General features: G+C 46.4%; 2 protein-coding genes across 2 annotated transcripts; one reads left to right on the top strand and one right to left on the bottom strand.

Moving 5' to 3' along the window:
• Positions 1-7125: 7125 nt before the first annotated feature.
• GPR179 (G protein-coupled receptor 179) lies at positions 7126-23372 on the top strand (the record flags this gene model as incomplete). Its single annotated transcript, XM_080924652.1, has 11 exons — positions 7126-7919; positions 10367-10475; positions 12449-12536; positions 13057-13289; positions 13946-14014; positions 14355-14464; positions 14685-14923; positions 15095-15233; positions 15738-15843; positions 16419-16565; positions 18333-23372. 11 exons carry the CDS (start codon positions 7126-7128, stop codon positions 23172-23174), a joined length of 6876 nt encoding a protein of 2291 aa, XP_080780778.1. The 3' UTR covers positions 23175-23372.
• Positions 23373-29406: 6034 nt separating this feature from the next.
• Positions 29407-39691, bottom strand: MRPL45 (mitochondrial ribosomal protein L45). The gene is made up of 8 exons (XM_080922698.1): positions 39552-39691; positions 38538-38715; positions 37574-37691; positions 36236-36334; positions 33697-33745; positions 31707-31856; positions 30210-30383; positions 29407-29994 (listed from the first exon to the last, which is right to left on the bottom strand). The coding sequence occupies exons 1-8, from the start codon at positions 39612-39614 to the stop codon at positions 29911-29913; spliced, it is 915 nt and encodes a 304-aa protein (XP_080778824.1). The 5' UTR covers positions 39615-39691; the 3' UTR covers positions 29407-29910.
• Between the last annotated feature and the right edge of the window lie 21257 nt (positions 39692-60948).

The following is a 60948-nucleotide window of genomic DNA, read 5'->3' as shown; positions in this document are numbered from 1 at the left end:
TTTTCTTCTTCTCTACCCTTGTTCCCTCGGCTACTTCTCATCTTACTCAAGATTTCTAGGCGAGAAGGAAAGAAAAAAAAAGAGAGGAGGGAAGGGAGGGGAGGGGAAGGGAGCGGAGAAAGAAGATTGAAAGAGGAAGAAAAGGGAAAGAAAGTTAGGTGCTATAAAACCCCCAGAACACTAGCTGCCTAAAATAAAAACCAGGAACCCTGCCTGGCTCAGGCCACGGAGATAAGCGGGTGAAGGCAAGGCCTACAGCTCTACTGCGCCCTCTGCTGTCCAGCTGCTGCCTGCATCGGCCACGGGGTAATTGGAGTTTTACAGTTCTAGGTAAAATCAAGGACTAGAATAGAGTGAGGGAGAGAGGGAGGGAAGGAGGGAGGCAGGAAAGGAAAGAAGAAGGGAGAGGGAGAAAATGGAAATATCACATCTCTCTACTTTCTCTCTACGTCCAGGCCTAAGCCCCTTGTCTGGGAAAAGTATTTAAAAAGGAACCTTAATTTAATACTAGCACTCAGGAAGCAGAGGCAGGTGAATATCTGTGAGTTTGAGGCCAGCCTGGTCTACCTAGTGAGTTCCAGGATGGCCAGGGAGACATAGTAAGACCCTGTATCAAAAATAGTATATAAATAAATTTAAAAGAAACTTTTGTGTGACTTTGATTATAGTTAAGTTGGGCTTTGTTTTGAGACAGATCTCCCTAATAAGACTGGCATGGAACCCATGATCCTCCTGCCTCCAAGACTCCCAGCTTGAAGTGGTTCTATGCCTCATCAGGAACAGAAGCAATAGAATTTTTAAATTACATATACATCAAATATGTCATATATGTATATATAAAGAATGTATTAAATAAGCTTATGGTGAAACAGTACCAACAGTTGTTTCATCCCGAGAGCTTGAGAGAACCCCATAGCTGCTCAGTCCACAGGCCTGGATACCTGAACACTCCCAGTGTTGCACCAAAGACCAGATTAGCTGTTGACCAAGCAGTGATGGAAGCCTAGAAATGCTAGTTCAAAATCAGCCAAGGAAATAGGAGCAGCTGCAGCAACATAGGAAATGAACTCTTGACAAGAGAGAAGACCAACGGAGCATAACACACTCTTCCTTCAGTCCCCCTTTTAAATCTGCACTGCTACCTGAAGGAGCCACCCTACATTCTGGGTGAATGGGGTAGTTCCCTCCCATATCGACTATGACAATCTGGACAGTTCCTTAGGTGAGGCTCCCTACATGGTGATTCTAATTTGTGCCAAGTCAACATTAAAAGCAACCATCACAGCTTCACATCTCTTCCATTAAAGGATGTACAAGAGGGGTCTGGAGAGATGGCTCAGTGGTTAAGCGCTTTAGTTGCTCTTCCAGAGTTCAATTCCACCAACCACATGGTGCCTCATAACCGTCTATGAGATCTGTTGCCCTCTTCTGGCCTGCAGGTGTACATGCAGATAGAGCACTCAATTACATTAAATAGATCATTTTTTAAAGGCTATATAAGAGCTTCTTATAACCCAAATATAGTGGTACATGCCTGTCACTCCAGATCCCAATGAGAGGCTGAGACAGGAGGATTGTGAGTTCTGTGTCAGCCTAGACTATAAATTGAGGGCGGGGTGTGTGTACTACAGTGGCCAAACCCTAGCACTTTAGTTAAGAAGTTTTAAGTTTTAGTTAAAAAGATTTATAGATCCCACAGGAAGTCTGCTGTTCATCTATCTAGTCCTTCTACAATGGCCAAGGTCTGTGCTGCAACACACTGACCCTGTCCCTCTACCCATTGTGGCTTCTCAATTTGGTTTGGAGATATATGAACATTAAGCTTATGTGTTTCTCCTGAAACAGTAAAATCACTTGAGTCCAGGGGTTCAAACTCAGCCTAGACAACATAGCAAGACCTCACTCCAAAAACAATATCAAATGCTGGAAGTAATAGCACACCCCCTTAACCCCAGTAGCTGGGAGGCAGAAGCAGACAGATAGGTCTCTGTTAATTCAAGGCAAGTCTGTGGGTTCCAGACTAGCCAGACCTATGCAGTGAAGCCAAACATGACAATACGCATCTCTGATCTCAGCCCTTAGAACAAGAATATCAGCGTTCAGTGCCAGCCTGGGCTACACAGTGAGAGTCTGTCTCAGCCGTCACCATCTCTGCATTCGAGTACCATTTGTAAAAGTGGGTCAGTCATAATCCCACTTTGACAGGGTTTATGTGGGGATTAGGCAAAAAAAAAAAAAAAAAACACTTGACAAATTATAAAACACTATACAAATGTTAGCTACTATTAGAAAAAGGTTTTTTTTAAAAAGAAGAGAAAAAGATCCTTGGGGGAGGAGTAGTAACTGACTCTTAGGCCTGCTTTCCTGTCATCTACCAGAGATACCAAGAAATGGAACGAGTCCCTTATTACCCTCTTCTCAGTGAGCACACAGAATTAGAGAAGCCACATGAACACAACAGACAGACAGACAGACACACACACACACAAACACATGGGGGAGGAACATCAGAGAGGCCAAGGGGAAGAGCTATAGACGCACAGTACTGAATTCTGTCCCCAACAGTGTCATTCATCACTTGATAACCTTAGGGAGGTCCCTGACCTTTTAGAATCTCAGTTTCTTTTCTTCTTCTTCTTCTTCTTCTTTTAAGATTTATTTATTTTATGTTTATGAGTACACTGTCGCTGTCTTCAGACACACCAGAAGAGGGCATCAGATCCCATTACAGATGGTTGTGAGCCTCCATGTGGTTGCTGGGATTTGAACTCAGGACCTCTGGAAGAGCAGTCAGTGCTCCTAGCCGCTGAGCCATCTCTAGTTTCCTTATTTTTAAAGAAAAATTTGGACTGTGCATGCTGACTAACACCTATCACCCTGGTACTTGGGAGGTTGAGGTAGGAGAAATTGAGGCTAGCCTAGGCTACAGAGTGAGACCTTGCTTTAAAAAACAAAGGGGGCAGTGGGCGAAGCTCAGCTGCTTGAGGTACTTGCCCAGCATGCACTAGGTCTTAGGTTAGGTCTCTAGAAGTATGTAGCATTGGCCAAAGCAGGGTGTGCCTGCAATGCCAGCACTTGGGATAGAAGGAGGAGGAGGTCTTTTTTTAGAAGCATACCAAGTTCAAGGACAGCCTGTTTCATATGTATTATATGATGCTCTATCGGAAACAAAGGAAGGAATAAAGAAGATAGTCTAGGTTGTGGGCCACAGAGATTCCTGGAGAGTTTGGTCTCTAGTCCCCTTTTCTCCCCCAGACCCCTCAGATTCCCACCTGATTTCCACGGCAGAATTGTTTGCAGAGCAATCCATATAGGAAACGAAGTTTGAGCTAGAAGTCTCCTTGGCTTCCTACACATGCAGTGATCTGGGGTGTCAGCGTGTGAGGGAGCAAGGCCGAAAGAGGAGGAGCCAGTAGTGTTTGGTCTCAGGTGAGAACTTGATCAGTGTTGGCATGTGACGCCTTAGGGCTTCTTTCAAGACTCTACACCAGGTGAGACATGCAGAGCAGGCAGAGCAGGCGGAGCACTGAGTTCCTGGCCAGCCTACTCTACAGAGTGAGTTCCAGGATGACCAGAGCTACACAGAGAAACTTTGTTTTGAAAAAAAAAAAAAAACAAAACAAAGAAGCAAAAAGAATCTACACCCTAATAGACCCTAAGGAAGCTGCCTCAGATAGCCCTGACTCTGGAGGACTGATGGGGGTGGTGAGATGGCTTAGCAGGTAAAGGTGGTTGCCACCAAACCTGAGGACCCATGTTCAATTCCTGGGGTCCACTTGGAGGAAGGAAAGGACTGACCCCCACGGTGGTCCTCTGATCTCGACATGTACATCCACATACACAGATACACATATAAAATAAATTAGTGTGACCATTAAAAAACATGCTTAAAAGAGGGAAACACAAAGCATATGAGGTATGAGGAAGAAGGGAAGAGCTAACTAGGTAGCTCATACCTAGAATCCCAGGACTCAGGAGAATCACTGTGAGTTTAATGCCAGTTTGGGCCAGAGTGAGCACGAAACTACACACACACACACACACACACACACACACACACACATACACACACACACACACACACACACAGGGGGGAGGGAGAGAGAAAGAGAGCAATGTAACAGAGCTGGCAAGATGTCTCAGCAGGTTAAGGCATTGTCACCAAGCCTGTCAATCTGAGTGCAAGCCCCAGGATACACTAAGTTGAAGGAGAAAACCGACTTTCACACGTTTCCTCTGACCTTTACATGACATGCATCTGTGCTCCAGTTTCTAATACGTAAATAAATGTAAAAACAAATAGGGCGGGACACTTGGGAAATGTCTCCATTGCTAAAGTGCTTGCTGCATGATCATGGAGACCTGGGTCCCAATGCTCAGTACTCATGGAAAAAGCCAGACAAACAGGAGAAGCCCTGGGGCCGGCCGGCCATCCATCTTGCTGACCCAGTGAGTTTCGGGTTCAGTGAGAAGCTTTCAAGATTAAGTGACAAGTGGTAGAGGAAGACACCTGCTGTTGTTGACCTTTGGTCTCCACATACCCCCATACACATCTTTATCCACAGAAAGGTAAGAGTGAAACGTTATTTACCTATTTTGGTTTTGGGGGGACTGAGTCTCTCTCTCTATGTAGCCTGTAGGCTATCCTGGAACTCACTCTGTAGACCAGGCTGACCTCAGAGTCACAGAAAGACACCCTCCTCTGACTCCAGAGTGCTGAGATTAAAGGCGTGCACATCTGGAGTAGCAAAGCTTTGCAAGTTTACTAGGCTGATAATGAAGCCTGACTCCATCTTAGGCCTGACAGCCAACTTGCAGTAAAGACAAACTAGGCTCGTTCTGTTTGTTATTAAACCTCTGCTTCTCAAGGACTGAGCTCTGCTCCCACCCCCACCCCACCCCCCCTAGCTTTAACACGAATGGTTCTGTTCTGCCTGTTCCAAGAAAAGACAACCATCCATCTTTATTTCTTTTTTTTTTAAACTTTATTTTACCATCTTTATTTCAAAACCTTGTTATGACCATTTTACAATCTCACCTTTTGTTTTAAAAGATGATTATGATTACCTTGTTATGCCTTTGCTATGTTGTTCGGTTGTTGGTTTTTAGAGACAGGCTTTATCTGTGTAGCCCTGGCTGTCCTGGAACTCACTCTGTAGACCAGGCTGGCCTCAAACTCAGAGTTCTGCCTGCCTCTGCTTCCTGAGTACCGGGATGAAAGGCTTTTGTTAACACCTCAAATGTTCTACTTCTATAACCCTGCCTATGTTCCCACCAAATCCCTCATTTGGAAACTCCCTACCCCTGAGCAATAAAGACCTGTGTTCCTATGTTGATCTCTCAAACTCTGCCTTTAGCCTGTGTACATACTTGCTTTAATTAAATTGGCCATAATGATTTGAGTAGGTCATTTTTCTCACATGTTTGGGATTAACCCTGGCAAGATGGCTAAGCAGGTAAAGATGCTATGGTCAAAACCTGACAACCCAAGGCTAGAGAAATGGCTTCGTAGTTAAGAGTACTGGCTACTGTTCCAGAGGACCTGTGTTCAATTGCCAGCACCTACATGGTAGCTCACGATGGCCTCTTCAGACACCAGACACACCAATGCAAATTTAAAAAATGAAAGAGCTGCATTTAATTCCAGTACTCAGGAGGCAGAGGCAGATGAGAGGCAGGTGGATTTCTGTGAGTTCTAGGACAGCCTGGGTCTACATAACCAGGCCAGCTAAGGGTATATAGTGAGACCCTGTCTCAAAAGTGTGTGGGGGAAGGAGGGCTGGAGAGACGGCTGAGTGACACTTGCCACCAAACCTGACAACCTGAGCTCAAGTCCCAGGAAAGAGGGAACCGATTCCCACAAAGTTAACATCTGACTTTCGACTATTCACCCTCAATGAATAATAAAATCTTAATTAAAAAAAAAAAAACCACAAAGCAAACAAGCAAAAGCAGAAAACAAAAAAGTGGGGGGGGGGGATGAGAGGGAGTCATTTCACAAAGGACAGAGAAGTTAGAATGATAAGAGGAAGGGAGAGACAGAGGCAAAGCTGTTTCTTTCTTTTCTTCCCACACCCCACCCCACCCCTCACTGCTGCTGTGCCTAGCTCTGTGGGCAGGAGGAGAAAGACTAGGGTCAGCAGGGGAATCCTCTACAAGTCTCCAGCTCTGCCACAGTCTCCAGGGTAAGCCAGAGGAGGTGGCTTCATCCCTGGGCCTTGATCTGCTCTTGTGTAAGGAAGTATCATTCCAGCTCTGAGGATGAGGGAGGGAGGGAGCAGAGGAGACACAACTCAGGGCAGCTGCATTCTCAGGCAGTGGGTGTCTCTGAGCTTTAGCATCTGTATCTGAGAAGCGGGGATAAGAAGAGTCACTGTACTTGGCTCTGGGCTGCATTGAGATCACATGCAGGAAACCATTTCAGGAACTGCCAGTCTGTTAACAGGCTGATTCTGGCTTTCCTGGGCAATTCTGTGCCCCACCTTTGCCGCTCCCCATCTCAACACCATTAAGCAGCACAGTGTCAGGGGTGCTGGCATCAGGAGCATCAGGAGCGGAGCACACTGCCAGGTCATGCAGCCAGCTCTTCATTATGATCATTGCGGTTGCTGCCAGAAGGCCAAGTGGGGCAGAGGGGTAGAGAGAGGGATGTGGATTCATCTCTGGTTGCTATGGTGCCCCAGGCCGGATTTGCCCATCCCTCCTAATGGAGCAAAGGATAGAGAGAGGAGAGGGGAGAGGGGGATAGAGAGAAAACAACTGGTCCCCTCCCTTCCCCTCTTCTCTCTCTGAAGCAGATGTGGGGTGTGTGTCAGTGTACTGAATCAGAGGTAGAGAAAAGAGCAGTATGGCAGGATTAAGAGGTTCTAAGATGGGGGGACACCCTGAATAAGGGGGGACAGGGCTTTCATACATATAACCAGAAGCTAACTGATGACATTAGAGAGGGGGGAAACACAAAACAAGCCAGCTACATGGTACTAGGAAGAGGGGGGGGAAGGAGGGAGGGAGGGAGGGAGGAGAGAAGGTGTGGAGTCAGACTGTATACCAGCTTCTGCCTGCGTTCTTCTGAGCCACCCAAACTCTAGGCAGCTGAGACTCCAGGGATCTGAGAGTGTCTGAAGAATGGATACCAGGGCAGTGGTCATTTCTTCTCTTATTTGGGAGCTTCTAGGCTGCTGTTTCCTCTACAGTGGGGGTCTGGGGAGCCAAAGGCCCTTGCGCTCTCTGCCTCCACTACCCTCCCAAGCCAAGCCAGGATCTGGCCCCACGTGGATGCTCCCAAAGGGGGCTGAAGCAGCCCTGGCTTTTCTCTACTCTGGAGACGTTCAACAGCTGTCAGGAGCAAACTGTAGCGAGAAGTATGAAGTCCATGGGACAGAAGGCAAAGTCGGGGTCCCCCCAGTCCTACAGAGAGCAGCGGGCATCCTGGTCCAGGCTGCCAACTTTCTCAACATGCTTCTACAAGCCAACGACATCCGGGAGTCAAGCGTGGAGGAGGATGTGGAGTGGTATCAGGCGCTCGTTCGAAGTGTAGCAGAGGGAGACCCGAAAGCCTACAGGGCTCTGCTGACTTTTAACCCTCCACCTGGGGCCAGCCACCTTCAGCTGGCCCTGCAGGCCACTCGGATGGGGGATGAGACCATCCTTCAGGACCTCTCTGGGAACAAGGTACAGGAAGAGAATCCGGAAGAGGATCTGGATAGTCCTGTCCTCCAGAAGCGAGTGCTAACCAATGACCTAAGGAGTCTTGACAGTCCCAAGTGGCCACGGGGGGATGGATATGTGGGGGACATACAGCAGGTGAAGCTATCTCCCCCCTTCCTGGAATGCCATGAGGGCCGGCTCCGACCTGGCTGGCTTGTCAAAGTCTCGGCCACGTTCTACGGACTCAAGCCAGACCTCAGTCCAGAGGTCAGGTGAGTGAGTTTGAGATGGAGTGGATGGATCTGTGAGGATAAGGGATCCACACGTCTCCTGCACTATGCACAGACCATTTGGCAAGAACATGTGTACGTCTAGGGGGTACAGATGTGTGTATGCGTTCAGCTGTGTCTGTTTACAGCTGGGAATCTGTAACTATTAACACTCTCAGGTGTGCGTGTTGAGTATGAATCAGACAATTCATGCATATTTATCTGGACATCTATTGGTTTGGTTATTGTTTTGTGTGTGTGTGTGCATGTCTTCATTTTATTGTGTTTTCTTTTTTTTTCATTTTTATTGGATATTCTCTGTATTTACATTTCAAATGTTACCCCCTTACTCCCATCCGCACTACCCCTCCACTTGCTTCCATGAAGGTGCTCCCTCTCCCAACCACCAACTCCCACCTCAGTGCCTTGGCATTCCCCTACACTGGGAAAATGAGCCTTCACTAGACCAAGGGCCTCATTGATGCCAGACAATTCTATCCTCTACTACATATGCAACTAGAACCATGGGTCTCTCCATGGTTGGTGTTTTAGTGCCTGGGAGCTTTGGAGGGTTTCGTCAGTTGATAATGTTGTTCTTCCCATGGGGTTGCAAACCCTTTCAGCTCCTTCAGTCCTTCCTCTAGATCCTCCAGTGAGGTCCCTGTGTTCAGTCTGATGGTTAGATGCAAACATCCTCATCTGAATTAGTATGGCTCTGGCAGAGCCTCTGAGGAGGCATCCATATCAGGCTCCTGCCAGTAAGCACTTCTTGGCATCAACAATAGTGTGTGGGTTTGGTGGCTGCATATGGGATGGATCCCCAGGTGAGGCAGTCTCTGGATGATCTTTTCTTCAATCTCTGCTCCACTATTTGTCCCTGTATTTCCTCCTGTGAGTGTTTTGTTCTCTATTCTAAGAAGGACTGAGGCATCCACCTTCTGGCCTTCATTCTTTTTGAACTTCATAAGGTCTGTGAGTTGCTTCTTGGGTATTTTGAGCTTTTTGGGCTAGTATCTGCTCATCAGTGAGTGCATACCATGAGTGTTCATTTGTGACTAGGATACCTCAGTCAGGATGCTAGCTTCTAGTTCCATCCACTTGTCTAAAAATTTTATGAAGTCATTGTTTTTAATAGCCAAGTAGTACTTCATTATGTACATATACCACAGTTTCTGTATCCATTCTACTGTTGAAGGACATCTGGGTTCTTTCCAGCTTCTGGCTATTATAAATAAAGCTTCTATGAACATGGTGGTTAACTATGTTTTCTCATAAGACAGTTTCTCATGTAGCCAAGGCTGACCTGTAATCCTGATCCCCCTGCCTTCACTCACAAAGTGCTGGGATTGCAGGCATGTGCCTTGGTATCTGTTGATGCTATTTATATATTAAGCACAATGAGTGAATATCTGTAAGCATGTGTATATGCAGGTAAGTACACATACATCTATCTACATGTATGTGAGTGTGTGTGTGTGTGTGTGTGTGTGTGTGTGTGTGAGTGTGTGTGTGTGAGAGGGTATGTGTGTGTATGAATGTATGTGTGTGTATCTGTAAGCATGTGTATATACAGGTAAGTACATATACATCTATCTCTCTCTCTCTGTGTGTGTGTGTGTGTGTGTGTGTGTGTGTAAATGGGGGAATATGGACAAGGACAGGTTTTGGTTCTCAGGTCTAAGGTTTAGACTGAGGAACCACATGAACTCTCCAGGAGGCTTCCTAGGAGAAGAAAAATTCCTGGACAGGGGCTTGGAAGCAATGCCCTTTCTTTCTGTCCAGGAGTTGGCTGCGTCCCCAGTGTCATTGCCAATGACAAGGCTCTTGGTAGAGGAGGCTCCATTATCCTATCTAGGCTACCACAGTGCTTTGTGATATTTCCTCAAAGAACTGACTCTGCCTTCAGCTAGAGTCAAGGGTCAGTAGCCCCACTGGGAAGCAGCCAGCAAAGGAGCAGCAAGGCCAGGCTCATCACAGGGAGTGGAGCTTTTCCAGGTCTCTGCCCCCATGTATTGTTCCCAGCAGGCATCCTGGCTCCTTGCCAGAGCTCTCCCAATTCAATCACAACACAGCTCCTCCATTCCAGGCCTCCTGTGCTGTGTGTGTGTGTGTGTGTGTGTGTGTGTGTGTGTGTGCAATAAGCAAGTGTGGAAAATCCCTTCTAAGTGATCATCAGAGTCCCAGCTTCTGCATGCTTGGTGTGTCCTTTCTCTCTACCCATTTAAGAGATGCAGAAAATAAGATGCTGGATAGTGGAGCGGTGGGGACAGCAGCCTAGTGGGAAGGGAACTGTCACCACAGAGACAGGGTTCATGGCACTGGAGATCGGCGTTGTGTGTGTGCTCTCCTGCCCCTGTGCTAAACAAAGACTGCACTGCCCCCCCCCACAGTCTGGTGATTTCTTCAGCATCCCCACTATGACCCTAACTGTCAATTTTTTTTTGCCCTAGGGGACAGGTGCAGATGGACATCGACCTCCAAAGCGTGGATATCAACCAGTGTACAAGTGGCCCGGGCTGGTACTCAAACACACACCTGTGCGACCTCAACAGCACCCAGGCAAGGAGGAGGGTCCACTGAGCCCTGCCTTTGTTCCCCTTTCCCATCACTGCCAAAGCCACCCTGACACCTCAGGGCTTCAAGGTAGTCCCAAGTGATTGACAGAGGTGAGAGGGCAAGCTTTTATAAAGGGAGGCCTATAATCAACCTACTCCATCCCCCTACCTCTCCCCAGAAAAGCTACTCCTCATGCCCTTGAAGCCTCAGTGTGCCTCTCTGCTTGCCCTTCAGTCTGGTACTCAGCACACCAAGGTTTCTTTCTTTCTTTTTGATTCATTTACTTTATGTATGTATGTGAGTACACTGTCACTGTTTTCAGACACACCAGAAGAGGATCCTGTTCCAGAAGGTTGTGAGACACCATGTGGTGGCTGGGAATTGAACTCAGGACCTCTGAAAGAGCAGCCAGTCCTCATAACTGCTGAGCCATCACTCTAGCTCACTGTAGAGAAGCTCTTTAAACAGAAAGGAACACAACTCAAAATAGCTTCAGGAAGTTCCTAAAACTGACCAGATTCACTAGGCTCCTCCCTGCCACAGTAAACAATAAATGCTGGGAACCCCTTTCAGAGGGATGAAGCTGAGCAGCAAAGACACTCAGAGGAGAAAAGCTGCAAAGACCACTCAGACCAGACAAGCTGCCTGGGAGACGCAGGAATCAGCCAAGCTCCCTGGAATAGGTTTAGAGCAACTGAGGTAGCTGGAAAGGTCCCACATGTTGAGCTGCCTGCAGGCTGTGCAGTTGCTAAGCCATTTTTCCAGCCCTCAGGATTTCTCTTTAGGGCAACTTCTGAGTCAGGAGCCTAGGCCACATGTTTCATGTCAACACAGCTCTGAGCTCCTCATGGTACACAGAGTATGCCCCATTGGTATTCTCGGAAGTAAATAGAATTGCTGGAGGGTGTAGGCGGAGACTAACCACAGCCCAAAAGCCCTCGACCCCAGAGATATGTGTTCTCAGTCACTGACCTCAGCCACGTGCTCAGCTTTCCTGTCCACCTCTGAGGCCATGCGCTATTCCCCCTGCGGAGCAAACATCAACAGGGGGAGGGAGAATAAAGAGCTAACCTTGACACACACACCCCCAGGCTGGTTTTAGGCTGAGAAAAGCCATCCTATGTTAAAGCCAGATAGGTCCTGATGCAAGTTGCCCCTCTCTGAGGGTCTTTTTAACTTCCCTGTCTTAGGGTTACTGTTGTGATGAAACACCATGACCAAAGCAACCAGGGGAGGGAAAGGTTCAGTTCACTCCCAGTTCCATCGAATAGTTCATCATTAAAGGCGCGAGGGCAGGAAAGTCAAGCAGAGCAGGAACCTGGAGGCAGGAGCTAATGGATGCAAAAACCATGGAAGGGTACTGCTGCTCTCTGGTTTGCTCACCGTGGCTTGCTCAGCCTGCTTTCTTATAGCATCCAGCAGCACCAGCCCAGGGATGGCACCACCCACATCAATCATTAATTTAAAAAATGTCCTACAGATGGATCTTATGAAGGCATCTGCTCAGTTGGAGATCTCTTCACTCTTGACAACTCTAGGGTGTGTGATGACATCGACTAGCTATCACATCATCTGTATGCCAAGTGTGGTGGGTCATGGGAACCCTCAGGCAGGGTGTAGGTACACAGGTATGATGGAGCTCTGAGCTCTCTCTGTCTTCGTCCCTTCTGGTACCTAGCCCTAGCAAGACCTAGGCACCAGGAAATGGAACTCGAGATTCCTGCTACGTCCAGTCTGAACAAAGAAGAGTCATGTGTCCTGTACTCTTTTTCTTAGATAACCCTTGACAAGGCCTAGCAGCAAGGATGGGGAAGTCTCCAGATGAGGAAGGACTGGGCAAGAACCAGAGAAAGCTTCTGGTGAAATCTCCTAATATAAACACAGAAGCCATGGATGGGGAGGGAGGGAGGGCTCTTCAAAGTGGGGAAAGCTTTCAGAGAAAAACTTCATACAAATGGCATTTGTCATCCCCACAGTGTGTCCCTCTGGAGAGTCAAGGTTTTGTCCTTGGCCGCTATCTCTGTCGCTGCCGACCTGGATTCTATGGAGATGGTGGTTCTGGAGGTATGTAAGTGTGGAAAGGGTTAAGTAGAGGTTTCCGTAAACCAAGGTAAGTTGGGATGAAATATCTACAGAAGAAAGGAGGGTTGAAGGTGACCCTGAGAGGAAGCAGGAGCTCAACAGGAGAAAGCCAAGAGGAGAGGCTGGGAGGGGAGGTGCAAACTCCCAGCACTTGGGAGGCTGAGGCAGGAGGACTGCCATGCATTCAAGGTCAATGTGGCTACAAACCCTGTCTCAAGAGAAAAGGAGGGAGAGAGGGAGAAAGAGAGAGCGAAAGATCAGCAGGGCTATTTGTAGGCGTCTTCCTTTGGAGAACAAACCCAAACACTTAGGTATGAGACAAGTTAACCTTAAGCCTGGCATCCCTTTTTCCTGATACCGTGTCCTTCATGGGGCATACCCCTCCATTTTTATTTCTGGGGCCATAAGCTACAGGAGGGCACAGAGCCCTCAGGACCCAAGGCTAGAACTTTAGATATCTTCAGCCAAATTCTTCTCCTTAGACCCCTCTTATTCTTTGCAGAGTTAGAGAGTACAACTCAGACTGCCGGGCAGTTCGGGTCCCCACAAGGCAGTTTAGGGAAGCTGCTACGGTGCCAACCATGTCCTGAGGGCTGCACCAGCTGTCTGGATGCCACACCGTGTCTGGTGGAGGAGGCCCTGGCACTGAGGACGGCAGTGCTGGCGTGCCAAGCCTGCTGCATGCTGGCTGTCTTCCTGAGTATGCTGGTCGCCTACCGTTGCCGAGGGAGCAAGGTAAGAAGGCCCCGGAATGTCTCCTTTGCACACACATCCAACCCATCTCAACCAGAGAACTGTCTCGGGGAATTGAGTGCCGGTCTTGCTTCTTTACACCAGAGTGTGTGACATTGGGCAGTGACCTCTCTTATCTTAGACCTGCCTCTGCCTCTGCAACATTGTACTTGATTCAACAAACACTAGTGGAATGCCTACTCAGTGAAAAATACCACATAGGCACTCTGCAGGAGAAGTAGATGACCCCTGTGGCAGGGAGGAAGCAATGAGACAGGGTAAGGATGGAGATGGTCATCAGGTGCCCTGGGGGCTCGGAGAGGGGACCCAGTTATCCTAGAGGAGATGGCATTGGAGAGAGTGTGAAGCGTGATACTGGAGACAGGCTTGGAGGTTAACTGGTTTTTACTGCAAGAAAAAACAGGGAATCTTATTCTAGATCAAGGTACACTCTGACCCAAAGCTCGGAGAAATGCCAGCAACCCAATGTGGTCCTCGGTGCAAGTGTAACTAGACCCTGGGGTGGGCCTGAACAAGCGGCTGTGAACAGAGGGTGGAGCTAGTGCTGTAGGGGAAGCCCAGGGCCAGATGCGCTTCCAGACAGACAGACCCATGCTTGGTACTCATGCCCTGCTCACCCGTCTCCCCTGGGCTAATAGAGGATCCGGGCATCTGGAATCGTCCTGCTGGAAACCATCCTTTTTGGATCCTTACTTCTCTACTTCCCGGTGAGTCTGTGACCAGTAGTACCCCCCCCCCCACTCCCAAACTGGCACCCTGTCCCCCTCCTTCAGATTCCTTGCCTGCTTTCCTAGGAAGATTTGTCAACTTTACATTTCCACCACCACCAACACCTATTCCCACAAATGGCAGGATGGCCTAGTGAGCTCTGCAGGCAGAGACGCAGAGTCAAGTTCTCTGACCTGCTGTGTGGTTTAGGACACTTAAAAAAAAAAAAAAAAAAAAACTCTGCACAAGGGAAATTCGAGGCCTCCACTGTGGAGCTGCCAGGAAGACTGGCCATGTGACACGATTCTAGACTGGCTGTCTCTGTCCCTTTGCCACCAGGTATTCATTCTGTACTTCAAGCCCAGTGTATTCCGCTGTGTTGCTCTCCGCTGGGTCCGGCTGCTGGGTTTTGCTGTTGTCTACGGAACCATTATCCTGAAGCTTTATAGGTAGGACCCTGACAGCCCTCACCCCAGGCCACCCAGCTCATTCACACAGTGGAGCTTTTCAAAGCCAGACCTTCTGGGGTACCAACCCCTGCCCCAACCAGCACAGCTTTTCCGTGTAACTTTTGGAAAGAGCGCTGAAGACAAACTCGTGGTGGGCTGGGGAGCACTGGACAGAGTTCTGGACTCTGGCCCCATCCTCCATGTGCCTTCCTCCCCTCAGGGTGCTCCAGCTGTTTCTGTCTCGAACTGCCCAGCGGGGGCCGCACCCAAGCAGTGGGCAGCTGCTGCGGCGTCTGGGGCAGCTCCTGCTTCTAGTATTGGGCTTCCTGGTTGTGTGGACAGCGGGAGTCCTGGAGCCAGGCATCCAGCACACACCTCTGGTGACCCGAGGTCACACTCCCGCTGGCCGTCATTTTTACCTCTGTCACCATGACCACTGGGACTACATCATGGTTGTGGGTGAGCAGCTTCTCCTGAGCCCGGCCTCCTCTGGCTCCTGACTACTCACCTCCAGGTTGTTCCTTGTGCGAGCTCGTCCTGGGTCTTGGGCTACCCGGCACATTTGGCTTTTGAAGAGGGTCAGCAGGCTGCTGATGTGGTAAGGGATCTCTCTCTCTCTAATCTTCACAGCGGAAATGCTGCTGCTTTGTTGGGGCAGCTTTGTCTGCTACGCCACCCGGGCTGTCCCCTCAGCTTTTCACGAACCCCGCTACATGAGTATTGCCCTGCACAATGAACTGCTACTCTCTACTGCCTTCCACACAGCCAGGTGAGAACTACCCCTTCTTCCTGAGACTCCTCCCACCTGACCATTTTCCCCACCTCCAGGTGAGGGGGTCCATCTGACAGTAATCCCTGCAATCCTGCTATACCCAGCAGGACCCCACACATACCCTTCCTATACCCCAGATCTCTTTCAGAAGAGATGCCCAAGCCACAAGAAGAAGTATGTCTCTTTCATAATCCCATGTCCTGATCCTAAGTGGGTTTTTTCCCCTCAAGTCCTTGCTCCCTGCTTACTCCTCAGCCTTCAGAGCAGCAGGTCTGCTGTGGGACCTGAGGTCTGTAGTGGAAGAAGGCGTGAATCACTGATCCCAACAGGGGAACCTTGGGATTATATCTGTGATCCAGAGAGGGAAGAAATGCTCTGCTGGCCATTGCCGGGCAGGGACGGGGGCAGGGTCGGGGTGGGGGTCAGGGCAGAGTTAGTGAGGTGAGGCAGGCAGGCTGCTCCCACTTACACTATGATCACCCTGTCCCATCTGGCTGTCAGGTTTGTGCTGGCTCCTTCCCTGCACCCAGACTGGACACTTCTTCTCTTCTTCCTCCATACTCATAGTACAGTCACGGCCACACTGGCTCTCATCTTTGTCCCCAAGGTAAGGTCTTTCCTCTACGGCATAAGGTCGGAGCTCAGCCCCTTGGTAAAGAGCACAGTGGCTCCGCCCCCTCAGCCCCCTCTCCACATCAAGAACAATGAGTATCCCAGGCAAGGGCTTGGTTGGGAGAAGAGCTTCTAGTTCTCACGCAAGCAACACAGAGCGACAGACAGAAGAACAGCATTAGGGGTGGGGGTTGTTGCCATTATTGTTGGGGTTGTTTTGTCTTGGTTGGTTAGTTTCTTTGTATAGCCCTGGCTGTCCCAGAACTCACTGTAAAGAGCAGGCTGGCTTCTAACTCACAGAGATCTGACAGCCTCTGCCTCCTGAGTGCTGGAGTAAAGGTGTGTGCCACCATGTCTGGTAGACTCTGAAGGTGGGGAGAGCAGTTCTTAGAGGCAGAATGGGGAGCTGCAGACCCCACCTAAGGACACTGTGCTGGTCACTGCTGAAGAACGGCAGGCAATAACATGCTCCAAAGCCTTGGCTTCCAAACCAGAGAAGGGGTAGGGGTGAAGACTCGTGAAGTAGAGGAAGGGTAGGTCTGTCTCCCATCCTCCACCTGTCTCGGCCAGTTCTGGAAGCCAGGGGCACCTCCCCGGGAGGAAATCTTGGACGAAGTGTATGAGGATGAGCTGGACCTGCAACGCTCAGGCTCTTACCTCAACAGCAGCATCGCCTCAGCCTGGAGTGAGCGCAGCCTGGATCCGGGGGATATTCGGGTAGGTTCCCCCTTCCACTCCCCCAATTTATTTGATATCACCTTTTTAAAAAAGATGTACTTATTATATATAAATACACTATAGCTGTCTTCAGACATACCAGAAGAGGGCATCAGATCTGATTACAGATGGTTTTGAGCCACCATGTGGTTGCTGAGATTTGAACTCAGGACCTCTGGAAGAGCAGTCAGTACTCTTAACCACTGAGCCATCTCTCCAGCCCCAGTATCACCTTTTAAAATTTTTTTTTGTTTGGTTTTTTGGTTTTGTTTTTATTTTGTTTTTGTTTTTATTTTGTTTTTGTTTTTTTGTTTTGTTTTTTTTTTTTTTTTTTTTTTTTTTGAGACAGGGTATCTCTGTGTCTCTGTGCATCAGAACCCTGGCTGTCCTGAACTTGCTTTGTTTACCAGGCTAAGCCTCACAGATATCTGCCTCCCTCAGCTTTCTGATTGCCCAGCCTTGATACCAACTTTTAAGGATTAAGCAGAGGAACACAACTGTATTACCACTGGCTTGGGGTAGCCCTGAATCACCCCCAAGGCCTCCTTCCCTCCAAGACTGTATCTCTCTTTTTTGCCACCCTAGACTCCCCTGACTAACGTATTGAAAAGAATCCCCAAAACCCAGATGCCCAGGTTTTGAAGGCCCAGGCCCAGCCAAGAGTGGACTCTTAACTACATGTCATCATGGGGTGGAGACAGACTAGAAAAGCCATGAGTCCCAGGCAAAATGGAATGACTGAAGTCCTAAGCGTCATCTGTAAGAGCTAGGAATTCAACAGAGTGGCCACTAGAGTCCCCTTTCTTCTGTGGGCCCTAGGAAAAAGTGACTTACCTTCTGAAGGATACCTCTGAAGAAGCAGGCTCCCTCTGACTTTTCTTCTCAGGGGCATTATACAGAGCCAGGGGTTGGAAAACCCAGGAGCCCATGTGGTTTTATATATAACTCAAGGCAAAGAAGCCACCTTGGGGTGCCACCGTCTACCCTTCATATCTCCCAGTTTCTCATCCCAGCAACCTCCGTAGGTCTTCCCCAGCCTCCTCATCTTCTGAGCTCTGCCCAGTCTACCTTTGTGCTCCTCTCTGAACTGAGTTATCAGAGCAGAGCCAAAGCCCCACTGCCTCAGTCCCTCCCTCTTTAGACCACAGCCAATCTGCTCCCTTTGTGCAGGCTTTGGGAGAAATTTTAAAACATCTTCACTGACACCGATGTGTGGCATTCTTCCACCCACCGCCTAGAATGCTCTAAGGAAGTGAACCCAGGTCACATAGAAGATGCAGAGGTGCCAGGCATGATAATCCCTGCACTTGGGAGGGCAGCCTGGTCTACAGTCAGGGCCACAGATAGAAACCTTGTCTCAAAACAAGGCAAAAAACAAAACAAAACAAAAAAAAGAACCAAAACCCCAAGGATAGATACAGAGGCACAGAGAGAGGTCAATGACGTAGCTTTGAGATATGGGTGGTTAGAAGACTCATGCCCAGCCCTTCCCCCCACGCAGGACATTTCCCAAGAGATCACAGTGCCCCTGAGAACTGAGAACACTCAGAACCCTGAGGGCTAAATGGAACCAGAACCAGCTTGGCTCCAGTCTTGCAGGAACAGAGTGGTGACTTCTGAGTTTATGAAACAAAAAAGGGGACACAGCTTGGTGGGTGGAGAAGTGATTCCCCTGAGAGAGAATAGTTTAACGAGGGGGGAGGGGTAGCAAGGAGGAGAGCACTGTTGGGGGGGGTGCTCAGCCATCTCAGACCCCCTTCCTTGCAGGATGAGCTGAAGAAACTCTATGCCCAGCTAGAGGTCCGAAAGACCAAGGAGATGGCTGCTAACAACCCCCACTTGCCCAAGAAGCGCGGCACCTCGCGCCAGGGATTGGGACGCTCTTTCATGAGATACCTAGCTGAGTTCCCAGAGGCCCTGGCTAGGCAGCACTCGCGGGACTCAGGCTCTCTAGGCCTCAGCAGCCTGCCAGGCTCTTCTCGACGAAGGCTCCTCAGCTCCAGCCTTCAGGAAACAGAGAAGCCACCAGCCCTCCGCAAGACCCGCAGCACTTATGACCCCCACCGGGAGCATAATGCTCTTCCCTTTGATTCCATGCTGAGCCGGACCCTGTCCAAGAAGGCCGCACCCAAAGAGGGCCAAGAGGCTGCAGAGGGGCCTCCAGCCCTGGGCTTCAGGTCCGCTAGTGCTCACAACCTGACAGTGGGAGAAAGATTCCCTAGAGCCAGGCCCATCTCCCTGCAGAAGTCACTCAGTGTGGTGGCTGGCTCCAGGGAAAAGGCTCTGCTCCTGGCCAGTCAGGCCTACCTGGAGGAAACCTATCGGCAGGCAAAAGAACGAGAAGAAAGAAAGAAGGCTGAGGCAGCCATGGTGAGCCCAGTAAGGAGACCATCCGTGAGGAGGCTGGAACGGCCTCTAAGGGCTCCTCTGTCAGCCCCACCTTCTCCAGCCAAGAGCAGCAGTATGGACGGCTCCCATACCCCTGGGAGGCCTCATGAAGAGGCTGGGAGAAGGCTGCCTCACCCACCCATCCGGCACCAGGTCTCCACACCTATCTTGGCTCTGTCAGGGCCTTGCCTGGGAGAGCCAAGAATGTTATCTCCCACTCCAGCCTCCACATTGGCTCCTGTTCTGTTGCCGGCTCCGGCCCCACCCCCGGCCCCTGTTCTGGCGCCAGTCTCAAAGCCCCCCCAAAGCCCCACCCTTCTCACGTTCATCTGCCCCTGGGAGAATGCAGAACTGCCAGGCAAGAAAGAAAATGTGGTCCAGGAAGGCCCCGCAGGGGCAGGGCCAGAGCGAAGCAGCCACTCACCTGCCTCAGCTCGGACCAAGATCTGGAGGGCCCTGTCTGTGGCAGTAGAAAAAAGGGGGACTGGAGAGAGTGAGATGCTCACAGAGGGCGGACATGTCCAGGGGGAAGCAGATGATGCGGATGAGGAAAAGCCCAAGGTCTTCTCAAAATCCCACAGTCTTAAGACCCCTCTGCAGCAGGGTTCCGTGCGCAGCCTGGGCCTGGCCATCAAAGCTCTGACCCGTTCTAGGAGCACCTACAAAGAGAAGGAGGGTGGAGAGGGCACCCCTGAGACTGAGAAGGGAAACCCTACAGAGGTGAGCACAGGGACTCCATCCCGTTCTCCCAGGCCAGGCCGGCCCAAAGCAGTGAGCAAACAGGCTGCCCTCACCCCCTGTGAGGATGAAGAGTCCCTCCAGAACCAACAAAACGCTCACACCAGCCGAATGCTCCATGTCTGTCAAAAGGAGGGCAGCCGAGAGCAAGAAGATGCAAACAAGAGAGCGGCCCAGGGTCCAGGGGAGCGGAAGGTTGAGAAAACAGGTAAAATGGCGCTTGTCACACTGAGGCAAGTATTTGGGGAGAAAAACGCTGAACAAGCGAAGAAATCCCCTGTGGGATGCCAAGAAGTGCCCAATCCTGCCCTCCAGCCCTTAGGCAGTGCTGACCACAGGGTGGCAGAGGTGTGCCCCTGGGAAGTAACTGAATCAGGAATGGGCTCGCCAGACACTGTCAACAAGGCCAAAATCTGCTCCTGGGAGGGGGCTGAAGGAGCAGGTCTTCAAAAGAAACCATCAAGACAAGTACTAAGTAGGTCCTGGGAAGAGAGAGACAAAGTCCCAGGGGGGTCAGAGCCTATTCGGAAGAAGCCAGAGAGGCTGGTCCGGAGCCAGGAGGCAGTGTGTCCTTGGGAAAGCCCGGACTCCGGAGGTCTGTCTCCTCAGTTGGTGCATCAAGATTCTGCCAAAAGCCTGGGCAGGTCTGTGGTAGTGAGCAAAGGAGAAAAGCATCCAGAGCCTCTTTTGCCTGATGCTGTCAAGGCAGAACTGTGCCCATGGGAGATGAGGGATGTTGGGGAGGAGACATCTACTCAGAGGGTACAGGAACTCCCTGAAGAAAGGCAGAAATCCCCCAAGAAGGCAACCTTCTGGAGAGGACAGAATCTGGGCACAGATCTGGTGTCTCTTTGTCCCTGGGAAAGTACTGATTTCCGGGGCCCTTCAGCCATCTCACTTCAAGCCCCAGGAAGCTCAGGGAGTTTTGTCAGTGACATCGCAGAGGTATGCCCGTGGGAGACAGGAGATATACCTAGTGACAAGAAAGCTGAGGTCTGTCCTTGGGAGCTGGGAGATGATCTAGCAGGTACAGAAACACTGAATCAGGGAACAGATGGGGAATCTCTCCCCGGAAAGGAGACAACCTCCAAAAAGGGATGCTTGGCAGAGATGGCGGAGCAAACTTTGAGGGCAAAGCCCACAGTCCGTCAAGGGCAGGAGTCAGTATGCCCTTGGGAGGACAAAGCCCCTGAGCAGTCCAGCCCACACCAGGACAACTCTTCATCCAAGGCTGATAAATTTCTAAGCAACAGGGGTAGCCAGGTACTGCAAGTGTGTCCTTGGGAAGCGGTCAAGCCAGAGGAAAAGCAAGTAACACCTTCAACAGCAGAAATCTGTCCCTGGGAAGTAGATGGACAAACAGAGAAGATATCAGAACACATACCAAAGGAAGGAGAAGTTCAAAAAGATGCAGAGAAAATGCCTGGAAGAGCAAGAATCCAAGCACAGGAAGAGGCTGAGGGACAGATCCAAAAACAGGAAGCAATCTGCCCCTGGGAAAGCACATGTGGTAGCACCCCACAAAGGGACACAGAGAAACCCCAAGCCTCTCTCCAGAGGCAAGGCAGCACGGGAGGCAGAGTAGCTGAGATCTGTCCATGGGGCGTGGAGAAGACAACTGAGACCAAGATGTGTCCCTGGGAACTGGGCACTGGGGCTGAAGCCTCTGGGGTCTCTCCAAATGAGGCAAGTCAGACTTCTGCAGGTTCTGGAGCCAAGCAAGTAGCTGCTAGTGCTCCAAAGAAGCCAGAGAGGCTCAGCTCGGAGAAGGAGGAGGTCTGTCCCTGGGACAGCTTGAGTCCAGGGGACTCCTCTCAGCAGCCAGACACTCTAAACACTGAGAAACTAAAAGATGAACTCCAGGAACACGTGAGCTCCAGGCCCATAGAGGTGTGTCCCTGGGAAGCAGAGGAAGTTCATCTCAGTGAAAAAGCCAAGATCTGTCCCTGGGAATTGAATGAAGGGACCATGGGAAAAGGACTGGAGCAAGAGGTGGAGAGTAAGGGAGCACAGCAAAGGAGAAAGATTCTAGAAACGGAAGGACTCCCCTTCCAAGAAGAAGGCACATCAAAGGGGGACACAAAACTCTGCCAGAAACAGGAAGAGAAAGCTATCTGTCCTTGGAAGCCACCTGCCCAGGCCTCGAAGGTCTCAGACTTGCCCCGCAGGACCATTAGTCAGGTAGCAGAGGGACAGTCCTTGGAAGCAAGTGACAGGGCATCAAAGAAGGGAGGCCTGAGACAAGGCCTGAAGACAGGTTCCCTCCCGGAATATACAACCCAAGGAAAAGTTCCAGCTTTAAAATCACAGTTCCCTGCTGATGGGGGAGGAGCAAGCTTGGAACCCCAGTCTGTCTGTCTGCAGGAAAGCATGGTGCCAGAAGGCTCTTCCTCCCATCCACACAGCCAGTGCCCTGAGGAACTTAGAGCCGGCTCCCAGACAGTGGTCAGCACAGGAGGCGGGGCTGCTGAGGTTTGCCCGTGGGATACTCCTGATCCAGATCTGTATAAACCCGACAGTGACATCAAGGTTGAGATCTGTCCCCAGAAGGTGACTGGGAGAGTTACAGAGACAGAGACATCAAGACAAGATGAAAAGGAGAAATCTCAAGAGGAGAAAGAGCATGAAGGTGTGGCAGTTCAGGAAACATCACAGACCAGCAACTTTGAGAATCAAGAAGCTACGTGTCCCAGGGAGAGTCAGGACTTTGGTGTGCCAGTAGCTACAGATACTTCTGATGAAAGCAAACACAGTTCTGAGAACATGTGTCCTTGGGATGTAAAGGAGGCTCCTTCTACCAAGAAAGCAGAGATCTGCTCCTGGGAAGCAGGTCCAGGAGCAGTGGGGGAGGAGGCGCTGGACCTGGGGCAGGATGGAGTGTTACAGGGGACAGGAGGAGCTGAAAGACACTTCTTAAAAGCAGCAGAGGCAGTCTGCCCCTCAGAAAGCTCAGTGTCAGAGGGGCTCTTCATCCAGGAAGACAGTGTGGAAACAGACCACCCCAAGGTCAGTCTCCATGAAGCAAGCAGCCCAGGGAAAGAGCTAGCAGAATTATGTGTATGGGAAGTCACAGACCCAGAAGGAAATAAAATCAAGGGCACCATGGCAGACATCTGTCCATGGGAAGAAACGAGAACCCAATCTGATGAATCTGGCCTCCTGGCTTTACCGGTAACCCAGGCAGATGTGCCTGCTGCCCCTGAGAAATCAGTTTGTCTCTCAGTACACAGACCGCTGGAGAGCTTTCTCACAGAGGGCAAGAGTGTCCGCCCAGACATCAGCAAGCCACCTGGTAATTTCCCCCCGGAAGGCGTCGGAGAACAAGAACCTTTGGAACTTGAGCCTGGAGCCAAATCAGATCCAGAGCCAAACCCAGAGGCTCCAGAGTCTTTGTCTTTAATTGAAGAACAAGGACAAATGGCTTCTGAGGCACACTCTGGAGAACTCAGCCCTCCACCCAACTATCCTTGGGACTCTGAATGATGGCACTGTGGTCCTTCAGGACACTTCCCCTGTTCCAGTGTTCCCTAAGAGCGGACTCAAAGATGCTTGAGTATTTCCTCAGACCACGAGGCCAGATGGCAATCCATTCAGAAGGAACTGAACAGGATTGGACCCCAGGGGACATCCACCCTCCCCACTTCTCTCTCTGTTTCAGGAAACAGAAACTAGATCTCACCTTCTAAAGAATTCTGCCATCCGACCAGACTACCTGACACAGCCATTCAAATCAGAATTCTCACTAAGTTTACCCAAGGTAGCAAAAAACTAAACCATGTAAAAAAAAGTAGCAATCTGGAGTCTGTGGGCAAGAGAAGGCTATAAGGCCATGGAGTTCAGGATGAAAGATGGGGCTAGAAAGATGGCTCAGTGGCTAAGAGCACACACTGCTCTTGAACAGGACCCAGGTTTGGATCTCAACAGCCAAGACAATTGGCTTATAACCACCCAAAACTCCAGCTACAGGGGACCTTCCAATTTCTTCTTCTGGTCTCTGAGGTCACCTATACTCATGAGCACATATCACACAGAGACAGACAGACATACATACACACATACAATTAAAATAAATATTTACAAAGTGAAAGCTAAATCAGAAGAAAACAAAGACAAAAGATGTGTCTAGGGAAAAGCGTCACAGGCCTAGACCTGTCTTCCTTCCCAGCCCTTTCTCTGACACATGGTGGAGCCCAGGCTGGCTGAAACCCAGTATGTGGCTAAGGCTGGCTTTAATCTTCTGGTCCTCCTGCATCCACTTCCTGGAGTCCAGAATTATAGGTGTGTATCACCATGGCCAGCTTACTCAGTGGTCACAGAGCTTCTTATATGACAGGCAAGCACTCTGTCACCTGAACTACATCCCCAGCCTAGCCTTTGTCTTTCGGTGGGTACCTGTGGCACAGGGAACTGAACCCTGGTCCTCAGGAATACTAAGCAAGTACCCTACGACTAAGCCACATCTCCAGCAAGTACCCTACGACTAAGCCACATCTCCAGGTCGAGGGCCTTGTCTTTTGACTTGCCTCTTCCATTCCTGCTTTACTACTTCTCATATGGCTGAAGTAGCAACTGTCAGACACTCTGACATTTATGTCATGGCTAGCATCCAAAGTGACAAGAGAGAACAGAGAAGACTCTCTCAGGGCCCTCTCCACACTGGGCAAGGTGTTTTTCCTTCCCATCTTTCTGCCCCAGCTCTTGCCATGAGCAGGACCTACCTCACTGCCGCCTCCTCCTCGTTCTGTACTCAGCAAGGGGACCCCCTTTTTAGTAACTGTAACTGGAGCCAAGGAGGAAATCTCTGGTTCTCAAGCAAGGTCACTCTAACTCATAACTCCTTCCCAGAGGAGCCTGAGGAAAAAAAAAAAAGGGGGTCCTGTTCAGTCAGAATCCCAACCACTATTCTCAGAAAGAGTACAAAGTCTCTTTCTTAGCTGTCCACTTTGGCTCTCCTCTCAACAATCAGTTCAGGCTACCTTGCTTAAGCATGTGACATGACAGGGTTGTGTCAGATGCTATTACCAGTGGACACTAGGAAGGAGAAAAGCTACAGCGGTTCCAGCTTGACAGAGGGAGACAAGGGAAAGCAGGCTAATGTGGCAGGGCCAGCAGAGGTGATAAAGACAGCAGCAAGTCCCGTCCTCTAACCGAAATGATATAGGTCTGTCTAACAGCTGCAAAACCTCAAATGAGACCAACTGCGCGGTGAGAGAACCAGGAGTCTGTATGCAAACGCTGGACAGATACAGAGCCACACGGAACAAAGCAGTCCAATGCTCCATTTCCAAAAGGGAATGGAAGAGAGTCACCTTGGTCTCCTTTGGGGGCCAGTTGCCCTCATTCCCACACTAAGCCCTCCTACCTACCCAGAGCTCCTGCACTGGGTTTCTACAGCTGTATTGTTCTGTGCTGTGAATACTTAACCCCACAGCTTCTGAGCTAAGGTAGACTTCACTAACTGAAGAACAAAGTTATCCCCATATTCACTGTTATAAATAGCCATCCAGAAAAATAATAAAGAATGCTTGTTTTCGGCTCCTGTAGTTGGCTCTGGCTTATTCACACCGGTGGTTTTCTTTGTCAACAGAGGGACAACAGACAGAACAGTGCCTGCTCCAAAGCCACCCTATGCCTGACAGGACTTGGGGTGGGGTTGTCCAGCTTTTTCTCTGCCAGTGCTGACAGATGCTCTCTGCCTTGTTCTCCAAGCCAACCCTTCACATCTGGGGCCATTTGCTCAGCGGGATTTGGTCCCAGAGGAAATGAAATTGCACTTATCCTCTGGCTTCCTGGTGGCAACCATTGCTTAGCTGAGATTTAGGATTATCTAGAGAGCCCGAGTCAGAGCCATGGCAATGGGATGAAATAGCTTATCTGAATCCCCGTTTTTTTATAAATTCAAGAGAAGTCAATGTTAACATTTGCCTACTAAGTGAGTTTTTTGTTTCTCTGTTTCTCTTCCCTGTTAGGATTATCTCCTTTCCTTCTTGCTCCCCAGCTATGGATCCAGCTCAAAGCACTTCTTACTTTGCCTTAATCCAGGGCTCAGGCAAATAGGATATGTTCAAGCCCCACTTGGATAGCAATGCTGTCAAACGATGTGCATTTTAAGCCTGGAGGGTTGAGACTAAACAGCTCGAGATTAGCTGCCTTAGAGTAGCCCACCAGATCTTCTCCCCAAGCACACCCCTGTGGCTGTTTCCTGGGTCTATGTATGCAAGCTGCTGTTAAAAACACCAGGCTTGGGCCAGGGAGGCGGCTCAATGGGTAACTATTTGTCGTGAAAATTTGACAAAAATTCAATTAAGAGCACTGACTGCTCTTCCAGAGGTTCTGAGTTCAATTCCCAACAACCACATGGTGGTTCACAGCCATCTACTTGAGATCTGATGCCCTCTTCTGGTGTGTCTGAAGAGAGCAACAGTGTACTTGCATACATAAAAATAAAGACTTTAAAAACAAAATTAAATCCCTAGACTTCACACAAGAAGGCAAAGTTCGTCTTCTGACCTCCGACTGAAAATTGTGTCACACACACATTCACACTCAAACACTCTTGCAGGCATAATAAATAAATAATTGATAAATAAATGATAATATCTCCCAGGAAGGCCTTCCCTGTTTGCAACTTTGCTGAGAGGGCAGCTTTGGAGAAATGACAGGTTACTTATTTCTGATGCAATTCCAGCTTTTTTTTAAAAAAACATTTTAATTTACATTTCAAATGCTATCCCCTTTCCCAATTTTCCCTCCATAAACTCCCTATCCCGTCCTCCTTCCCCCTGCTTCTGTGAGGGTGCTCCCCCACTCACTCACCCACCCACCCTCTCCTGCCTCCTTGCCCTGACATTTCTCTACACCGGGGCATCAGGCCTTGGCAGGACCACGGGCTTCTCCTTCCACTGAAGCCCCACAAGGCCATCCTCTGCTACATGTGCAGCTGGAGCCATGGGCCCATCCATGTGTACTCTTTGGATAGTGGCTTAGTCCCTAGCTCTGGTTGGTATTGTTGTTCTTATGGGGTTGCAAACCCCTTTAGCTCCTTCAATCCTTTCTCTAAACCCTCCATCGGGAACCCCGTTCTCAGTTCAGTGGTCGGCTGTGAGCAATTCCAGTTTCTTTTACCCTATGCTAGATAGAGTAACTCTGGACTGAAATGACAAAGAAATTTTTAGTCTGGAGAAAAGTTAAGCATGAGAATGTAGGCTCTCATTCTCCCTGTGTTGTTGAACCTAGATCCTCATACATGCCAAGAAAACACTCTACCTATTACGCTATGTCTCCACCAGGCTGTTTTTAAACAAGAACTCACTGGGTTGTGGAACTCAAAGGCACTGTGAACCAAATCTGTGGCTGGAAAAGTAAGTTTCCCCTTGTCATGCCAGATATCCCAGGACACCGAGCATCAAAGCCCCACCCCCTTCTCCAAGCAGTCCCAGAGGGACAGGGACTGGGCTGCTGCACTGCGCATTGCTTTGCACTCTGGTGCAGTTGCCTTCTGGTCCTAGGGTGGAAGGCATAGCCAGCATCTTTGTGAGGTACAAGAAATCAGAACCAAATCTTACTGGTTTCCCCTAAGTACCAACCCTGCTTTGTCCCTGCATCTTCCTAAACTTCCTGGAGTCATCTAGTGTTCTTTTTGTTTTTGTTTTAAAGATAGGGTCTCACTGGGCTGAAGAGATGGCTCAGTGGTTAAGAACATTGGCTGTTCTTCCAGAAGTTCTGAGTTCAATTCCTGGCAACCACATGGTAGTTTTTTTGTTTGTTTTTTGCTTTTTTTTTTTTTTTAAGAGGTTTTTTACTATATAGCCCTGGCTTTCCTGGGACTCCCTATGTATATTGGGTTGGCCTTGAACTCAGATCCTCCTGCCTCAGCCTGAGTGCTGGTACACTTCCTTGGTAGTCTAGTCTAGCTAGCCAAAAAGGTGGCAGTGGGGTAGGGACAAATCTAATAAGAATAAAACACAGGCTGTGGAAGTTCACACCTATGAGAAGGATCTTTGCAAGTTTCAGGCAAAACAAAACAAAATGCATAAAAGCTGAAGGACAGCCAGGGTTGTCAGTACACACCTTACTGCACTCAAGAGACTGAGGTGGGCAGATCCCTCAGTTCGAAGCCAGCCTGGTCCAGGAAAACCAGGGCTATTACACAGAGAACCCTGTCTATGGCAGGGGGTGGGAAAGGGGAGCTAAAGGACAAAAGGACAACCCTCCCCAGATTTATATATAAAATAAGATAAAGATAATTTTAAGCTGGATACGGTGTAGTACTTCTTTAATTCCAGGCAAAGGGGAAGAGAGGCAGATCTTTGTAAGTGTGGCTAGCCGGGTCTACAAAGCAAGTTAGAGTAATTTTAAACAGAAAAACTCGAAGAAGAAACTTTACAACACCCATTTCAGTAAGTATATTAAAGAGACCTTTTAAAGTAATATGCTGGGCTGGAGAGATGGCTCAGTAGTTAAGAATAGTTGTTGTAGGCTGAAGATGGCTCTGTGGTTAAAAGCACTGACTGCTCTTCCACAAGTCCTGAGTTTAATTTCCAGCAACCACATGGTGGCTCACAACCAGAATGGGACCCTCTTCTGCTATGTCTGAAAATAATAACAGTGTACTACCATACATAAACTATATATACATATATATTTTAAATTTATTTATTATATATAAGTACACTGTAGCTGTTTTCAGACACACCAGAAGAGGACATCAGATCTCATTACAGATGGTTGTGAGCCACCATGTGGTTGCTGGGGTTTGAACTCAGGACCTCTGGAAGAGCAGTCAGTGATCTTAACCACTGAGCCATCTCTCCAGCCCCATAAAATAAATATTTAAAAAAAAAAAGAATACTATTGCTCTTGCAGAAGACACAGATCCAGTTCCTAGCACCTAGTTGGTGGTTCACAAGTGTACTGGCTGGTTTTGTGTCAACTTGACACATGCTGGAGTTATCACAGAGAAAGGAGTCTCAGTTAAGGAAATACCTCCATGAGATTCAGCTGTAAGGCATTTTCTTAACTAGTGATCAAGGGGGAGGAGGGCCCAGCCTATTGTGGGTGGTGCCATCCCTGGGCTGATAGACCTGGGTTCTATAAGAAAGCAGGCTGAGCAAGCCAGGGGAAGCAAGCCAGTAAGCAACATCCCTCCATGGCCTCTGCATCAGCTCCTGCTTCCTGACCTGCTTGAGTTCCAGTCCTGACTTCCTCTGGTGATAACCAGTAATGTGGAAGTATAAGCCGAATAAACCCTTTCCTCCCCAACTTGCTTCTCAGTCCTGATGTTTTGTGCAGGAATAGAAACCCTAAGACAACAACCATGAATAACTCTAGTTCCAGGGGATCTGACACCCTCTTTTAACCTCCAAGGGCATGCATGTAGTATGTAAACACATATGCAGACAAAATACTCATACATATGATATTAAGTAACACCCTAGTCTTTGCTGTTCTTCTGAGACAGGATCTAGGCAGCCCAGACTGACTTGAAACCATGTAGCCAAGGATGACACTAAGCTCTTGACCCTCCTCTTGCCCCAGTTTCCTGCGTGGCGGGACTGCAGCAGGATGCTCTAGTTTGCAGACACTCCCAATTCTTCCCGTCTAGAGTTCCTGGAAGCCATGTCACTCACAACTACCCGCTTGACATTTCCCACACCTGATCTCATGGAACCACTCCATTCCCAGTCTGAACCAGGGAAAATATACAGTCACACCGTTTATTCAACTCTTTGACAGTATTTTATTTCAAACACGGACCTGGCCTATAGTTAGAAAAAGGAAAGCTGTTGTCTGATCCCACGGTTCCTGCAGGAAAAAGCCCAGCGCCGCGTCTGATCTCTCCTGCTGCTTCTCATCTCACCTCAGAAGCGAAACATGGTGGTAAAAAGATGCTGCATGGCTGGGCATCCCAGCCACCCACTTGGACCACACATGAGCCATGACTGTAAGGGGCCTGGAAAGCCGCTGACCCAGGCAGGGCAAGAGAGCAGGGGAAGCCTTTGCAGCCCCACCACCTGGGCACCTCCCAGGAGTTTTTTTTTCTTTTCTTTTGTTTTTTTCTGTGACAGGGTTTCTCTGTGTAGCTCTGGTTGTCTTGTAACTTGCTCTGTAGACCAGGCTGGCCTTGAACTCAGAGAGATCCACCTGCCTCTGCCTCCTCAGAGCTGAGATTAAAGGTGTGCGCCACCACTGCCAGGCTCCTCAGGAGTCCTTTAGGCCGTCAGGCTAGCTGAGGCTGGGCTTCCCCTTTAGTCTCTTCATACTCCTCCCAAGGTTTCAGCTGAGGACCAGGAATCATCAAGGTCTGAAAAGAACAGGAGGAACTGAAGTTACCTGTTACCTACCATCACACCTATTGTTTACCCAGAATGTCTTGTTCCTCACCAGCATCCAGGGAAAGTTCCCTTCCCTAGAGTCGCTTCGTTCTGTTTCACCACTAGGTGGCGCCCAAGAAGAGAGTTTGAGCAGGACAAGGTTATCAACATACAGCTTCCTCTGAAAGCATGCAAACAGCTTTACCTTGAGGATGGGCTGCTTAGGGGGTGCCCACGGAGGCACAATCTTGCCATGCATTCTCCAGCTCCCATATGGGTTCATCAAATGTCTTTCAAACACCACATACTCCAAGACATCCTTGGGGACATCTTCCTGCCCATACATCAATCTGCCAAACCGATCATAAATGGCCAAAGTCTGCAATGACAAAATAAAATCTGGCCTGTCAGAGGATTTGGTCTTACAATTGCTTTTAAAATAATCTTAACTAAGGGAAATTAAAATTATTAAAGATTCTTAATTTAGAACTAATCAGTTAATAACATATTGCTCCTCAAGGTTCTCTGATGGATAGGGGAGGGTGGGGGACCAACAACAGGAAGAGTAAAAACCTTCACAACACATCTTAGTGGAGATAACACTTAGCAATGGCAAGAAGATGACGGCAAACTTTTGCTGAGAGCCTACAGTCCTGGTCCAAGGGGTAGAGCACAGCAGTGGGAGAACTTCCCTAACATGCACGAGGTTCTGGGTCCAACCCCTAGAACCAGAAAAAACAAATGGCCATTTGTCCAGAGACATATGCCCAACCTGAGAGCTGATGTGATACAAGTCAATGAACACTTCTCTTGCATTTAGAGATGGAAGGTTTCTGCTGGACCCCTAGCCAACTTAATACTCCTGAGTTCACTTACGACTCAACCTGCTATCCTACTGTGCTCCCAACCTGCTCAAGTTTCACTTGCCTTTAAGAGAACATGTCTTGGACTTCCCATGTAATCTGCTATTACAGTCTAGGCTAACATAGTTATGTACTCTTCCATGCCCCTGACCCAGACTCCGGTATACGTGTATACCTTATACAACAAATATTCCCCAGAAATGCTGGAAGAAACCCTGATCACATGTCTGCACTACCATTTACTTTTCTCAGTGCTTCAGGGCAATTGGAGTCAGCAAAGTTTGTTCCCTTGTAACTCTGTTAAAGATTTCTCAAGACTCCATCGTCTCCTTTCTATGATGTTTTTCTGAGCTTTTCAGTAAATACAGAGAAGAGCCCTTTGTCAGAGACAGACACAGTGGCAGTCAAACATCAGATGGCATGCAGGCAGACACAGACACATTCAAGAAATAGGCCAGGCTGGAGAGATGACTCAGTGGTTAAGAGCACCAACTACTCTTCCAGAGGTTCTGAGTTCAAATCCCAGTAACCACATGTGGCTCACAACCATCTGTAATGGGACCTGATGCCCTCTTCTGGTGTGTCTGAAGACAGCTACAGTCTCATATACATTAAAGAAAGAAAGAAAGTTAAAAAAAAAAAAAAAAAAAAAAAGGCCATAGACAGGCCAGGAACTACAGCATACACACAGACAGGAAAGGAGTAGAGAGTTCCAACCTGGGCTTGCTCTCAATTACACTCTCCAAGAGGAAGCCTGAGATTTCATTGCTGTCTCTGAGGTTGTCTTTACCGTACTTAACATGGAGTAAAGAAAGGCTGGAATAAACAAGTGACTCTACCTGCCGAGTGTGCAGGCGCACAGTGACCTGGCCATACATGTTGCTCTGGTTCACCAGACCCGAAGAACGGACATGAACCACTTGTCCTGGCTCTAGAGACTGCACAAAGTTCCAGCGCACAGTCTTGTACTTGAGGTCCCAGACCATGTCCTGAGGAAAGAAGAGAAGAGTACACTGGGGTTTCTCTCCTGTGAGGCCCTGCCCAGCCTCCACCTGCAACACTGCAATCGACAGGAAGTGCCTCCCTTCTTCTTCTCCATTTCAGGGGTAGGCATTAGGCAGACAGGGACTCAGACTGTAACCAGCAGTATTGCTGAAGCTCTCTCAAGCATAGAATTGCAGATGAAAGCCACAAGGCCCAAGTTTCTATGCACTTATTTTTATTAATTTTACTTCTTTATGTACATAGATGTTTTGTTTGCATATGTCGGTGTATCAAGTGCATGCCTGGTGTACATGGAAGTCAGAAGAGGGTGTCAGAGGCCCTGGAACTGAAAGTACAGGCAGATGTGAACTGCCAAGTGGGTGCTGGGAACTGAATCTAGGCCCTCAGGAACAGTTAGTGCTTTTAACTACTGAGGTATCTCTCATTGTGTTTTTAACCTTTCTAATTTTTTTTTTTAAAAAATGTGTGTTCAGTATATTCTACATGTAGCTAGGTTCCCACAAACACTATGGTGTGGGGTCCCCTGAAGCTAGACCTACAAGGCATTGTAAGCCACCTGAGATAGGTACTGGAACCTCAACTCTAGTCTTTTGGAAAAGCAGCAGGTACTTAAAACTCTCACACATCTCTAGCCCATGTGCCCAAGTTCTGATCAAGCTACTGGGCATGCCGGCCTCTCAATTATATTCTCATTAAAATACTATTCGAGATCCACATCACTGAAAACCCCCTCCACGCACCACTTCCTCCTACACACTTCCATAACCTGCTAATTGCTACATGTACTTCCGCTGACAGTACATATGGTTTCTCTCTTTTGTTTTCATTTTACCCTTCACATTGCAGCAGTGAAAGGGAGTGTGTTCCAGACCTGTCAGAGCTACAATTCATGAAGCACAGTTGTCCCTGGGGAGACTGACAGAAACACAAGCTGAATTTGTACAGAGTGAAGATCTAATTCTAGAAGCTCCAGCTGAACTACAGGGCCTCCATTCTTCGGGGATCCTCAAAGTACCGAGCACCCCGTCACTATGTAATATAAGCCTTGTGAGTTTTGGTCAAAACCTTTACTACAGGGTAGACATATAAAGCAAGGTCTCACAGAGGTGACTCCCAACCTTCAGATATACACCCTATGGCTCATTACTGCCCACTGAGGGGTTTTCTCTTTCCTCAGTTGCCATGGCCCTCACCACGGTTGGAGAGAGTTCAGAAGTTATCAGCACTGGCTTTTCTAGAGGACCTGGGTTCAATTCCTAACACCCACATGGCAGCTCACAACTGTCTGTAACTCCTGTTCCAGGGGATCTAGTACCTTCCCACAGACACACATGCAGGCGAAACACCAATGCACATTAAAAAAATATAGATAAATAGATCAATAAATAAATAAATAAGGCTAGAGAGATGACTTAGTGGTTAAGAGCACTGACTGCTCTTCCAGAGATTATAAGTTCAATTCACAGAAACCACATGATGGCTCACAACCATCTGTAATGACAAGTGTACGCATACATAAAATAAATAAGTCATTTTTTATTAATTAATTAATTACAAAGAAAATGATATTAAAGGAAGAAAGAAAATAAGACTTCCCTTCAAAAGCTAGGGTAGTGGCATATAAATGTAATCCTAGCACCAGGCAGGCTGAGGCTGGAGAACTATCAATTGGTATCTGAACTATATGGTAAGGCCCAGCCCCCCGCACCCCCCAAAAACAAAGAGAAAAAGAAAAAGGAAAAAGCAGCAACAAAAGGGAGTCGAGCAATGGTGTCTAGAATTCACCTGCTCAGCCCTCCCATCTTTCTAAGGATGTAAACCTACCGGAAAACAGTGTTCAGTTACCAAGGTATGAAGCCGGTCGTGGTCTGAGCTAAAAAAGAAAGAGGGAGATTTATTATTGATTCCTACTTTTATGGTACCTTCTATGAAATCTGAAAATGGAATGAAAAGAAGGCTTGGTGGGTAAAAGAGCCTGCCACCAAGCCTGCAAGCGAAGTTCAATGCCCAGAACCCACATGAAAAGAACTGACCCTTCGGGGGCTGGAGAGATGGCTCCACAGCTAAGAGCCTGTCTGCTCTTTGTTTGAATTCTAGCACGTACTTGGTGGCTTACATCCATCTGTTCTAGGGCCCTCTTCTGGACTCCAAAGACAACTCACAAAAATGGTATACAGATAAACATGCAAGCAAAACACACATACATAAAGTAAATCATTACAACGCTGACTCCTGAAATCGTCCTCTGACCTCTACACATGCATCATCATACAAACAAGTAAAATATAACGAGAAAAACTTTTTTAAAGTTGAAAATGGTGGTGGCACATGCTTTTAATTGCTTAGAAGGCAGAGACAGGTGGATCTGAGTTCAAGACCAGTATGGTCTACAGAGTTAGTTACAGGACCACTAAGGCTACACAGAGAAACCCTGTCTCACATAAAAAATACTACTACTACTACTAATAATATTTTTAAAAGATTTATTTTACATATCTATAGGTACACACACATATATGTATATGTTTATGTGTACACACACACACTCACACACACATATACACTGTCACTCTCTTTAGACACACCAGAAGAAGGCATCTGATTCCCATTACAGATGGTTGTGAGCTACCACATGGCTGCTGGAAACCAAACTCAGGACCTCTGGAAGAGCAGTTAGTGCTCTTAACCGATGAGCCATCTCTTAACCACTGAGCCATTTCTCCAGGCCCCCCCCCCCTTTTTAAATAGTCCTGAAGAAAAACAGTTCATTTATGCAAACATTCTCTGTATGTACACCATAAGCCACATGATACATTAATTTGTGAATTATCACAAAACCTTGACATTTAATAGCATTTAATACTTTTTTTCTGGAGCAGGAAGAAACTTCTCTGAAATTCCATCTTTTTGTTTGTTTGGTTGGTTGGTTGGTTGGTTGTTTTTGAGACAGGGTTTCTCTGTGTAGCCCATAACTGTCCAGGAAATCATTCTGTAGACCGGGCTGGCCTCAAACTGAAGAGGTCCACCTGCCTCTTCTGGGATAAAGGGCATGTGCCACCACCGCCCAGCCGACAATCATATCTTTCAGGTGAGCAAGGATAGTCACTAAGACTTGGAGCCGACTCCTGCTCTGTGCTGGTAGAGGGGACAAAGTCCAACACCACCACACAAGAAGAGTAAATTCCTCATCTCTGTGTCAGTGCCGGCGACCAGCCTCACCATGCACTGTCATCTCTGAACTGGGGAAGCACAGCCATGTGTCTTTTCTGACCTTATCTCCCCATCTTTGGACTCCTGACGTGCAGGATGCTGGACTTAGATCTACTTCTCTCCAGAGTCCTGCATTACCAAGGAAGGACAGGAAAGCCAGCCCACCAGGACACAGAAGAATGGCCTCCTCTGCTCGGATCTCAGAAGGAGCCAGCCTCCTCCCCTGGACCAGGGTCTGTCACAAATGAGAGTGCACAGCGGCCATGAGTCTTGTGCACACAATGTGACCAAGTCCATGACCTCACAGCAACTGGGACTGCAGCATAAAATCAAGTCAGTCAGCATGCTGAAATGGCTCGGGGAGGAGCTCAGGAGCTAAGGATAGTTAATGACTCTGGAGAACTGAGACCTACCTTTAAGGGTAGGCCAACTGCAGTGCATGGCCCTAGACTCCGTATATACATGGGCAGCACAAACTAAACTTAAACTTGGTGGGTTATCCAAAAACAGGGGGAGTTAGAAAGAACAGTGGGGGATGAACAAGACCCGATTCTCAAAGCATTAATAAAAACATTAAAAAAAAAACAGGGGCTGGAGAGATGGCTCAGGGGTAAGAGCACTGACTGCTCTTCCAGAGGTCCTGAGTTCAATTCCTAGCAACCACACATGGCTCACAACCATCTGTAATGGGATCCAATGCCTTCTTCTGGTGTGTCAAAAGAGTGACATTATATAAATAAATAAATAAATAAATAAATCTTTTTTAAAAATTGTAAAAACAATAATAAGTTCAAGTAAAGGTTGGGATACATCATGAGATCCTCCTCCTAAAAGTAAAAACAAGCCCCTCTTAGTGGCACATACCTTCAGTCCTAGCGGTTGGGAGGCAGAGGCAGGTGAACTTGAGTTTCAGGCTGGCCTGGTCTACATAGGGAGTTCCAGGACAGCCAGGGCTACACAGAGAGACCTTGCCTCAAACAGTATCAACAAAAACTAGTAGGAAAGTAGAGAGAAAAGAAAAATCATCTTCAGTTACTACTTCTCACATTAGAAAGTTCTAGAAACCTTACCTGAAAAAAAACGGAGGAGGGGGATGTGCCTAGAACAGCAGCGGAAGAGAGTGTGCACACATAGGATGGGGGCATCCACTTACTTGTTTAGACAAAGGTGAGCTTCTATGTAAATATCCTTAGCTTTCTCAGGGAAGTCTTTTGTTTTAAAATTAGCGTCAAATTCTTTTATCTTTCGAATTCTGTAAAATCAAAGCAAGAAAACCATCATAAAGATGACATCATAGCAGATAAAGGTGCTTACCACTAATCTAGAGAACCTGAGTCAGTCTTAGGAACTCACACCATAGAAGGAAAGGACTGACTCCCACAAGCTGTCCTACCTCCCTATTTGTACTGTAGGAGGAGCTAGCAAGTACACGTAAACAAACAAACAAACAAACTGCTATTATATTATGAAATCTTCATATAATCTCCATAACTCATAGTTCACATTAATCCCCCATGTCCATCTTCCCATTTAATTTCCATTTGAACGGGTCTAGACTGTAAATTCCACTCTCTCTCACATGAAATGTAAAGAAAGAGCAAGCAGGCCAGGGTTCAGTGGTGCATGGGTGGTGCCTAGACGAGGGGAGGCAGCAGGGCTGTGGTAGCACAAGCCTTTAATCTTAGCACTCTGGAGGCAGAGGCATGCAGCTGTGAGATCAAGGACAGTCAGGGCTACCAAAACAAACTCTGACACAAAAAAAGAAAAAAAGGGAGGCAGGTGGATATATGTATTTATGACTTCCCAGACAGTCAAAGCTACATAGTAAGATACAAAAAAAAAAAAAAAAAAATCAGGTTTTCTTTGGTCTGAAAAGGTGAATCAGAGGCTAAGGGAACACAGTGCTCTTGCAGAGGATCTGGGTTGGTTCCCAGAATCCTTATCAGGCAGGTGATAACTGCCACTAACTGCAGCTCCAAAGGACCCAACACTGTGCTCTCTCGGATGTCTGCTGCAGGTGCACACACCCACCTGTGAACACAGACGTAAAGTAAACCTTAAAGAAAAAAATGAAAAAAAAAGTGAAATGTTAGGATTAAAGAAAACACCTTATTAAAAAAAAAAAAAAGAAAGCTTTTAAGAAGCAACACTGAACGTGGAAATCTGATTTAAAAAAAAAAAAAAAAAAAGCAGCACTGAGGGCTGGAGAGATGGTTCAGTGGTTAAAAACACTTGCTGCTCTGGCAGAGGGCTGGGTTTGGTTCCCAGCACTTATATGGCAGCTCAAAACCACTTCTAAGTCCAGCTTTAAGAGATCAGATGCCTTCTTTTGGTCTCCACAGGCACTGCACACATGGGATACACTTACATAAAGGCAAAACACATAAAAATAAAGAAAGAGAAACTTCAATATGATATATCATAGAACAGTATAAGAATCAAATATCACATATTCTCAGAATATCGAAGCCTAATTGTCTTGGACACATACGCCAACTGTGATGCCACATTCTTTTTTAATCGCTCAGTTCTCTGCGTCAGTCCTTCCTTTGAAAGAGATGACATTCGACCATCACCCTCCGGTGGAACATAGGGATCAAATATACCAGCTGTGAGGAGAGGAGAAAATTAAGAAACCTTTGAAAGACAGACAACATCATCTTGCAGTCAGATAAAACTGGGAAGGATGCAGGGTATAATGTGGACTAATCAAACAGACTTGCACATAGAGGAAACTTTGTTACACTTGTGTAAGTACCAGGAACTAAGTGTTGTCCTATTGGGACATCTCTCAGTATGTTGAGAAAAAAAAAAAGAAAGAAAAAAAACGAGAACAGAAGAGTAATGTAACTTCTCCTAGAGTCTGTTTTACATCTACAAACTAGAGAAACTTCATCTTTTTTAGAAGTTGTACAAACAAGATCAAAAAATGACCTAATGAGCAGAGCTAATGTTACAGCCCGAAGTCTACTATTTGTGCAGGAGAATAGTACCTGTCTCAAAGGCAAAAAGAAAGGAGAACGGGGATATAGCTTAGTGGTAGGCTGCTTGTTTAGTTCGGTATTTAACCCTAAGTACTGCAAAAACAAAACTGACTTTATGAAATATACTATATATAAAGTAAATAATTACTAAAGTCAAACTTAGTAGTTATTTTTTTCTTATCTTTTTTTTTTTTTAAAGATTTATTTATATGACTCCACACTGTAGCTGTCTTCAGACACACCAGTAGAGGGCATTATATCCCATTACAGGTGGTTGTGAGCCACTATGAGGTGTCCGGGAATTGAACTCAGGAACTCTGGAAGAGCAGTCAGTGCTCTTACCCACTGAGTCGTCTCTCCAACCCCACTTAGTGGTTAATTAACGCTGTCAATCAGAGTCTAAAACATTCTAAATGCCAGACCTCTGACAGTAGAGCACTGAGTCAGGATCCCAGAAATACTGTTCCTTACCTGTACAGGCCAAATGTATAGGACGTTCCAATCGTTCCTGTGGAATAACCAATCCTGCTTTCCTGGCATATTCCAAAAACTCCTTCTCTGTTTTGTACTTGGGTTTAGGAGTTGGTGGTCTGAAACGGCTTTTGGTTTTTACTGGAACTACAGCTGTAGACTGAGCCACCAGAATGGGCTGGGAAATAAATAAATGAATGAATAAATAAAAAAATAAAAATAGCATATAGGTGATTTGGAAAGAATAAACCTATCTTGAAGTAACTGTATGCAAAGTCTTACAGACATGTCATACCCAAAGAATGCCTCAGAAGTTATAAGATAACTATTATGGAGAAACAATATTACTACAAGAACACCCTAGGGATGGCTCTTACCACAAGCCAATTAATAACCTGTATTAACATCAGTCAACGCTTCCTAAAAACTTTCCGTTAATACATCCTGTAGCACTACTGTATGCACAGATGATTAAAGCAGAGGTCCTACCATCAAAAAAACTTTTAGTTTAGTAGTGAACCTTAGTTATCAACCCAGTTCTGAAAAGACCAGAATGCTATTACTAAATCATTAAGCAACATCTCCCGGGCACTTCCTTCACACTTCTATTTTGCTTTTTTCAGAAGCAAATGACTTCTAGCTCCTAACTGACTAATAAACTTTAAAGAAGCCAGGTGACCTTTTCTCTCCAGGAAAAGACAAAACCCCCCATCCTTTCCAATTTTTTTCTTAAGAATGTAAAAGCGAGTCCATCTTCCAAACCACTTCTTTCCTTTTAACATCTCGCCAGAGACTAGAATTAATGTGGAGAAGTTAATGCCAGGAAACTTAAATCTCCCTCAAGGCTCGGTGTAGGCTATCTAGGGAGACTTGGGGGGGGGGGGGGAATCACGTACACTTCAAAATCTCCCCTAGATAAAGTCCAAATTCAGCAACTGCCATAGGACGATTATTCCCCTCTACTCTATGCCCTCCTTCTGTCCCTAAAATTTCTTTCGCTTCATCCCTACCCACCTGCCGTGACCACCATCCCAAAGTCCTGGATAAGGACAAGCCCCGAGATATGGGGGCTGCCATTTTGCTCACGCAAAGGCCGCCGGGATGCTAGTGGAGCCTCAGATCACCGAGCCAGAGAAAAGGCGCATAGGGTGGAGCGAGCTCGGGAGTGGAATTTTCCAGGGTGCGCGCCCTCGGCCGAAAGGTGAGCCACGCGCACGCGCACGCTCTCATGGGGAGGGGCGCGCGTGCGCGCGCAATGGGTTCGCGCATGCGCAGTGAAACCACTTTGGAAGTAGGGTAAACCGCACGGCTGTCACGCGCCAGCCATAGACTGGTGGAGAGCCAGCTGCGCCTGCGCATGAGGCTTTTTGTGGGACTCTGGGTGCTGCATTCCTGGTTACTTAGCACATTGTTACACCTATTTACATTCGGTTTAAAAAAAAAAAAATGAAAAGTGCTTCCCTCTAAAATCAGAGGCCTTTGAGATAAGTGTTTCCTTTCGTTACTTGGAATTCACTGGAGGTATTTAGGGCGAAAATGATAGTTTCTGGGTATGTATCTGACCTCAAAACGTAGTATAACCTTAAACCTTTAGCCAACCTAGTTTTCTATGTGAAAATTCTTACCGTTCCGTTAGGGAAACTGACCGCTGTGATTACTGAAAAGCAAAAGGCACGTGGGTTGACAAGAATCTGTCATTTCCCGAAACATATCATTTCCAAAATACCACTTACCAAATTTGGTAATAACTGGTGTTTCAAATTTTTGTTTACTAGGCACCTGGCAATTTAAGTATTTTACATATATCAACTTAATCCTCACCGCAAATAATAAATAGTCATGCTTTTACATATGTGGTTTGGCCAGAGATACTAAAATATGTAATTCAAATTTAGACCACTGGCAGAACGGAGAGTTAGGCCCTCAGAGTGTAAACTCCAAAATCGCTCCACATTCAGTGGGTAAAGGAATCACAATGTGATTATCAGATCATCCTGGAGCCACACAGAATAGGCCACACGTCCTAATTCATCTCTGCCTGACCTGCTCAGTTTATCAGCTACTGTAAGCTAACTCCATATCAGACCAAATGAAATAAAAATACTCAATATGGTTTTGTTCACTCTGAGATGGATTATAGTTGATCACTGTTACTTTTGATTAACTATTTTGGAAAATTTTGTATTAGCCTTCTACCTCAGTGAATCCAAAGGGAATTGTCAGCTGTCTGCTAAGGACAGAACAGCAACGGATGTTTCTTAATCCTCCAACATTTAATGATTCAAATTTCTCGGAATTCAGGATAAAAAGAATTTACCCCATGCTTCCTTCCGCAGCACATACACTAACACAGAGACCAGCATGGTCCCTACACAAGGATGACTGGCAAGTACATGAAGCACTCCATGGTTTTATACCAGGATGAGTTTTCTTTTTCTCTTCTTTATTTCATTTTATTTTTTAAAGATTTGTTTATTTTATGTATATTAATGCACTGTCACTGTCTTCAGACACACCAGCAGAGGGCATCAGATCTCATTACAGGTGGTTGTGAGCCACCATGTGGTTGCTGGGAATTGAACTCAGGATCTCTGGAAGAGCAGTCAGTGCTCTTAACCACTGAGCCATCTCTCCAGTTCATTAAGCCTAGCTTTTAAAAACCTAATAAATCAAGTCTTTATCATATCAATCATTTGCTGCTCACAAACAAACAAAAAACAGCAACAACAAAAACTGCCTCCCAAATGCTGGGAGTATATCCCTGTGAGTTCCAGGCCAGCCTGGTTTATAGAGAGAGTTCCAGGAAGCCAGAGATACACAGAGAAACTCTACTCAGAAACAAAATGAAAGGAAGAAAGAAAGAAAGGAGAGAGAAAGAAAGGAAGGAAGGACTGAAGAGAGGAGAGGAGTAGAGGAGAGGAAAGGAGAGAAGAGAAAAGAAGAGAAGAGAAGAGAAGAGAAGAGGCCAAAGAGATGACTCAGGGATTGACAGTCCTTGCTGCCCTTGCAGAGGAGCCAGGTTCAGTTCCCAGCACCCACATGGTGACTCGGATCCCCCTGTAATTCCAATTCTAAAAGATCTGATGCCCTCTTCTGGACTCTGAGAGCAGTACACATGTGGTGCACATAAAGACATGCAGTCAAGCACCCACATAGATTTTTTTTAATCTCTTAAATGATGGTGGAAGGGAAATCCTATGTGGCAGAATTTTCTTTGCCATTCTGTCAATACTCAAGGTGTTCTCGAAACCCAATATTTTCCTAGTAAAACTTTTTCTTTTTCAAAGAATTTTTTATTTAATGTATATGAGTACACTGTACCTGTGTTCAGACACACCAGAAAGGGCATCAGATCCCATTACAGATGGTTGTAAGCCTCCATGTGGTTGCTAGAAATTAAACTCAGGACCTCTGAAAGAAGCCAGTGCTCTTAACCACTGAGCCATCTCTCCAGCCCCTTAGTGAAACTTTGAAATTGAACCTAAAGAATAGGAATCCTTGTTAACAGCAGGGCATGTATATTTGTATATATGTGTGTGTACATGTATGTATATGTATACACACACACACACACACAAACACACACACACATATGGTATGCCAAAGCAGACTTGGCCTTCAGGTTCTCCCAGCATCCTTCAGTCCTTACTGGTTACAGGGCATGGCTGGTATACCCTACCTTCTATGCTGAAATGTCCAAACCTTCACTATATAATCCAGACATTTTGGTTCCCTCCCTCTCCCACCTCTCTCTCCAATCACCATTTCTCTTCCCCTTGCCCTCTGTCTCCCTCTCCAATGGTGGCTCACTCACATCATAACTGCAGTTCCAGAGGATCTAATGCCCTCATCTAACCTCTGCAGCCACTAGGCACGCACCCAGTATACAGGCATATATGCATGAAAAATAGACAAATTAAATATATAGATATATGAAAGTTGGGTGTATCTATGTGTGTCTATAATATCAACACTGAAAAGTAGGTGGCTGGAGAGTTTGATGGCCAACTAGTCTAGCCAAAAAGACAAACTTTTGGATCAGGAAGAGACTGTCTCAAGACAATACTTTTGAAAGCAATAAAGAAAGACCCTGACATCTTGCTCTGACCTCTACAGGAGCACCTATGGGCATAGGCATGTTTGCACAATGATGTGGGTGTTACACTCATCACATGTACCTACATCACATCATCTACACGTACAAACATACATATGCATACAAGTCACATAAACCATACACACACATACATTTTGGGTTTTGCTTTTGAGGGTTTTCTTTCAGGACAAGGCTTCTCTGTGTCATCCTGGCTGTCTTGGAACTCTCTCAGTAGTCCAGGCTGACCTCAGACTCAGAGATGGCCTGCCTGCCTCTGCCTCCTGAGTGCTAGGTTAAAGCTGGGTCCTATCACCACCCAGCTCAGATTGTATTTTTTAAATTGGAAGTTCTAAAAGTTCTCTGAGCAACCTACATCTAGAAGAACATGGCTGATTTACACAGGAACGTTTTCCTGTAGTGTTGGAAGAATCTGATTCTAAATAAAATAAGCTATGGATTATAATTCCTTAATTCCTGCCTGAGAAACATTGTGCCTCTCTGGCATATGGGAGACACAAAGAGAAGGGACTTATCCAAGCAGGTGCAACAGAAGAAACAAGATGGCGACCTCCTAGCAGATTCTTTCCACTAATTTTAGCTAACAACATTAGGAACGCTTCTTTGTCACCCAGGCCAACTCCCTGTGGTTCTCACAAGTGTTTAAGAATATAATCCTTTTTGACAGAGCATCTCAGCCGCACCTGATTCTCATCTATACAAAGGTGGTAATTCCATTCCTAAATTAAAGAATTATGAAGTTATTACAAAATCAAATGAGTTCCACTCTGTTTAGTTATGACTCCAGCTTCCAAGTCTGTTGATATCCCAGAAACGCATGGGGTACAGAGAGCCCGGTAGGATGCTAAGAAATGTAGCTACCTCTTAGGTTGGACACAGAAGAGAGACATCATTGTCCTAGAGGCCATCCTACTGCGGTGACCCTAAACAAGAAATTTCCAGATATGAGCTGGCTCCTCGGGGAAACCTAACATGCAGTTCTCATCTCTGCTAAAGCTTAGCCACAGGAGCAGAGGAAGTTTCCATGGCCCAGAGTGATTCCTTATGTCCCCACTGCAGAACTTCTCAAAGCTGCCTTTCTTTCTGCTCTATCTTTCCACTCTCCTTCGCCACTGGGGACTGAGCCTTGCTTTTGTGCTTGCCCTAGATTCCTCATTCTGAAGGCATGTTCAGGGAGAGATATTATTCATCCCGGCTCAGGCAGGAAAGAAGCCCATACTGCTCGAGAGGTCTAGAATTAATCCCTAGCCTCTCCTTGCTCCACTTTCTCCCAGCTGGCTAAATCAAGCAATAATCCTAAAAGGGAATTTCGGACTGTTTGTGACTCTCTACCTCCGCCCCAATCCACCCTGAAGGCAGTGTATTTAGGGAGGAGAGGGCAAAGCCCTGGACCAGAGTAATCTGTTTCTAATCCACTTCCATTCTCAGGGATTACTTGTAGGGGGAGGGAGAGGGAAAGAGAAATAAATCAAAGCCTTAGTGCGGGGAGGAGAGGAGGAGGAGACTCCAGCTAGACCCTGATTTAGGATTCCAGGAGCTCCCTCCCTCCCCAGAGTTGGCAGGCTGGAAAGGCAGAGCCTTCGGGTTTGGCACAATAGTGGAAAAGTTCATGGCTTGTGGGCAGATGAAGGTAAAAACTGTTCCTGCTCATGTTTACAAGATTCATGTCTTTTATTATTATTATTATTATTGTTGTTGTTGTTATCATTATTATTATTATTATTATTATATTAAATATAAGTACACCATAGCTGTCCTCAGACACACTAGAAGAGGGCATCAGATCTCATTACAGATGGTTGTGAGCCACCATGTGGTTGCTGGGATTTGAACTCAGGACCTCTGGAAGATTAGTTAGTGCTCCTAATCACTGAACCATCTCACCAGCCCAAGTTTCATGTCTTTATATTCTTCAAGTCGTGGGTAAAGTCATCCTATTAGCAAATAAGAAATAAGAAGAGGGAGACAAAGCTCTCTTTGGGAACAAAGAAAACACTGCCCCACTATTGCTGACTTCCTATTGTCCTGTGACCTTAGACAAATCGCTCTGCATTTCTGATCATTAACTTGTCCTCGGTAGTTAAAAAGGAGGAGTGGGGTCCTTTCTCATAAGTCTTAAAGCCCAGATTCCCAAGTAATGTAGATCTCTGTCCTATTCACAATAAACGAAGAAGGCAGGAGCCCAGGAGCGTGGACCAGCTGACTCTTGTGGGCCTCGTGTGACTTAGGTCAGTCAGATGCTTGATGCACAGTCTCTAACCTGCACCCCATCCCACACACACACACACACACACACACACACACACACACACAGACACCAACAACCAAAAGTGCACTCTTTTGAGACGCTCTCCAGTAGCTGGATGTATGCTAATGCAGGAAACTTCCACTAGAGGGCACCAGGGCAGCGCTGGGATCTCAGATTGCTTGACCGGCGCAAGTCCGGACTTGTCAATCTCTGCTTTGGGAGGTACAGAGCTCTCTATTCCGTGCAGCTTGGTCTGATGGAATCCAACCGGGGTTTTAGCGACTGATTCGGACCTTGCTGTATGATTTCCAAATTCTGTGAGCAAATTACTTAAACCTGCGGTGGCCCTTTGGTGAAATGGGGATTGCAAAACTGACTTCACAGGAGTGATAGCGTATGTATCTCGTGCCTCTATCGCGCGGATGACTCGGTTATTTCCGTGCTAGAGGAAAGCTTTGAGACAGGGCATCTTGGTGTTAGAAAAGATGGGCTCACAGGAACCTAAAGTCCCTCCACACAGAAGCGTGGCCCTTTGCCGTTTTACTCTTCAGTCTTAAAGTTCTGCTGATGCCGCTGGTTGATGTGTCTGGCCCTTCAGTCACATCTCATTTCCACAGCAGCCTAAACATGTTGCTGTCTTTTCTCTCGATTTTCCTGGAGGTGAGTTAAATGTCTACTTCCCACCCCGCCTCCGTGCAAACCCTCTTTCCTTCTGCCTTGTGTTTCCTGAGCTGCAACATACCTGCCTTGCTCTGGCCTTCCCTTTCCCTCTCGTCTCTCCTCCATTCCCTTCTGGAGAGTCCTGAACGAGTGAAGGTTTGGGAAAGGGGGAGGGACAGAGTTTCCAGGGCTTGCGTGTCAGTAGACACGTTACAGCCGCAGGGCAGCCCGGGGTGAAACCACAAGGCTGAGGCCCCGGGGTAGGCAGCTGACAGGCCCGCCCCCTTTGGCTCCCGCCTTTGCTGTCTCACCCCAGAATTTTCCTGGCAGGAGTGGGAGAAGTTGGTATCAGCGAGTCTTTGAGCCCTGACTCATTCTCTGTCCTAGCTGGGCGCTCCTCAGTTTTATTTCTCCAAGTATCTCTCCCCGGGGTTCTGTGTTAGCCACATGGCTGTGTCAGCTCAGAGAGGAAACACCCAAGAAGCGGAAACACACTACCTACTCACTTAATTCCCATCTGCGGACCCCAACAAACTTAAAGTTTGTACTAGTGGCTATAAAACAAACAAGCTCGTCCTATATTGTTACATGGATTTGGTATTTTCCAGATTGATTTAAACAATAGTGCTTGACTTTATATTTAAAAAAATATGAAAGAAATTGTGCAGGAGAAGGGGGAGGAGAAGATGGGGTCAGGAAGTAACACAGTGACTCAGGGCCCTTTCTAGGCACATAACTCAGGTCTCCCAACCCAACTCTAAATTACATTCTTTTCCTTTACTGACTTACTCATGGACCATACTGATATTCTGGCTTTCTGGACATTATAAAAAGGTTCTTTCTCATGTTGCCAGACTAATTTCTGTAGATTCAGTAGAAAATCAACTGTCTTATGTGACTTAATATGTCCATTTTGCTATTTGTCCTCTGAAAATGTGAGCTACATGCACTTCCTCCTAGGCAGGTTGTCAAAAACACTTAGATGCAAAAAGACTAGTGTAGCAGTTGGCCAGGCTGAGGTGACACCTAAGAGTCTGGAGGTTGGATTCTTGAGTCCCTCTACCATGGATGCTAAGAATCTTTTTTTTTTTTTTTAATCCTTTCTTTCTTAATTTTTTTCTTTCATTTATCATTTTTGTTGTTTTGGTTTTGGTATTTTCAACATAGGTTTTCTCTGTGTAGTCCTGCCTGTAGACAAGGCTGGTCTCAAACTCAGAGATCCACCTGCCTCTGCATAGAGTTCTGGGAGTAAAGGTGTGCTCCACCATGCTTGGCTGGAGAATTCTTTTCTTACCTTCCCATTATTTAAAGGTTCCAGTCTCTCCTAAACTAGGGCTGAGCTTCCTAAAGACATTAGCAGGTTTCCAGGAAAGTCAATTTTAGCATTATCCTTTGGCAGACGGAGTGGAGTCACAGCGCACAAGCCAGGACATCTTTTCCAGAGCTTTCCATCTGGAAGAAAGAGAGTTTCAGAGTTTCCAGAAGGGCTGCCTAATGGGGTAGAGCAGCAAGCAAGCCATAGAAAGAATCAAGTCAAGAGGCTGCAACCCTAAGCCTCATGGTCTGAAGAGAAAATCAAAGTCTGGGGACACAGCCCAGCATTGCTGTATCTGTTTGTCCTTCTGCCCCTTCAATGGAATTCCTTGTTCCTTAATTTATCTTTGAATTCTATTGTTCAGACAGGGGTTCTTTGTGTATTCCAGACCAGTCTCAAGCTTCTGATCTTTCTGCCTTAGCCTTTCTAATGCTAGAATTACAGGTGTCTGCCTCATATCTGGCTAGCTATTTTATCTTTCCTGTGTGTTTACCTATCTCTCCTCCTCCACCCAGAGCTTTTTCTATTTAAAATTTATGGCTATGAGTGTTTGCCTACATGTATGTCTGTGTACCTGCATGTCTGGTGTCCACGGGAACCAGAAAAGGGCATCAGATCCCCTGAAACTGGAGTTTCAGATGGTTGTAAGCAAATGTGGGTGCTGCAAATCAAACCTGTGTCCTCTCCAGGCCTATTTCTGCCAGTCCTAGATGGCCTGGAACTCTGTGTAGACCAAACTGGCCTAAAACTTGCAGAGAGAGATCCACCGGCTACTGCCTCCCTAGTGTTGGGACCAAAGGCATGTACCTGCCTCTTAGACTATATTCTGTATAGAAAAAGCAGGATTACAGAATTACAAGAATTTTCTAATAACCTGTATTTCACAGAAGGATACTGGAGCCGAGGAACTTGAGTGCTGTTTTTGGATGCTTTCTTTTTCTGGCAAGAAGGACCATAATTTTTAAAGCCATGTTTTCAAAGGGGTCTATGATCAGCCTGGCCTGCTCTGAGTGGTAGAATGGATGCTTAGCATGTACAAGGCCCCGTATTCCTTCCCTGTCACAGGGAAAAATGAAATACTTAAACATATAGTCCTAACATGAAGTTCACCACGTGTTTGATTTTTGCTTTAGTTTGTTCTTTTTTTTTTTTTTTCCTTCAGAATAAGGTTGGGAAGGAAGTTCATTTGGGAATCTGGAAAATGACTCCCTTTAGAAAGGAGAAGAGAATAAAATACTCACTAGCAAGGCCATTGGCAAACTAACAATGGTGTAGGAATTCAGATGTAACACCATGTTTTTTTTTGTTTGTTTGTTTGTTTGTGTTTTTTTTTTTTTTGTTTTTTGTTTTTTGTGTTTTTTGGATAAGGTCTTGCTGTGACCAGGCTGGTCTCGAACTTACCACCCTCCTGCCTGTGACTCCGGTGCTGGGGTTACACAGGTGTTTTGTTTATGCTAGCTACTCTGCCTTCTCTGCCACTCCAGCTCTCGGCCTCACACATGGTTCTCACTGTCAGCTTCCAGCTCCCTCCAGTGTCCCTCTGCCTCCTTCCCTGTCTCTCTGCCGATCTGCCTTCTGGGAAGTTCTGCCCCAGCTTCAGTCGCCAGCCCCTTATTGTGCAAAAAGTCACATTCCTTGCTCTATGAAGTAGGCTGGGGATGGTCACCTTCCCCAGAGCCTGCCTTACTTTTAAAGGCAGGTGGGGAAGTGATGACATCTAAACATCCTGCTAGTCGTGGGTTGTGGGCTCCAAAGAATTACTGAAACACAAGAACACTTTTTTTTATAGCCAGAAAATACAATATTGGTGGGTCACCCCAAGTTGTTTTTGTTTGTTTGTTTCTTGAGACAGGGTCCTTGAACTCTCTCTGTAGATCAGGCTGGCCTTGAACTCACAGACATCCACCTACTTCTGCCTCCCCAGTGCTGATATTAAAGGGGTGGGCCACTATTGCTGGGCTCTTCCTTCATCTTATACCTGGTAATTCTTACTGCCCTCTGCAACATTGCAAGATGAATATATGCCCTTCTATTAGGTCAAACCAAGTGAAATACGTATTATTGTAGATCAAAACAGTTGAGATATGGGCATTACAAATTGTCAGTTACAAATGGGGCAGCTAGGTATTTGAGAACAGGTATTATTTTTTACCTTAGTTTTTCTTCCCTGTGTCCTCTCCAGCACTGCTGGGATCACAGGCATGACTACCATGACCAACTTCTTATTCATTTTTTGTTTTTTCAGATGGGGTTTCAAGTAGCCCAGGCTTGTCTTGAACTTGCTATGTAGGTTAAGGGTCACCTTCTTCTCTCACCTATACTTCCAAGCACTGGAGCTATAGATGTATGTCACTATAGATGCTCACCTTATAGGTTATGAGGTCAGGCAGGAGAGATGGCTCAGTGGTTAAGAGCACTGATTGCTCTTCCAGAGTTCCTGAGTTCAAATCCCAGCAACCATCTGTAATGGGATCCGATGCCCTCTTCTGGTGTGTCTGAAGACAGCCACAGTGTACTCACATACATTAAATAAATACATCTTTAAAAAGAAAAAAAAGGTTAGGAGGTCTTTCTCATGGTGATCTCTCACTAAGCACATCCTACCTCCTTATTCTTGCTAGAGTAAGGGTCCATGGTTCACCAAACAATGATGTCCTGCACTCAAACAGTATTAGATGTAGAAAGTTTTATTCTGCAGAAATCCAGCAGGCCGTAGTCTCCCATTACCAGACTAGAGAGACAACCAAGTGAACTCACAGGCCTGATTTCTTTTTTTTTTTTTTTAAGATTTATTTATTTTATGTGAGTATATTGTAGTTATTTTCAGACAGACCAGAAGATCCCATTACAGATGAGCCACCATGTGGTTGCTGGGAATTGAACTCAGGACCTCTGGAAGAGCAGTCAGTGCTCTTAACCACTGAGCCATCTCTCCAGCCTCCCCCTACCCCAGGCCTGATTTAAAGCTCATTAGGGAAATCCAGTGTAGGTGACCTCTATGTCAATCCTTTGGGTTTATCTCTACAGACTTTCCATTACCAGGGTGTGGGGAGGTCTGGAAACTATTGCTGAGGAAGTAGGTAAGAAAGTCTGGAAGCTGCAGATCCATTGTCCTTGCCTCAGGCCAGGTGGCAAGGCAGCTTCTGAGGCCCAGACTTGCCTGGAATTGCACTGTTCTTGGAAACAGAAATTTAGGCCAGTTTGACGCCTGTCATAGAATCAGGCTAGTCTTTCTCGAAGTCATCGAAAGGCACAGTGAGATTATGATCTCTCTCTCTCTCTCTCTCTCTCTCTCTCTCTCTCTCTCTCTCTCTCTCTCTCTCTGCTTGACATTCTGAAGTGGCAACTAAGTTTAGTTTGTTGACATCTAAACCTTTTCTCCTAAAATGTTGTCAAACCAGTCCAGCTCCTTCTTGTGCAACTGATTTAAAAACAAAACAAAACAACAACAAAACAAAAAAACAAACCCACCACCATCACCACCAAAACACCATAAACAAAAGTCTTGATTTTATCCCTGTTAAATTTTATCTTCTTGATTTGGGCACTTTGTTCTAATCTGTCAAGATAATTTGGCAGCATTGTAAACATAAGTCCAAATATCACACCAGGCTGGTCAGGTGGCGCACACCTTTGGTCTCAGCACTCAGGAGGAGAGGCAGGCCGATCTCTGTGAGCTCGAGGCCAGCCTGGGTTACCATGCAAGTCCAGGACAGCCAGGGCTCTGTCATAGAGAAAACTCTTGTCTCAAAACACAACAACAAAATCACACAGGAGCTGGAGAAATGGTGTGGCTGTAGGAACTCCTGAAAGCTTGCCAGGGACCTGAGTTTGGTTCCCAGCACCAGGTCAGGTGTCTCTCCACTGCCTGCTACTCCAGCTTTATTGGATCTGACACCATCTTCTTACCTCCATGGGCACTGCATTCATGTGTACATACCTCTCTCACACACACTCATAATTACATACTCCACACAGACACAGAAACACACAATTACATACCCACACAGACACACACACACACACTCATAATTACATACTCCACACAGACACACAAACACACAATTACATACCCACACAGACACACACACACACACTCATAATTACATACTCCACACAGACACACAAACACACAATTACATACCCACACAGACACACACACACACACTCATAATTACATACTCCACACAGACACACAAACACACAATTACATACCCACACAGACACACACACACACACTCATAATTACATACTCCACACAGACACACAAACACACAATTACATACCCACACAGACACACACACACACAAGCACACAATAATTACATACACCACACAGAACACATACAATTACAGACCCCCTCACGCACACACATACACATAATTACATACTCCACACAGACAGACACAAACACACACACACAATTACATACCCACACAGAACACATACAATTACAGATGCCCTCACACACACATACTCATAATTACATACTCCACATAGACACACATACACACACTCACAGTTAAAAATTAAAAGTACCAGGCAGTGGTGATGTACATCTTTAACCCTAGAACTCAGGAGGCAGAGGCAGGCAAATCTCTGAGTTGAGACCAGTCTAGTCTATAGAGCGAGTTTCAGGAAAGTCAAGGCTACATAAACAAAACCCTATCAAACCAAACCAACCAAACAAACAATTTTTATAAGTAAAAATTAAAAGCAAATAAACAAAAACCCATCATATTATAACCCAGAAGGAAACACATTCATTTATTCTTGAAAAAAGATTTTGAGCAAAGTCATCATTGGCCTCACACGGGAAATGCTCGTGCTGCAACTTCCCAAGCTATGGGAACACGGGTATGTGCCAATACCACAGTGTGATACCTGTGCTGACTGAAAAATGCATCTACATCGTTTTCCAGGTGTGTTTTGTGTTTGAAATCCTATTTTTATCATCTGTCGGTTTATTATTCTATTATCTTTCACACAAACAACTTTGACTTGAAAAGTACTTGAAAAGTGTGGAGACTCTTTTCCTCCATCCCTGCCTTCCTTCCTTCCCTTCTAAACTCCTTCTTTTCCTCCTTCCTTCTTTCCCTCCTTCCCTTTGGGCCAGGCAGGGTCTTATTGTCTCTCTGTCCAGCCTGGAATTCACCAATATTTCCCTGCCTTTGCCTTCGAATTTAGTCCCTTTGCTGGGGTCAAAAGACTTGTGCCACTAAATTGGCCTACCAGCTCTTTTTCATCTCAATCTACTAATAATCATGAGAAAGAGAGAGAGAGAGAGAGAGAGAGAGAGAGAGAGAGAGAGAGAGAGAGAGAGAGAGATATGCTGAGGATTAAAAAACCCTGGAAGGCTTCATGAGTGCCACATGCTCGGCTATACTTCTGGACTCCCCACACCCCCAATATCTTTTGAGTTCAGTTGAAAAGCTAATTTCAAGTCACATAACTGTAGGGACAAATCAGGCATCAAGCCCTTGCCTACCCATCATCAGGATTCTGACCAATATAATACAAGAGAAAAGTAGGTCCAGACTGGTGGCACATGACTTTAATCCCAGCACTCTGGAGAATTTCTATGAATTAGAGACCAGCCTGATCTACATAGTTTCAAAACAGCTAGGGCTACGCAGAAAGACCCTGAGGGGGTGGGAGTATTTCATAGTTTGACACATCAGAGACCTAAAGACCTATTTACATGTGCTATGAAGTTTGGACTGTAGTGCCTGCTGATAGATTGGACACAAGGGTGTGACTGAAGGGTAATAGACAGAGGGGAAAACCCAGCATGGCCTGTCTGTTGAGATTCCTGGTCTATGCAATGTTCTTCCTTACAGGGTGGGTGGGGTAATAGGTTATAATCAAAATTAAAATAGAAGTTTCTTTATAGTAACTCACATAGGGGGTGGGGGAGGAGCTACAGGATTCTGTTGAGCTTCTTTGGCTGGCTTTGGGAGAAAGAGCTCATTCTCCTCATTACACTTGTGATCTGCCTTGGGGAGGAGGACTGCCTTCTGTGGCTTGCCTGGGAGAGCATGAAAGGGTCAAAAGAAAGCAGAGCAGAGGTCAGGAGGACACTTACTTAGCCTTTAAGATTCTTATTTGGGGGTATTTTCTGAGCCATCCACAACTTTCAAACTCATTTTCTTAGCCACATATTCCTGCACATATTAATACTGCCAATCTGGGGCAAACCACGCCCACCAAGCAACCCACATTACATACTTCTGTAGCTAGTCTACAAACACAGCTGTATGCAAAGGCATCATTGAGGCCTTCCCTGGTGAAAAGGATGCAGAATAGAGATCATTCTTAACCCTAGCAGACATTCTGCCCTTGGATTAGTTTGACTTGGGTCCCTACCAACGTCTAATGTCACTGTTGTAATGGTTCCTGTACCCCTTAATTCAGCTCTCTGTCTCTGTCTCAGTCCACCCCACTAAAGCCCGTTCGTTCTGTTAGCCAGTCGGCTTGGTTCTGGACTCCTCCGGCCGGTGGCAGAGAGTGTGTGCTGGGGAAGTACAGGGAAGCTCTTTCACTCTGAAGCATGGAGCCTCTCTTGTGGATTTTCCAAGGCTGGAAGCATCTGGCCTGTCAGGCAGCCTCCTACAATCCTGGCACCTAGTGGAATTTAGGAGGTGCCAGGGGCCAACTGAAGCAAGGCTATTCAAACATCTATTAAGACCCAACAACAGCCAGGGCTTGCTGAAGCGTTGGGGTACAATATTGTCAAGTCACATTTTGTTAAAATGAAACTGAGGCTTGGGTTGCTTGCTGCAGAAGAGTGCTAAGTGTCTAAATAGCTAGGGTATTGTTTGGAGGAGAGGCTGCCAGGGGAAAGGAGGGTGAGTTGTTTATGGGGGGGTGGGGCGTGGGGGGTGGTCTGATTCTTAGGAACAGCTGAGATTTAAGAACTCAGGAGCTCCTACAGGAGGAGGCCCCTTTCACAGCTGAAGGCCTCTACTCAAGGTGTTTACCTTGCCTGTTTATCTGGAATGGGGGTGGGAGGGGAAGGAAAGGGAAGGCAGGAGGGCAAAGAGTAGTTGGGAAGAGTTCCAGGGCCTCTGAGTGTGTGTGGGAGTGGTTGTGTGAAATGCTAATTCCTGCTCTTGCTTGGCAGCTTTTCTGGAAACTGTGATGACAGCTAATGGTGGGAAAAAAATCACTCAACCAGAGCCATATCCCTGCTTCTAGGTAACTGGCTATCACTTGAGCCATTCCTTATGACAGACTACTGCTGATTCCTTTCTTTCTTCCTCTCTTGCTCAGGTGATAAAGTGAGAACATTATTTCCCTTGTTTGGCTTCTTTTGTCTTGGGGACAAAGGTCCATGTTTCCTTTTTTTTTCTTTTCTTTTGAGACATAGTTTCATTATGTAGCCAAGGCTGGCCTGGAACTTGTTATATGTAAACCAGGCTAGCCTTCCATTCCCAGAAACACTCTCCTGTTCTTGAGAGTAGGGGTTAGAGATGTTCTTCCTCATGCTCAACTGAGAAGTTCATTTTCAAAGAGCAGTGAATCCAAGCCAGGCCTAGTGGTGGTGACACAGGTCTTTAATCCCAGCACACATCTTTAATTTCAATACACTTAGAAGGCAGAGGCAGGTAGATCTCTGAATTTGAGGCCAGCCTGGTCTAAAAAGTGAGTTCCAGGATAGCCAGGGCTACACACAGAAACCCTGCCTCGAGAAAGAAACAAAACAGCAGCAACAACAGAACAGAGAATCAGTAAGCCACAATCTTGATTTTAACCAGGATATTCACTGAAGAATAAAGAGACCAAGTTCACACAAAAGACAAAGATTATTCATTTTCCTAAGACAGGGTTTCTCTGTGTAGCCCTGGCTGTCCTAGAACTTACTCTGTAGACTAAGCTGGCCTGGAACTCAGTGATCCATCTGCCTCTGCCTCCTCAGTGGTGGGATTAAAGGCCTGCAACATCACATCCAGCAACACATTTTATTTTATTATTCATTCATTCATTCATTCATTCATTCATTCATTCATTCATTTATTTATTTATTTTTAAGACAGATTTCTCTGTGTAACCTTGGCTGTCCTGTAGACCAGGCAGGCTGGTTTCAAACTCAGGGCTCTGCCTGCCTCTGCCTTCTAAGGGCTGGGATTAAAGATGTGCAGCAGTGCGCCCATCCACAGATTTTATTTGTGAGAAAACATTAAGAAACATAATTGTTGGTGTACAGATGTTTTGCTTGCACCTCTGTCTGTGTACCTTATACACACAGTGCCCAGGAGACCGGAAGAGGGCATCAGATCTACTGCAGCTGAGTTCCATGTGCTTGGGAGCTGCCATGCCGTGCTGGGAACAGAATATTAGTCCTCTGGAAGAGAAGCCAGTGCTCTGAACCCCTAACATAATAAAATAGCAGCAGCAGCAACAATAACAACACACTTTCCTTTTTTTTTTTCCTGCTTGTTGAAAAGGCTTGCGTGTAGCCTAGTTTGGCCTTGAATTCACTAGATAGCAGAGGCTGGCCCTGAACTTCTTACTCCTTCTTCCACCCCTCTGGTGCTGGGATTAGTGTATGACACAGTTTCTATCTTTAGGTATGCTTCAACTAGCTTTACACATTCCCAAGATATCTGTAGGTCACTTATTTGTGTGACAAGAATTTGTGTTTCTCCAAGATCCTATGAAAAGAGGGAAAAAAAATAAGCTGAGCTTGGTGATATACACTGGTGATCCCAGCTATGGGGAGGCAGAGGCAGGAGGATCACTAAAAGCTAAAGGCTAGTCTGGGCCACATAGTGAAAGCCTTTCTCAAAAGAGAAAAAAAGTGTATGTGTATATATATATATATGTGTGTGTGTGTATGTATGTATGTATGTATGTATGTATGTATGTATATATATATATATATATATATGTATATATATTATATATATAATTTCGAGACAGGGTTCCTTCATGTAGTCCTGCTGGCTGGCCTTGAACTCACAAAGATTTGACTGTGTTTGCCTCTCAAGTGCTGGGATTAAAGGCATGCTGTAAATCACCACTGCCCAGCAATAAAAATATTTTAACTCCTGAGGATGTAATAGCTTCTAGAACTTTCTTTTTTTTTTTTTTTCAAGTTATTCTGTTACAGTAAAATACCTGTGGTTGACCTGTCATTTTTAAGTGCATGCTGGGCATTGCTAAGGACCCTCTTGAATAACTTCCACCTCTTAACTAGGACAGAAATTCCAGCTGTTGCCATAGGCAGAGAATAGAACTCAGCTGTTCTACTACGGCCCGTTTTCAACGCATACCACAAAAGCATTTAGCTCTGAAATTAAAGCTAGATCGTCCGTCAAGCAGGCACTGTGGCCGATGCCTATAAATCAGCCTTCAGGAGCTTGAGGCAGGTGGATACAAACTTTGAGGCCGGCCTGAGCTACAGTCACCCTGCCTTAAAGAGAAAAACAAAATCAAGCTAGACCATGAAAACACAGAGCAATTGTATTGATGTGTGGGAATTAAAGAAAGAAAAGGAAAGGCTAAATGTGATGGCACACATCAGTAATTCTAGCAACTTGACAGGTGGAGAATCAGGAACTAAATAAAGGCCAGGCTTGGTTATGTAGTGAATTCGAATTTCGGGGCATCCTGGGCTATGTGAAACTTACTCTAAAACAAAGAAACAAAAACCCACCACCATCAACAACAAAAAACAGAGGGTTTGGTGGTGTTGGAGAGATGGTGCAGCAGTTAAGAGCACTTGGGGGTGCTCTGGATTTGACATCCAGCCCTCACATGATGGTTCACAACCATTTGTAACTACAGTTCCAAGGGATCCAGTGCCTTCCTTCTGCAGACTTAGACACCGACAGGGACATCCATACACCTAAAATAATTTAAGAATAAACAACAACACTAAAGGTCCTTAATCTCTGGGGGCAGAGGCAGGCAGATCTCTGTGGGTTCCAGCCAAGACCACAAAGTGAGAACTCTGTCTCAAAACAAACAAACAAAAAGAGTGGGAGCAGATGAATACACGTAAGAGGAGGCTTATGAATATTACAACACACGGAATCATGGAATGCTCAATGATGATATGCCACGTGGTCAACAAGCCACCCCCTCAAGAGCACCCTTAGCTCGCTCTGCTCAACCAATGTCAGTGTGTGAAATGCTAGCACAGCATTTACCTAGCTCGGAAAATAAGCTCGCCATGCTTCCTGTCACGTTGTTTATATTTGCTTTGCACTGAATGGATTTATATAGCCCATAAAAATGTTTGCCAGTCCAGTCCTTAAAAGCGAAACCGGATTTTATGAGGCTTTCTGGGTCTCTATGGCTTCTACTGGCACCAGAAGAAGAGAATGAAAGCAGAGAAGAATCTAGAAAAAGAAGGGGAAGAGGAAACACAGAATATGTGATCATGGGGAACGAGGGCAGAGGGGGTGCTCACATACAAGGACCGAAGGAAGGTCAGTGAGAAGGGTAGACGAGAGCTTCAGATAGGGCTCATCAGTTAAGAGCAGCATTGGCTGCTCTTATAAGAGAACCAGGGTTCACTTCCCAGCATCCACTGGTGACTCAAAACTTCCGGTAACCCCGCTCCAGGAGCTGCACCACCGTCTTCTGGTTCCCAAGGGCTCCTGCGTGAACTTGGTACACAAACATATGAACCTAGACATCAGTTTGTTTATTTTTTGCGAGACAGGGTTTCTTTGTGTAGCCCTGGCTGTCCTAGAAATCACTTTGTAAACAGGATGGCGTCGAACACAGAGATCCACCTGCATCTGTCTCTTGAGTGCTTCGGTTAAAGGTGTGCGCCACCACCAGCCACCTCACATACAATTTTTTTTTTAATAAATAAAAAAATACAGAGTAAGAGACATTCATGTTTGGTGGTTGCTTGCCTCACCTCAACACTGTTGTCAAATCCTTTATTCATCTCTAGAATCTCTCAGTGCCCTGATTTCTTCGGTAAAATTGGTGTTGAACTAGATAATCTTTGAAGTTCTTTCCAGCTCTTAAATTATATATAATTTAATTTTTTGTATGATCTGTGTTTGTATCATATTAGACCATCAAAGTTTAAAATTCTTGTTCAGGCAGCTCACAACCATCTGTAACTCCAGCTCTAGGGGAATCTAATGCTTCCGAGGGTACATACACTCATGTGTACAAACCCACAGGCAGAAACACACACACATAACTAAAAATGCACAGATCTTTAAAAACCCTAAAAGTGGCAGGGTGGCGGTGGTGCACACCTTTAATCCCAGCACTCAGGAGGCAGAGAAAGGTGGATCTCTGTGAGTTCCATGCCAGCCTGGTCTATACAGTGCTTTCCAGGACAGGGATGGCTACACAGAGAAACAAAGAAACATAAAACCCAAACCAAAAGAAAACAACGTCCCCAAGGATTAAAAACAAAGAAAGGAAATTAACCATTAAGAAGAGAGAAATTCAAATGTTCACATACTGGATAAAGCATTCACATCCAGAAAATATAAGGAATAGGTATAAAAGACCAACAAAACGCCGGAAGCATTGAATGGCAAGATTGGAAGATACTTTACCCAGACGAATGAATGAACTATAAGTCATGAATGGGCACTTCCCGGAATTGCTACGATTCTGGTTTCAGCATGAAAGACCTTGTCCTCAGCTGTTGGGAAGGCAGCCAGTAAGCAGCCCTCAACTGTCAGTCCACTTTAGTGATTACCTCAGCTGCTCTAAGGTCACTCCCTTTCCTCATGGTGGCTTGTATCCAAAGACTAATGCGCATAGGTGTATAAAGACCCAGCCCATTGCCTGAATTCTGAAAATTGAAGGTTATCCAGGTTCATTGCTTCCTAGAGGGTCAGCTGAGCCAGCTAAAACACCAAGCACTCAGCTTCTTCCCGCTTCAGAATTTTATACCACATTTCTATTATTATTTTATTTTGATTTTTGCTGTCCCCCCCCCCCCCATAGGGTTTCTCTGTGTAGCCTGGCTGTCCTAGAACTCACTCTAGAGACAAGGCTGGCCTTGAACTCAGAGATCTTCCTTCCTCTGCCTCCTGAGTACTGTGATTAAAGGTGTGTGTACCATTACCTAGCTCATTTTCTTCTTTTTAAACATTTCATTCCATACCCCAAGCTGGTCTGGAACTCTAGAATCTTCCTGTGTGTGTGTGTGTGTGTGTGTGTGTGTCTGTGTGTGTCTGTGTCTGTGTGTCTGTGTGTCTGTGTGTGTAAATGTGTGTGTAAAGGCTTGGCACACTTGACTGGACTGTGAAGATTATAAAATAACCTCAGATGTCTGTTTGCCTTTTGCCTTCTTTGAGGAAGGGTCTCTTTTGTTGTTCTTGGCCACAAAGACCAGACTGCCCTGCCTCAAGAGTTTCTGGGTACTCTCCTGTCTCCGACGCTCAGCAGGAGTGTTGTAATCACAGGTGTACACTACATACTCTAGCTTTCCATGACTTCAGGAATTCCAGCTCAGGTTCTCCTACTCTCACAGCAAGAGGTTTGTCTGCTGAACTGTCTCTCCCATCCAGACTCCACATTACAGAGATTTAACCATTGCTATGGTTCAGATGTAGTTTCCATGGGTCCACTGGGAATCTTCTCTACAGTAGCAGTGTGAGTAGTGGAACCTTCCAGAAGTGGAGTCTGGTGGAAGGTGATTAGATTACCAGGAGAGATTCAGGTCGTTATCAGAGCATCCTCCTTAGTCATTTTGAGTATGTATCCTTAGGAAGCAAAGCTACCCAACTTGCTAGGGCCCTTCTGAGAATCTTCCATGCTGTGATGTAGCTAAGAGGTTTCTCAGACAGTCGGAACAGCTTGATCTTTAACTCACAGCCTTCACAAATGTGAGCTAAACTAACCTGTTTTCTTTGTAAGGTATTCATCCCCAATTATTTTGGTACAGCCTCCCAGTTCAGCAGGTGAACTTAAGAAAGCAGGGCCACCATAATGGGATTAGTGGGCTTGCCTCCAGGAGGAAGAGACACCCAAACTAGTGCTTGCTGTCTTACCACAGGACCCACCAGGGCATTCTAGGTCCTAGAAGCCTGTGGTTCATGTCACCTAGAGCACAACATAGCACAGCACCAAAGCCAAGAGCAACCCTGATTCAACAAGGTAGAAGGTGAGAACAGCTTCCTAAGTTGTCCTCTGACAGGAACCTGCTGTGGCCTACACTTGTAATCACATGATTGAACATTTTTATTGGATTTTTGGTTTTGAGACAGGTCCTTAATCATGTAGATCTGGCTGGTCAGGAACAGCTATATAGAACAGGCTGGTCTTAGACTCACGGAGATGTATCTGATTCTGCCCCCTGAGCTCTGGGATTAAAGGTATACACCACGATGCCCAGCTAAACAAACATTTTCAAAAAATATTATGAAAGCAGGCTATGGTGGGTCATTTCATCTATAATCCTGGGACTTGAGATATGGAGACAGGGTGCTAACCTAAACTACATAAGACTATCTGGAAAAAAATTTTTTTATAAAAATCCTAATACTCAGGAGACAGAGGTAGGAGAGTCACCATGAATTCAAAGTCAGCTTCAGTTCCATAGGAGTTTTAGACCACCTTAGTCTACTGTGTGAGATCCTGTCTCAAAATTAAACGAATAGCCTGAAAGCTAGTTTAGTAATGAAAACACCTATTGCTCTAGTAAAGGACCTAGGTTCAGTTCCCATCACCTACATCAGATGATTCTTAACTCCCTTCCCATGTTCAATTGTTAGCTACAGGCTATTCCATTAGGCTCCCAGGGACCTAGCAAGGGCATAAGTTGTCATTTGCCACCAGCACCTGCCACTACCAGGTGTGCCAGGTATGGGCTGTTTATAAAAGGACTACCCACCACTCCTGCTTGCTCTGTTCCCACACGTTCCCAGCATCCTCTCGCTCCCCTTTTCTGTCTTTCTCTGCCCACACTGCCCTTCTTTGCCCCCATGAGTCTTCTCTCATTTGTCTGTCTGTCTACCTGTCCACCTGTCTGCCTCTACCCCTTCTTCAGGTCCTCCCTCTTTTCCCTTCCCCCAATAAGTCCCCTTTATACCAACTCCATTGCATGGCTTAATGTTTCAGGGGCACACCTTGGCGTGGGCCC

The sequence above is a fragment of the Micromys minutus genome (assembly GCF_963924665.1).
Source record: "Micromys minutus genome assembly, chromosome: 10".
NCBI lineage: Eukaryota > Metazoa > Chordata > Mammalia > Rodentia > Muridae > Micromys > Micromys minutus.
Note: the sequence above shows the minus strand (reverse complement) of the source record. Positions and strands in the feature narration are given on the sequence as shown.

Coding starts and splice junctions, on each gene's coding strand:
- MRPL45 (XM_080922698.1), bottom strand. CDS start 39,614: ATGGCAGCCCCCATATCTCGGGGCTTGTCCTTATCCAGGACTTTGGGA. Junction 38,716..39,551: donor TGGGATGGTGGTCACGGCAG/GTGGGTAGGGAT, acceptor TTTATTTCCCAG/CCCATTCTGGTGGCTCAGTC. Junction 33,746..36,235: donor GCTCACCTTTGTCTAAACAA/GTAAGTGGATGC, acceptor TTTCTTTTTTAG/CTCAGACCACGACCGGCTTC.